Source organism: Aquarana catesbeiana, linkage group LG05 (assembly GCF_042186555.1).
Source record: "Aquarana catesbeiana isolate 2022-GZ linkage group LG05, ASM4218655v1, whole genome shotgun sequence".
Classification (NCBI taxonomy): Eukaryota; Metazoa; Chordata; class Amphibia; order Anura; family Ranidae; genus Aquarana; species Aquarana catesbeiana.
In genome coordinates this window covers 628,183,260-628,255,348 of record NC_133328.1, presented here as the reverse complement: position 1 = coordinate 628,255,348, position 72,089 = coordinate 628,183,260, and the positions used below count along the sequence as shown (strand labels likewise).

Here is a 72,089-nt window from a genome sequence, read left to right as displayed (position 1 = left end):
TCATAGACCTTGGCAGGCTACCGGTATAGGTTTACACCCTGTCCAGCGACTGCCTGTCATAGACCTTGGCAGGTTGCCGGTATAGGTTTACACCCTGTCCAGCGACTGCCTGTCATAGACCTTGGCAGGTTGCCGGTATAGGTTTACACCCTGTCCAGCGACTGCCTGTCATAGACCTTGGAAGGCTGCCGGTATAGGTTTACACCCTGTCCAGCCACTGCCTGTCATAGACCTTGGCAGGCTGCCGGTATAGGTTTACACCCTGTCCAGCCACTGCCTGTCATAGACTTTGGCAGGCTGCCGGTATAGGTTTACACCCTGTCCAGCCACTGCCTGTCATAGACCTTAGCAGGTTGCCGGTATAGGTTTACACCTTGTCCAGCCACTGCCTGTCATAGACTTTGGCAGGCTGCCGGTATAGGTTTACACCTTGTCCAGCCACTGCCTGTCATAGACTTTGGCAGGCTGCCTGCAGCTGCCCCTCCCGGGGACAATAAAAGCTGGCAGGGACGCATTGCTCCTAGACCTCCCCGTGTGCAAGAAGCCTTATAACATGTCCACATATACTTCTTCTCTTATAGCTGGTAGTGCAGTCGTATTAAAGCCTAAATCTAAACCCAAGAACAAAATATTGTAGCTTAAAGTCCTTGAATGTGGTGGCTGCATTTGTTTTCCTTTTTTTTTTTTTTCCTTTATTTTCACCTGGTGATCCTGCCTGTAACACACTTCCTGTCCTAAGGTGATAACACTCACTGTATTTTGTTATGGAGGACCAGCATTGTCTCCTAGGAAAGGAAGCATCTTAGGACTGGAAAACCTCTCCCCTTCTCTTCTTCCCCATAACATGAGAAATGTGTTCTTTAGTTCAGCAGTGGTTGAAAATATCACTGCTTGAGATTACACTGCACAGGTCACTTGATAGTACTGGATTTCTGGCAGGATCAGCTAGTATATTTTTTCCACTTATAGAACAAATACAACAAAATGCTTTCAATTGTACATTCAGTGGAGAAAGGGGAGCAAATGAGGGTTCTTTGTTGGGGTTTGCATACACTTTAAGTGGACTCTGTCAAAAACTTGCAGGTCAAAACACAGAAGTGCTTTTTCCTTTCCAAAAATATTTCTACATTTCTTGCAATTTGACTCTGAACTAGCCTCCTCCCTCCTTGAACATCATAGCTCTTTCCTCTTCTGGGAATGTCTAATTGCTGCCAGGGGAGGAGCGAAGCGGGAGGGGGGGATGCTGTAGAGCTGTGGTGACCAACCTGCAGCCCTTTTGATGTTTAAAGGTGCAGCCCTTGGGCCCCAGCAGTCAGTAGTGGGAGTATTGACTTGTAAAGGAACCGATAGCAACAGTAACCTCTATCAGTTTCATGCAACATGCCCCTGTTCTCTGTCTCCTACAACAGGGGTCCCCAACCCCCGGGCCGCGGACCGGTATCTGTATCGGTCGGAGGACACACAGGCGGATCACTGCCTCCGCCCTGGCTGTAAAGGGACAGTATTGTTGGAGAGGAAATGGGTGGGGGAGGGCTGCGATTGCAAGGGGCACAATGATATAAAGGGGATTGTACTGTAAAGGGGCACAGTGATGTAAAGGGGACTGCATTGTAAAGGGGCACTGTAACCATTACAGTGTAGTCCCCTTTACATTAGAGTGCCCCCTTACAGTGCATTCCTCTTTACATTAATGGAAAGGAGTCTGCACTGTAATGGGGGGCACCAACGTAAAGGGGGGCTTTGATTTGAAGGGGAACTGAGGACACTGTGGGTGCTGTAAAGGGGGGTTGTGATTGGAAGGGAGGCTGAAGACAGACTCCGTGAATGTTCCTTCTTTGCAGCGCAAGCTCCTGGGTTTCTTTACCACTAAGGACATATCCACCTGGAGTCTGTATATTCATTCTGTGATAGTAATGAAGCATTGTGAATGGATCGTCTATACAATATGCTTTTTTCTAATCCCTGTAAATAACATTGGTGCTAATTCTGAAGTTCTCGAAGCCTTAACAGCCAATCAGAATTCACTCACCTGAAGTCTGGCCCAGGTGGGAGGAATTCAGTTTTTTTTTTGCTGGGGTATTATTACTGCAGTTAAAAGTAAACATCAAAATCCAATACGGCCACGTATGTTTATTAAGAGGACCACCACTGTTTAAATAGTAACATGGACCTGTGCTGTTTATCCACAGGGGGTGGGACTGGCATTGCGCACGTTGCTGGCTACAGTCGATGAGACCATTCCTGTTCTTCCTGCGAGTACACACAGAGAGGTGAGTGGAGATCTCCGTTATCTTACTGTATTATACATTCAGTGGCCTCTTCATTGTATACCCCTGACCAGTACTGGTTAGCCTTCAGCCTTCAACCCTTTCGCTGCCAGAGCCGTTTTTGCGTTTTTTTGCACACATGTTTAAAATATCATTTTAGGCCTGAAGATTACACAAAACCCACAAATATTATATATTTTCTGAAAGCAGACACCCTAGACAATAAAATAGTGGTAGTTGCAATATATTAAGTCACGCAATATTACCCCAAAGGTCTAGGAAACGCAAAATTTCAGTAAAAAACACATTAACATGAATTTTAGGGAAAACGCATTAAATTGGCCAAATTTTGGGTAAAATATAAAAGAGTAAATGGATACCCAAACCTTAAATGTATGTGCGCCCGTGAAATGACGACAAACATCAGTACCCTATATTTTCTATCGGCGACGCTTCAGAAGATCTCTATAGGTATCAGTTTAGTGTTACGGAGAGGAACTTGTGTTCGAATTATTGCTCTCACTCCGGCATGAGCGGTGATGTGCACCGTAATCAACGTCTTCACACGTAGACCCCCGACGCATGTGTTTACATTCATGCGTGTGTGTATATGTGGGGGTGGGGGCCTCAAAAAAATTTGGGGGGGGGGGGGATTTTATGTGCTTTGGTGTAACTTTCATTTTTTGCAAAAAAAAATAAAAAACATTTTTTACTTAACCTTTTTTTTTTTCATCACATAGGCGACAAACAGTCCCCATATGATGATTTTTAGGTGACAGGTTCTCTTTATTGAGTTATGCAGGGTCTAAAAGATTGTGCGTGATACCCCCCCCCGCGCCGTTCGGTCCGTACAACCCCAGAAAAGCTAAAATTCTTACTGGCGTTCGTTTCCAGCATTAGTTACATAGTTAGGGTGAAAAAAGACACAAGTCAACCATAAAAAAAAATTGTTCAGTTTGGTCTGTGCAGACTAGTTGGCATCTCTTCAGCTGGCCATAACTGCATAGAATATTGTCCGATTCCTGCTGAATTGGCTGAAATTCATGGGTGTCCTTGTCAGCAACACCCGGGTCACCAAATTTCAATTTCATCAATCGCCACCCAATCAGATGCAGGCACTGTTCAGGTATTCTGAAAGTCGATGGCACCGACAGGCGGGAGATTTCGTTTCCCCGTGCTATTTAGCATGGAAGGAGGAATCCATTCAATTTCCTTGCTTCAGCCAGTAGGTTGCACCATGCGAAAAGAAGGGAGAAAGGCTGGAGCCATGGAAGTTGGCTAAAACATAGTTTTATTATTGTAGGTGAACAACAGTCAAAAAAGCCAGGTTGAACCAGCTTTAGTTTCTGTAGATTTGTAGACCCATATACACACACGTCCCAATTCCCGTTATCCCAAAGGATCCATTCTTTGTCCACCAAAATCTGACCCTTCCATTAAAGCAGAAATTGAGAGCCTTAAAGTGTAAGTAAACACCCCTATCGTTTTCAGCCAAGGAAGCTGCCATCTTTGCCTCTGTTTAATCTACAACTGCCATGATGCTGCACATGTGATCAGTTATGACACCAGCCATTGGATGGTTAGACAGTTTGGTTGAGAGCACAACCAATGGGAATGTTACATTTCCGGCACGTGCCGGAAATGAAACAGTTTTATGGATGGGTTTACTTCCACTTTAAGACCAGGTACAATGTTTCCCCATGTTCAGTAACCCGAATCTGGTTTTCGGCGGCCCTTGTAGCCTAACTTTCCTCATCATAGGTGACAAGACGGAACCCCACTTGGTGTTCTGCTGCTGAAACCTGTACTCTAGAACAGTGATTCTCAACCAGGGTTCCTCCAGAGGTTGCTAGGGGTTCCTTCAGCATTTGGGCAATTTCTGCCTCTCAGATAAGTTCCCACTGTTCCCAAGATCCCATTGATCTTTTTTAGCTATCTGTAAGGAGGTAATTCTTCCCAGTGACCACAAGTGTAAGGACCATTCTTCCCCCTGACCGTCACACTAATGTATCATGAATTGTAGATTTCTAATTTTTAGCTGGGGTTCCCCAAGGCCGGAGAACTATTTTAAGGGTTCCTCTGTGTTGAAAAGGTTGAGAAATTGAAGCTTCTAGAGCAGCCTATGAGGGGTAACCATCTGTACAGCACTGCTGTAAAGGGCCATTATCAGGATGGCTGTAGACCACCTCCTAGCAGCTTGAAGATGTCTGTCCATTTTACTCTGATCTCTCTCACTAACCAGTTGTTTTTATCCACAATTTCTAAAACATTGTTTATTGAACTGTCATAAACTTGCCTACCTTTTCGACAACCGATGTTTGCAGGTGTAAGCGATTTTTAATTTATGCATGTTTGTATAATGCCCCCCCCCCCCCGTGTGGGTGACTCTTGTATTGCGTCTCCTAGATTTTCAATAAAAATTATACCATAAAAAAAAAAGCTAAACAATTTAGCCACAAACAAAAGTGTGGAGAGCGAACAATGCATGGGACTGTGATCTATGTAGACCTGTGAGCCTGGGGGCCTCTAAATTTTAAGTTTAAGGCAAAAAAAAATATGAAAAATTTCATTTGCAAATTTCTTGCCAAGGCTGGGGACAATATTGTAGAATAAAATGTATTTATTTTATTAACAGTAAAACAAGAAAAAAAAAAAAGAAAAAAAAAACATTTTATTTTTTTGGCTTTCAGATTGAAATGGCACAGAAGCTGCTCAACTCCGACCTGGCAGAGCTCATCAACAAAATGAAGTTGGCCCAGCAGTACGTCATGACCAGCCTCCAGCAGGAGTACAAAAAGCAGATGCTAACCGCCGCACACGCGCTGGCCGTGGACGCCAAGAACTTGCTAGACGTCATTGACCAGGCCCGGCTAAAAATGATCGCGCAGTCGCGGCCACACTAAGCGTCCGAGCACAGACTCCTGTTAACGCCTCTGTCTAACACGTTTTCCTTTTGGGATCATGTCTAGCCTTCCACCAGCAGCCTCGCTTGTCAGCAGGCGGCCACGCCTCCGGCGCAGGAAAAAGCGCCGGTTGGCGCTGCGCGCAGTTTCAACCTCTTTCCGTCACAGTTGTCAAAGGGCTGAGGGTGTCGCTGCCGCGGGTCTCTGTATGTGTCAGTCACCGGGAGGAACGTTGGCACGGGACTTTGCTGGATCGAGAATGACCAGAGTCCAGGTGCAGATCAGCGGAGGATAAGGCTCGGCGATATCCATAAAAATCCGCAGCGTCCGTCAATCCCGGCGGCTGCTGCAACTGGAATATCTTCCTGTTCTGAGTTTTCTTCTTTTTTTATTTTTTTTTTTATTTTTATTTTTTTTCATTTCTGCTGTCTAGTATGCTATGAAGAAGTTCTATTTTCAAGACTTCTATTGAGAGACTCCAGACGGATTGTTGCAGTTCAGTCCCTTTTTATTTTTCACCCCTGTGGACGTGTGAAACCTTTGATCGAACACTCAGTGTGAATCCTGTATGTCTTACATTTCCTTTTTTTTTTTTTTTTTCTTTTATCTTCCCCTCCACCAGAATAAAGTGCCAGTTTTTTTTTTTTTTTTTTGGATTTTTTTTCCTTTTTAAGAGGTGGATTTTTGGTTGCTTTTTTTTTTTTTTTTATGTGAACGCGCGCTGCTAACTCACGAAAAACGTGCGTATGACAGGCATGGATGGTCGGTATCTTTCCGCCATGAGGATCTGCAACTTCCAGCATACCTAGAGGCTGACAGGTCATGCTGGAACTTGTGGTTCCTCAAAAGGATGGGGTTCTCCGTGCCTGGTATAGATAGATCCAGAGCCATTAACTATTCCCATTTTTTTTTATAAATATATATATATATATCTGTAATTTATAAATAAATCTTAAGGCTGTGCTAACATTTTAAATGCAGCTTTCTTGTGCACTGTCTTGCCTGTTCCATCCCATGTTTTTTGTTTTTCATTTTCTTTTTGTCACAGCTTTACTTCCCTAATAAATTATCAGACCACGTTCACGCTAAAAGACCTATTTCCCCTCCTACGGGTTTGCCAGGGGAATAGAATTAATTCTCAGGAAGAATTTAAAGAACTTGTACAGAGCATTTCAGCTATTAAAGAATTAGGCGGTTTGTCAAAATCCAGAATCGCTGGGATAGACGACTTGTTTCCTCAATGGTTTCAGCAAACAAGAGATAAAGACTCGGCCCTCCGGATCAGTGTGAACAGCGGAGCATCTGGGAAATCGATAAGCTCTTACAGATCATTCAGTTATTAAAGGATTTGAATATATTGCTGGTTTCCTTGGCGTTGTGTTTGCAGATGCCGTGATTAACGACTCTTAATTCAAAGAGCAGAATACCGTAACCCGTGAGCACCCAAAATTTACTGTTCACGCCTTTGCATTGGTTTATTGAGTAAATCTGGATGAACCAGCAAGAGATTACTAAAAATATTCTCACTTTCCGCAGAGCTGATACTCATTAAAACGCAGCAGTTGACCTTGGGGCATAGCCCTGTAGACTTCTTTGGGAGCATCTCTGGCTTTAGGATACTGCCCCATAGACTTATTTGTGACCATCTCTGACGTTAGGAAACGGCCCCATAGAGCTCTTGAGGAGCATCTTTGACCTCAGGACACAGCTTCATAGACTTCTTTGCAGTGGGGGGGGGGGGACAAACCCCCCCACCCGCCCGCACTTACCCCATCCAGGTGGCGGACGGCTTCCCCGGCTTCTCCTCCCGGCCAATCTGGTCGCTTCTCCTCCCGGCCAATCTGGTCGCTTCTCCATCCGGTCTAAGGACCCGCTTCCTGTCCTGATTGGCCTGGAGGAGAAGCAGGAAGACCATAGCGAATGTTGGTTCGCTAATGTCACAAGTATGTGGGCTCGGGGCACAGTGCTCTGGGCCCTGAGCCCAACCTTTTTAAAGCCAGTCAGAGCCTCAGGCTCTAATCATGTGCTTCAAAAGAAAAAAAAAATTAGAAATCCATGTGTCCGGCACCCCGCATGGAGATTAGGGGGCAGTGCCCCTTATGGACCAGCCGCCGCAGCTGCTTCTTTGGAAGCATCTCTGACCTCAGGGCCACAGCCCCATAGTCTTTTTTCAGGTCTGTCCCTGGCCTCAGGACACAGCCCTATATAATTCTTTGGGAAGGTCTCTGGCCTCAGGGAACAGTTGTGTAAACATCTTTGGGAGCATGCAAAATAAAGACGTAACCCTAATTTTGTTATGCACTACGTGCAATAGGAAAATGCTAAGTGCAGCATTTTCTTATTTCACCTAGCGCATACAAATATTAGGGCTACGTTTTTGTCTTTGGGATCATCCCTGGCCTCAGGACACACCACCACATAGACTTTTTTGAGAGCATCTCTGGCCTCAGGACACACTCCCATAGACTTCTTTGGGAGCATCTCTGGCCTCAGGACAGAGCCCCATAGACTTCTTTGGGACCATCTGGGCTCAGGACACAGCCCCATAGACTTTATTGGGACCGTTTCCTGGCTCAGAACACAGCCCCATAGACTTCTTTGGGAGCGTCTCTGGGCTCAGGATACAGCACCATAGACTTCTTTGAGACAGTCTCTGACCTTGGGATACAGCCCAATAGACTTCTTTGAGAGCATCTCTGGCCTAAGGACACAGCCCCATAGAATTCTTTGGGACCATCCCTGGGCTCAGTACACAGCCTCATAGACATCATTGGAACCATCTTTGGGCACAGTAAATAGCCCCATAGACTTTATTTGGACCGTCTCCAGCCTCAGGACACAGCTCCATAGACTTCTTTAGGAGCATCTTTGGCCTTGGGACCAGCCGCGGCTGGAGGGGGTCTGTACTTAATTTGGGGGGGGGGGGGTATACTGAGGAAAGGGAGTCTGTACTTAATGGAGGGGGGTCTGTGCTGAGGGGGGGTGGTCTGTACTGAAGGGGGGCTATAGTTGTCAGGAGGGGGGGGGGGTGTGAATCCAATTTTTTTTTTGCACTGGGTGACACCAATCCTAGTAACGCCACTGACAATAGGTGAAATATGAATTAAAAATAAAATATGAATAACACACTATATATAACCAGCTTGTGCCACACTTCACATTTAAATGCCTTTATAAAGTGCACTATACTCTTCAATGCAGTCCTATTGTCACGTAATTGTGCAATCAAATCACACTATACCAAAAACAAAGTCCACAGTGCTGTGAATCTTATTATGTTTTTCTTTAAATACTTCTATTGTTGATCCACCAATTAGTGCAAGTCATGCATAAAAGTGACTTGAATGCCCTCTACCAGATGAGCTCTCACCTGGGATATATGACCGTACAATTGGCGCCAGCACTTCACGGCCCTTTGGATGGATATAAATCAATGTTTTTTTTTAAAAAAATCAAAAAAAATCTTATTTTTGTTATTTAATTTGATTTATTTTTTTCAAATTTATTTTAATAACATGTTTTTAGAGTAAAAATCAATCTAAAATAATTTTCTATTTAAGATACATTAATAATTTAGTTTATTCAGCATGAAATGGAGCTTAGTTATGTAGCACGAGGCTGTATATTCTGCATTATTTACATTTTTAGTAAACTTTCAATGAATCCTTTGCAAGCTGAGATAACATGCACTGCATTGATGCATTCACAGAATTTCACAGTAACCATGAGATAAAACCAAGTTCAGGAATATTCCTCTATCCCATTGTTTTTCAAATCTATGTACAGTACAAACTGTATGAATCTGTTCGCTATTTTTTACTAAACTGGCAGCTTATTATTCTAAATAGGGAACCTTCATTTTGTTTGCAAATATTAAAGATTCTAACTACCAGCAAGAATAAGTCCTTACATGTAAAGAGCACCTGTCATTTCGGATCCATCATGGCAGTGCCTGTTAGCGGGCATCCACTCACCTGCTGCCGCCACGTCCCTCACCTTGTTGTGTCACCGCCGCATCACCAGCCGTCCCATTAAAGTGAATGGGACTGTCGGTGAGTCAACAGCGGGTCAGAGGAGGAGAGGAGGCGGGACAGAGATGACAGTTGCTCTTTAAAATTTATGATTTAAATCAAGTTTTTTTTTTACTAGTGATTGAAATCAAACCCACCCTGGGTTCACACTGATGCGAATTGGATGTGAGTTTCACCGCATCCAATTTGCGTGACAGAGTGTGACCGGCTCTCAATGGAGCCGGTTCACAAAGCTCCAGGGTGGCCGCGGTGCACTTTGCAGAAGGTTCCTGTGCGTCTTCTGGTCCGTTCTGGGTGCGCATTCAGCCTAAAATTTGGACAGGATTCGCACCTGAAGAGGAGAACAGGGACGCACCGGACTCCCTGCGGCGAGCCACAGCTAGTGTGAACCCAGTCTAAGATGCCGAGGGATGGGATGGGGTTCATAATTATGTGGACTGTCGTGATTGGCTGTCACATGATCAGATAGCTGCTTGCGATCGGGAGCTTTTGGTTAGCCGCTAGTAACTGTTGTGGGAGTGTGCAGGGCGAACGCTCTGTTTTTGTTTTTTGTTTTGCAATATTGCATGCAAATCTGTGGTCGTTGGGCACCAAAGCCCACCCACCGAGATGCCGTATGTTTGTTTGCTGTTGGTGCCAAGACACACTCAGCTTCCTCCATAGTATAGTATAGTTACCACATTCTCATGTATCAAGTGTAGTGATGTCATTCAGCCCCTCCCCTGCTTGCATCGGGGCTGAGGTCTCTTGAGGGAAGTACTGAGGCGTGGTGCAGTGATGTTGTCGGAAAGCTATGTACAGCCCCCTGCCAGCCCCTCCCACCAGTCATGGTTTGTCTGCTTTGCATAGCCGCTTGCCAACCAGTGCACGACAATATACATCAGCACAATGGCACGGCTGTGCAAATGCGTGTACTTGTACGTCCCCTTTAAGACGCGGCACTGTGGGCGCGTGTGCGCCTGCCGTGTACTCTGTTACCGCGGGTCCCGCGGACTCAGTGTCCGCCGGTGTCCCGCAATCGTGTCACGGGGAGATGATGCCTATGTAAACAAGGCATTCACCCGTTCTGCCTAGTGACACGACAGAGATCACCGCTCCCTGTCATCGGGGGCAGTGATCGCTGTCATGTCAGTGGTAGCCCATCCCCCCCACAGTTATAATCACTCCCTAGTAGACACTTAACCCCTTTATCGTCCCCTAGTGTTTAACCCCTTCCCTGCCAATGTAATTTATACAGTAATCAGTGCATTTTTATAGCACTGATCGCTGTATAAATGACAATGGTCCCAAAATAGTGTCAAAAGTGTCCGATCTGTCCGTCGCAATGGCGCAGTGAGGATGAAAATCGCAGATCGCCGCCTTTACTAATAAAAAAAAAGTATAAAAATGCCATAAATCTATCCCCTATTTTGTAGACGCAATAACTTTTGCGCAAACCAATCAATATACGCTTATTGCGATTTTTTTTTTTTTTTTTGCCAAAAATATCTAGAAGAATACATATCGGCCTAAACTGAGAAAGAAATTTAGTTTTTTATATATTTTTTGGGGATATTATAGCAAAAAGTAAAAAATATTGCTTTTTTTTTCAAAATTGTAGGTTTTTTTTTTGTTTATAGCGCAAAAAAAAAAAAAAAACGCAGAGGTGATCAAATGCCACCAAAAGAAAGCTCTATTTGTGGGGGGAAAAAAAAGACATCAATTTTGTTTGGGTGCAACATCGCACGACCTCGCAATTGTCAGTTAAAGCGACGCCGTGCCGAATCGCAAAAAGCGCTCTGGTCAGGAAGGGGGTAAATTCTTCTGGGACAGAAGTGGTTAATGGGCATATTAAATAATATAATCGTGGCATAAAAAAAAAAAAAAATTTGGGGGGGGGGGGGGGGTTAGGGTTGACAAAAAAATTCAGTTCCGGGTGCCAAATAGTTTAGGTATGCCACTGGGGGATTGTAACCTGCTTAGACTCCTCCATGTTTCTATAACAAGTGATATTTGCCATGAATTTAATTGCTTTTATTCTAAATAAGGAGTCGCAGCACAGGAGCTTAATGCTCTAATGCACAGCACAATTTTGTTTGCACAATATCTTTGTGGTGCCAATGTAGAATAATTTATTAAATAGAAGAATAACACCAACTGTGCCGCTCCTACTGTACTAACTGTTATAGCATCTTAAATTTTGCACAGAGACCCGGTGATGTCATTCAGCCTAAAGTAAGGTGTTTAATTGCCATATTGATAAGGTTGGTGAGGGGACATGGAATGCAAAGTAAAAGCAGATTTAATTTCTATTTTAGATAGACCTGTCTTCATAGAAATATGGAGGTTTCTAGGCAAATGGCTTTGGCCAGATTCAGTATTTCCAATCGCTGACCAGCAACAGAAATGAAAATTAGAGAGAACATATATTCTTAGTCGTTCATTAAGGGACACAGAGTAGAAGTAATCGTAGGATACTGGGGGCAGACTCTTAAGCCTCGTGCACACGGTACGATTGTTGGCAGGGGATCTGTTGTCCTAAAATCTTACCATTAGTACGCTCCTTTTGTCAATTGCTGTCCAACTTTCGGCCAACAAATGTTGGACGGCAGGCTAGTACATTTTCGGCGGACAACAGTTTGACATCAGATTTTTGTATGGTCAGTACACAAATCCGTCACACAAAAGTCGCAAGTACAAACATGCATGCTCGGAATCAATGCACACCAAACACGAAATCAGAAGAAATGGGCCCCAAGGGGTGGCGCTGAAGAGCTGGAACTCCTCGTATATCACTACGTTCGTGTTTGTGGCATGACAATTGTGTACCGTTACTATGCAAGACAAGATCCTGGCACACGCCCTTAAGACAAAAATCAGACGCTCGGTTGGCCTACAATCGTACCGTGTGTACGAGGCTTAACAGTATGCATTAAAAACAGGGGTTTAGTAAGCACACATTTGCAAATGCATGCATAAGCTGCAAGGCCCCTTTACAGCACCCTGTATGTAGCCAAGTCCCGGGCCTCTTTCGGCCTAATGATGACCTCCAGAGTTTAGGGAGAGCTGACATCCTTGTGTGTAGAGTGTGTTACAAGGTATGGTTGGTGTACTGGAAGATGAACAGGTGGGCGCCAGACACTTTTTGAGTGCAAAGAGATTTATTGTCTCAAACAGAACTGGGGGGGGGGAGGGTTAGGGCCAGGACACCCTTGGGTAGATGCAAAGGTTATTAGCAGACTCCTATAGGTGGACAGTTATACAGGTGAAGGCCTCGAGCTGGACACCACCTTTGTATAGGTAGTCTCCCATGGCAACAATCTTGTAGCTGTTACTAACGGTAGTTGTAGTCAACTATTTGCAACACGAACAGTTCTCAGCTTACCCCACACTCACTCACTGTGGGTCTTCACTCAACGAGCTCCCAGTCTCTCACTAGACTTCAGATCCACTAGCCACTGGATCCCCTGAGATCTTTCACTTTAGCACTCAGCGTCACCCCCGCTGTCGGGCTGGGTCCCTGGCTTGGCACTCAGATACTCCTCAAGCTTGACTCCCGCTGACACGTTAGGTCCCTGGCTTGGCACTCCACAAGCGTCACCTCTGCTGTCCCGCCGGTTCCCTGACTTGGCACTTGCTGAAGTTTTCCCCCTTCTTCACCATCCCCGGCTGGCAAGAATGCTGCTCTGGTACTGGCCTCAGCTTACTCACAGTGGTCTCCGGTAGCAAGGCAGATGGCCTCTTAGTGGTGACAGCTTCTCCTCTACCTCCAACCACAACTAGTTCCCCGGGCCGGTGGAGCCGTTACTCTTTTTGGCAGTTTATCAATATTCCTTTTTGTTCAAGATTCCGCAGTTGCTGCAGAGCTCGCTTTGCAGTTTTCCAAATCAACTGATATTCGGCATAACCACTGAGGCTGTACCCAGATCCCGCTGTGAAGAAGACGCAGGATAGACCTGCACGTAACCTGCAGGCACTGGGTTCTGCTGTGGTGCTGTCCAGACATTTCATTGTGATTGAGGCAACTGCAAAGCCCTTTTATAGGTCCCGGGCCGTACTGCACCAGTCTGGTGACAACCTGACCCCTCAGGAGTAGGTCCACTGGAGGGGCAAAGACTGTATCTTATGTGCATACTGCTCTGCTTGGGAGCCTGCTGGTCATCAAGACCACTTGGTAGATAACAGGGCTTGTAAGAGAAGCCCTACACCTGTACAAGAGTAATGTCTGTGTCTTGCAGACACTCCATGTTGGAGCCACAGCATTTTTCTTTTTAAATTGACACATTCATGCCCCACTTTGGCTGCAACTAGGGTTGCCACCTGGACAGTCTGGATTTTAAATCGTGTATCCGGGTTTCAGTCTGCCTAAAACCCGGACACATTATTCAAACAAGAATGTGGCTGGGAACAAGGATTGACAGGAGGGTGAGGGGGCACTATGCACACAGCATTACTATTCTCTTAGGAGCTCACAAAGGTGTCCCAAGTCTGTTATCCTATAGTGTATACTAAAAAAAAAAAAAAAAAAATGGCTTTGCGCCGCCGAAATGTTCGGGTTTGGCTAGAAGAAAAAGTGGCATCCCCTAGCTGCAACACAACCCACCCATGCTACATGCCATGACAAATGCTGTTGTATGCTCATGCTCTTCCTCTATATTTCTCATGCTGTGCCTGTGTGATCCAGCTGGCTCCTTGCAAGATCCACAGTTTGTCCTCCTTGCCACTGCTAACCCTTCCTGCCTCCGCAATTATTTTGTGAGTACCTGTTGTTAACAATTCCCACACTATACCAACTTCCAGTGTAACAAATAATAAGCGCAAGGGTAGCCTATACAGTTTACAATCCAATAACCACTCCAGGGTAGCTTGCAATGTAAATCCTAAAGGATCTGACAGATAACTAGACTCATTCTACCCTGCTTGAAACCACAGAGTCCTCTTTAACTCCCCCAGGTGTGGCATGGTTAATGGAGGAATTTTCTGCAACATCGAGTTTATGGGAAAACTTTCAGCCGTGTTGGCAGACTACAAATGCAGGGCTTACAATTGTGCTTCCACGCCCTCTGCTCCAGAGTCCATCTCTGACTTTCCCATGGCTGCACATTCAGCTGAGGTTGTTCAGTGTACCCTGCCCCTTTTGGATGGGTTGGTAAATGAGGAGAGTCAATCTGCTGACATAACTTCTAAATTTAAGAATACCATTTAGGTCTTTATCGCAGTACACACGTTTAGATCTGGAGCAACATGCATCTTGCATGTTGCTAGCCTGGAAAAGAGGTGGAATGGTTTAGCAGCACTCAGCTGTGTGACATAGCGAAAGGGGGCATTTGTCCCATACTGGATCTAAAGATTCTCAACACTTTCCTTCAGATTCAAACATTCTGCATGGAATCTACAAGGCTTTCTGGCCTCCATGGACATCAGAGATGATCACTTGCATGTCCCCATCTTTTTGCTGTAACAATGCTTCCTGTGTTTTGCAGTGGGCATGCAACAATGCCAGTTCATTCTTTCTTTTGGTCTGTCCACTGAACCTTGTGTCTTCTTTAAAAGGGCTAGCCTGTACTTACTCTTCATCGCTCTTGGGACCTTACCATAGTGGGACAACCGTCCACCAAGGAACAGTTGGCACAGATTCTGTCAGTCAATGTCCAACAAACTTTTAAAACTCTGCAGAGGTTTGTGTAGATCTTGAACCTCACGCGGTAAACACTGGAACCAATCCATCACTAGACCTCTTCCTGACCACTGTTCTATCCAGATGATTTTCTTCTGCAGGAAAAACTCCTCAATCTGATCTCCAATGTTTGTACTCCACAGCCCATGGGCTACCCAACTCTCTGCGTTTTCCCAGGGTTCTGGGCTTTGATAGCTATCTCCTTTGAGACAATTCTCTATGCTCAGTTGCACTCCAGACCATTGCAACTCATCATTCTTGCTGCATGGGACAAGAAGACACATTCTCTGAACAATGACATACACCTGACACCCAAGACCAGAACCTGCCCTGACCTGGTGGCTTATAAATCTAGTCTTGAAGTCAGAGAAATCCTTCCTCCCACTGGTCTGGAAGGTTCTCACAAGGGCCTGATGGACTGGGAAGGAGTGCACATCGAAAAGAAGCTCATCTCCCAATCAACATTTTGGAGTTAGAGGTGATTTGGCTATCCTTTCAATGTTGGACCTCTCAAAATGCAGGGTCATTAGACTGGGAACCAGTGATACAACACCACATTTGTGGCTTACATCGGCTATAATGGAGGGGTCAAAAGTCTTGCAGCTCACAGAGAGGTAGATATGTTTGTGGCTTGAGGGATACTTCACATTCCAGCCTGGCTGGTGTGCACATTCCAGGTGTGGAAAATTGTCAGGCAGACATCCCCAGCCAACAACATCTGGACTCAGGACACCCAGAGGGGTTTCAAGACCTCACTGTGGAAAACACCAGACATGGACCTCCTGGCTTCCAGGTTCAACAAGAAACTTTGTCTCCAGGTCCAGGGATCCTCTAGGTATGTCAGTGGATGCTCTGGTGACTTTATGGGATCAGTTCATATTTCTTCCTCTGAAACTGCTTCCACAGGATCAAAGTGAAGGGCATTTCTGGTGATATTTATCACACTAAATTGGCCCAGGCCGATATGGTACTCGAACCTTGTCGACCTCCTGGCAGATCACCTGGATTTTTTTTGTCCCAGTGACTAGTTTACTGGCCCAACTGTTGAAGCCCGGGTCACAAGACAGGGGCTTAGATTCAGTTATGTAAAATCAACTTCTCCCAAAATCTACCATCGCACCTGGAAACATATTTCTCATGGTGCAAGGCAAGGAGCTTCCATCCCAGGAATCAAGTCCTTTCTCCAGTCCGACCTGGATCAACATTTGAGTACCATCACAGGTCAAATTACAACCCTGGTCTCTTTCAGAGACTGCTTGCCTCTCACTACCTGGTGAAAGCTTTTGTACAGGGTGTTGCTCATGTTGCCCCCCACATCTGTACATCTCCCAACCGTGCGATCTCAACCTGGTTCTGTTGGTCATGCAGAAACCACCCTTTGAACTAAAAAGAATAATTCTGTCTCCTCTAACTCACAAGCTTGCCTTCCTTGTTGCCATGACCGCTGCATGTTTATGAATTGGCAGCCTTAACCTGTAAAGAACCCTTTCTTGTGCTACACAGAGACAATGTCCTAAGTCCTCGGGCCTCTTTTACTCCCAAGGTGGTTTCTTCCTTTCACTTTAACAAGGACATTGTTCTCCAATCTCCCTGGCTTCAATGGGAGCTGGTCAGTCACCTTAATAGGGCTCTGAAGGTGTATATGGAGAATTTAGGGTACCATAGTGTGTACTTTTGCACTTTTTATGTTTAATTTTTTTTTTTATATTATTGTTTTTAAGGCAGCAGATAGAGAAGCCATAGGTGCATGCAATAGTAAGGCTTGACGCAGCCCCATATTTTATTTTTAAAAATGGTATAATATTGTGCTTACAAAATTCATTTTAGTGCAATTTGTAAAAAAAAAAAATATATATATATATATATATATATATATGCATTTGATAAATAGCTATGCAAATATCGTGCAACATAAAAATTGCAACGTCTGTCATTTTATTCTCCAGGCTCTCTACTATCAGAAAAAATATAATTGGGGTTTTGGAGCAATTTCTAGCCCAAAAAAGTGGTGTTTTTTTTATATTGTGTGTGAAAAATGAAAAAAAAAAATGCCCTGCTACATGATTAATTGGCTGCAGGACATAGAAGATCTTATGTTGTGCCTATAAACAGCCAGACCTGCATTGAGTATTCTCCTTACAGGCCTGTGTTCGCTATAACTTGTAGTTCAGTTGCTGTGTTGCATGTGCCACCTATTGTCAGTTTTATTTTTACAAAAATATTACTTACCTAGGAAATATATGATTTGTATGGCGTAAATTAGCCATTCTTGAATAAGAGTCCACTACTCCTAATGGTAGAGCTCAAATCTGCAATAATAGCCCCACCTAGAGGATGTCACACCACACTACCTCTCATACTCAACATTACATTGGCCTTTTTAGGAGTAGCTCACAAATGTAAACTTCCAGAGTAATAAAACACAGAGCCAGCCCGAGGATCCACATAAAGAAGCACCACATGCTGGACAATGGCATAAAAAATTGTGATATTCTGCAAAACTGTGCCCCTCCTAATTACAGCTTTAGGCTCAGGAGTGTAAAGGAAATGCTGTGCCCCTTAATAAGCCATAGAGGAGAAGTATGTACATACCGTAATTAATTTACTTGTTTTATAATATACTAATGTGTGCTCTGTAATCTTTTTCATTAAATTTTAGTTTTTTGTTTTACTGCCTCCATGAGCTCCCAAATCTCTCCCTCTCCTTCTCACGTCTATGTGTTTGGGACAAGCAGTGCCTGTTAGGCCATTGCGGTCATTTGTATGCACACTGCAAATCTCATAGTGAGGGAAAAAAACTATTTGATCCCCTGCTGATTTTGTACAGTTGCCCACTGACAAAGAAATGATCAGTCTATAATTTTAATGGTAGGTTTATTTTAACAGTGAGAGGCAGAATAACAACAAAAAAAACTCCAGAAAAATGCATTTCAAAAAAGTTATAGTTATAAAAAAGTTATAAATCGATTAGCATTTTAATGAGATTTGACGGTCCATGGCCCCATCCATTGTCCCTTTGATGCCATGAAATTGTCCTGTCCCCTTAGCAGAAAAACACACCCAAAGCAAAATGTTTCCACCTCCATATTTGACGGTGGGGATGTTGTTCTTGGGGTCATAGGCAGCATTCCTCCTCCTCCAAACACGACGCGTTGAGTTGATGCCAAAGAGCTTGATTTTGGTCTCATCTGACCACAACACTTTCACCCAGTTCTCCTCTGAATCATTCAGATGTTCATTAGCAAACTTCAGATGGACCTGTACATGTGATTTCTTCAGCAGGAGGACCTTGTGGGCGCTGCAGAATTTCAGTCCTTCACGGCGTATAGTGTGTTATCAACTATGGTCCCAGATGTCTTGAGATTATTGACAAGATTCTCCTGTGTAGTTCTGGCCTAATTCCGCACCGTTCTCCTGATCATTGAAACTCCACGAGGTGAAATCCTGAATGGAGACCCAGACCGAGGGAGATTGACCGTTATTTTGTGCTTCTTCCATTTGCGAATAATCGCACCAACTATTCTTAACCTCTCAACAAACTGCTTGGCGATGGTCTTGTAGCCCATTCCAGCCTTGTGTAGGTCTACAATCTTGTCCCTGACATCCTTGGAGAGCTCTTTGGTCTTGGCCACGGTGGAGAGATTGGAACCTGATTGGTTGCTTCTGTGGACAGGTGTCTTTTTTATACAGGTAACAAGCTGAGATTAGGAGCACTCCCTTTAAGAGAGCGCTCATAATCTCAGCTCGTTACCTGTATAGAAGACACCTGGGAGCCAGAAATCTTGCTGATTGATAGGGGATCAAATACTTATTTCACTTATTAATATGCAAATCAATTTATATCTTGTTGGAAATGCGTTTTTCTGGATAATTTTGTTATTCTGTCTCTCACTGTTGAAATAAACCGACCATTAAAATTATAGGCTGATCATTTCTTTGTCAGTGGGCAAACGTACAAAATCAGCAGGGGATCAAATACTTTTTTACGTCACTCTAGTCCATCTTGGGATTGAGAAAGAGAGGGTGGCTATGTTCCTACATACAGTGGCACCATATAGCCACCCTCTAACAGGTAGTCAGATCACAACAGCAAAAAAAAAAAAAAAAGGAATTTGGAGGAGGCTGACAACAATAGAAATAATATATACTTGATTAGTTTATTTTATTTTTTTTTTAAACCAGAGAGTAGTGTCACTTTAACTCCCATGCATGAGTTATGTCATCCCAGCCTGGCCAATCAAGATGGGAAAAAAAATCTTTTTAGCACTTTTGCTTGTTTTCTGGTTCTTTTTTTTTTTTTTAAAGACCAGTGTACCATAAAAGATTAACTACTTCAGCCCCGGAAGACTTTACCCCCTTCCTGACCAGAGCACTTTTTGCGATTCGGCACTGCGTCGCTTTAACTGACATGTGTCAGTGACGTTGTACCCAAACAAAATTGACGTCCTTTTTTCCTACAAATAGAGCTTTCTTTTGGTGGTATTTGATCATCTCTGCGGTTTTTTTTTTTTGCGCTATAAACAAAAAAACGACAATTTTGAAAAAAAAAAAAGCAATTTTTTACTTTTTGCTATAATGAATATCCCCCAAAAATATATAAAAAAAAAAAAATGTCCTCAGTTTAGGCCGATATGTATTCTTCTACATATTTGTGGTAAAAAAAATTGCAATAAGCGTATATTGATTGGTTTGCACAAAATTTATAGCGTCTACAAAATAGGGGATAGTTTTATGGCATTTTAATTATTATTATTAATGGCGGCGATCTGCAATTTTTATCGTGACTGCGACATTATGGCGGACACATTGGACACTTTTGACGCTATTTTGGGACCATTGTCCTTTATCCAGCGATCAGCGCTATAAAAATGCACTGATTACTGTGTAAATGACACTGGCAGCGAATGGGTTAACCACTGGGGGGTGATCAAGGGGTTAAGTGTGTCCTAGGGAGTGATTCTAACTGGGGGGGGGGGGGAATGGGCTAACTACAACATGACAGGGAGCAGTAGATCTCTGCCATGACACTAGGCAGAACAGGGAAATGCCTTGGTTACAAAGGCATCTCCCCGTTCTACCTTTCAACACTGCAATCGCGGGCCGCCGGAGAACGTCGAGATCCCGGGACCCGCGGGTACGCTGGCGCCGCTGGTGGCACGCGCTCGCCCGTAAGGCGGAAAATTTAAAGGGACATACCTGTTCGCCCATTTGCCTGCCTGTGCCATTCTGCCGACGTACATCTGCGTGCGGCGGTTGGCAAGCGGGTAAGCTTCTTCTATACTGTACGGGTATAGAAGTGGTCAGACTTTCTGGATGTGTGCTGTGCCATGTAATTATATATATATATATATATATATATATATATATATATATATATATATATATATATATATTTTGGGAACTTTTATTTCAGAACAATCAGGGTCCTCCTTCCTCTGATTCAAAATCATTAAGGAAATTGTCTTCCTATTCTGAGTCCAAATCAGAACCTCATGTGCTGCTGCTGGCTCTTTGACCACCTGTTTGACATTTGCTAAAAATGCATATTCTGATCACCAGATGCAGTTCCGTGCGCTTTTTTCTGCACTAATAATGCATGCACAGTGTTTCCCATGTATTCCAATGGCTCTAGTTCACAGCAGTGCAGTCAGTTTCATGTGCAGAAACTGACTGGAACTGTCTGCATTGGTGTGAACTAGAACCATTGGAATACATGGAAAACACTGCATGCATTTTTAGTAGGGCTGTTACTGATTAAAATTTTCGTGTTCGATTAATCGATTTTTTTTTTGATCGACTAATTTCGATTAATTATAACGCACATACAGATCCAACTACTTTTAATTGACGTCATGCGTAGCTCCTCCCCCGTACGCGTTATGTTCAATCAGAACTTCCTCAGGGGGCGGTGCTACAGCGTCACCCTACAGTCTATTTAAATAGCACCGTTGTGCATCAGGGGGACCGATGGAGAGCCATAGAGAGACATACATCACCTGCTGAGACAGCAAAGTGTCAGCTCTTTGGAAAAAAAAGTTCCCTAATCATAAATGTTTCTTGATTGCTGGACAACCAATCAATGTCAGTTCATCGTCAAACTGACTTACAGCCAGGAAAGCCCTCAGATATGTTGATTTTCATAGCCAAGTCCAGGATTTACATAGATGTTTATCTGAATACTTTGACCAGTGAGATCAATCAAATCATTAGGATCTGTCTTCTTCAATTTATGATTTCACGGACATCGACGTCACCGGACTCCTCCCCCCTTCCCTTCGGTAGCCGACGGAGGCACTTGGGGAAGGGGGGAGGAAGTCCGGTGATGTCGATGTCCGTGACGTCACCGGATCTCCGACGGAACTCCCTGAAGACCCGGAAGCCGGCGGAGAGGTGAGCACCGATCAAAAGAATTGAACGATTAATCGTTAATTTCCGCAGCCCTAATTTTTAGTGCAGAAAAAAAGCGCACGGAACTGCATCTGGTGTGAACTGGCCTTTAGGCTGAAAGATTACATTATTTTGGTTGAAGGCAATAATACAGGTGCATCTCAAAAAATGTGAATATCATCAAAAATTCAATTGTAATTAAATTTTAAAAAGTGAAACTCATATATTTTATATTGATGCATTACACACAGAGTGATATATTTCAAGCATTTCTTTCTTTTAATTTTGATTATGGCTTACAGCTAGTGAAAACACAAAATTCAGTATCTCAGAAAATTAGAAGACCAATAAAAAAAAGGATTTTTAATACAAAAATGTTGACTTACTGAAAAGTATGTCTATGTACAGTATAGTATGCACTCAATACTTGGTCGGGGCTCCTTTTGCATGAATTACTGTATCAATGCGACGTGGCATGGAGGCGATCAGCCTGTGGCACTGCTGAGGTGTTACGGAAGTCCAGGTTGCTTTGATAGCGGCCTTCAGCTTGTCTGCATTATTGGGTTTGGTGTCGCATCTTCCTCTTGATAATACCCCACAGATTAGGTCAGGCGAGTTTGCTGGCCAATCTATTCTTGGAAAAGTTTGCTGGCCAATTATGCACAGTGATACCATGATCATTAAACCAGGTATTGGTACTTTTGGCAGTGTGGGAAGGTGCCAAGTCCTGCTGGAAAATGAAATCAGCATCTCCAAAAAGCTGGGGGGAACTTATCCGCCGAGGGAACTTATTCGGCAAGACACCGGCGTTCGATGGGAGGCGTCAGTCAGCCTGTGGCTGGGGAGCGGGGAAGAGTTAGGTGCCATGACAGGGGTCGCAGCAATCTGGGGGTGGAGGCAGCAAGTTGGGGTGTTGGAATCACGGCAACTCAAGGAAGAGGTACTGGGCTGAGACTTGTAGTTCAGCAGCATGGCTGCGCAACTCCTCATCCATTATTTGCAAGTCAGTGTTATGCATCAGCCTCATGTTGCGGCATGCAGGCGTTATTTGGGGGGGGGGGGGCACAGGTGGGTTCTTGTCAGACTGGGTAAGGAGGAGATGGCTGCAGGTCTTGTAGCTATTCAGCATGTAGGCTGCAATTGGGGAGCCATGTCATCTGCTGGTGTTGGTCCACTGTGTTTTATCAAGTCCAAAGTCAGTGCAGCCCTCTACCAGGAAATTCTAGAGCACTTCATGCTTCCCTCTGCTGACCAGCTTTATGGAGATGCTGATTTAATTTTCCATCAGGACTTTGCACCTACCCACAAAAGTACCAATATCTGGTTTAATAATCATGGTATCACTGTGCATAATTGGCCAGCAAACTTTTCCAAGAATAGATACAGAAAAGATACAAGTTAGAAGGCTGGCCGGAGGCTAGCCTGCATTTGTAGGAGGAGTCGGGGGGTTAAAAATATCCCTCCTCCTCCGTCTATTTCCGCGGTGGCTCATCTTCATGGTTGCCAGGTTACAGCTGACGTACGTCATTTCCAGGTTACAGGGTGTCCGCGTCACTTCTGTTTTTTTTCCATTTCCGGAACGGCAGCATGGTCAGCTGCAGGAGACTCATGGGCGGTTCATCGCTCCTGGTGCTCACGGTTCCGGTTGGTGTGGACGGAGGGCATCAGCGGGAGGGCCCATGCCGGTGTTCTGCCGAGAAAGTTCCGCTCGGCGGATAAGGACCCCCCTCTACTGCGCAGGCGCTGCGCCTGCGCAGTAGGATCCGGCGGAAATAGCCGAAGGGGAATAGGTCCAAATCAGCTGTACACGGCGCCTGTAAGAGGGCCCCTTGCGGGCTCGCTTCGCTCGGCTCTTTTAGATTCCCCCTCTAGGTCCACTTGGATGGTAGGGAAGGAACCTGGACCCAGAGCGCAGTCGCCGTGTACAGCTGATTGTCGATCTTGAGCTTCGGCTATCTCCGGCGGGTGTTAGTAGTTCGTACCGCGCAGGCGCTGTGCCTGCGCAGTACGGGGGGGGAACTTATCCGCCGAGGGAACTTATTCGGCAAGACACCGGCGTTCGATGGGAGGCGTCAGTCAGCCTGTGGCTGGGGAGCAGTGAAGAGTTAGGTGCCATGACAGGGGTCGCAGCAATCTGGGGGTGGAGGCAGCAAGTTGGGGTGTTGGAATCATGGCAACTCAAGGAAGAGGTACTGGGCTGAGACTTGTAGTTCAGCAGCATGGCTGCGCAACTCCTCATCCATTATTTGCAAGTCAGTGTTATGCATCAGCCTCATGTTGCGGCATGCAGGCGTTATTTGGGGGGGGGGGGGGGGCACAGGTGGGTTCTTGTCAGACTGGGTAAGGAGGAGATGGCTGCAGGTCTTGTAGCTATTCAGCATGTAGGCTGCAATTGTAGTGGTCACAGGGGTGGTGGTGTTCTCAGATCAATTATCTGCAGCAGAGGGTATTTATCTACAAATCTTCTTGCTAGTTACTGTGTTTGGGGGGGGGGGGGGGGTACTGTTGCTGTCACCATGTCATGCACTTCTCAGGTAGGGTAGGATAGGTCCATCTTTTCATCATTTCTGTCGCATCTCTTTCATCTCATTGTGGTCATGGCATTTTTTTTTTTATGTCATGCGGTCATGGCATTGGTGTCATCGGTAGTCGCGAGGGTTGTCAGGACTTCTGCTCGGTTAAGGGCCTCAACAGTTTTTTTTTGGGGGGGGGAGGGCCGCAGTGCCTTTTGCCCAGGAGAGGTTGTGCTGGGTCTCATAGTTCCACGGGGCACGGCTGCTTATAGCCTCTCAGCTGCAAAGTGTTGCACTAGGACTTGTAGTTCCACAGCAGCTCCACACCACTGTGATACTGCTCATTGAACCAGTCATAGTCACAAGGGTTAGGGGTGCATTGCTTGGGTCCACTTACCCCCCAGCTCAATGGGCGGGGGGGGTTTATTCTTCACCTCATGCATAGGCATATGATCATTTCTAAGTTCTGTCACTTGAGCATCGGGCATACTGCACATTCACAGTATTTGTTCCATCGTTACGTTCATATCTACCCACCACAATCTGTTGGTATCGCAGCCCTTAGCGGGGGTGGGGGCTCAGCTTCCAAGTCCCACGGATATAGGGCCAGCGTATGGGTAGGCCCATTTTTCATTGGTTCTCATTAAGGTGCATTTTATCTGTTTTGTCTTTGAGTATCATGCAGGTACGACACATACACCAGCAGTCGTTTCCATCCTCATATGCATTTCCATGTCTCATCGCACTTTTGTTCAGTTATTCCATTGTGTACCCGGGTATAGTTAGCTAGTGCTCACATTTCGGGATCTGTCACGTCTACAGATCCATACAGGCTGAGGTTTCGTTTTGAATTGATTGTGGTCCAACAATCTTCCCACCTGTATACCATACATCATACGATGCACGTTCATTTCATTACACCTGTACGACTACCCACCAACGGTTTGTGGGTACATCAGCCCCGAGTGTTCGTTTTTAATTACCTGTCTGCGCTGCAGGTTACTCGGGCTCACTTACTGCATACACTAGGGTGGTGATTGTCATTAGGTTATATATTCACGTGCTGATGGTCTTGTCATTACTGCACCTACGTCCATATACTTAGGTAGGCATTGAAGGCTGCTGTTGTTTTTCATGTTCTGATTGTTGTCACTTTCTCTAGTTTTGTTACATAGTTAGGTTGAAAAAAAAAAAACACAAGTCCATTTAGTTCAACCATAAAAAATAAAATAAAAAATATCATACAATCCCATATACCCAATCCTATACCTACAGTTGATCCAGAGGAAGGTGAAAAAAAAAAAAGCAGGATCCAATTTGCTGCAGCAGGGGAAAAAAAAAAAAATCCCTTCCTGATTTGTGTTTCCTTAGATTTGGGCTTGTCGCACGTTTCGAAAGGTGACTAGTTTGCATTCATCCCTCCAACCAACGTGGGGGTTCAGAGCATGATAGCACCCCTTTATTAAGGAGTTGGACTATACCTAAGCTCACAGCGGAGCTTCGTCACAGGGGTTTATTTTCCTGGGCACAGCCGGAAGGCAGTACTCTTCAGTTTGTTCTCAAATCCGTCTCAACCACTCCCTTCCACCAGCATAGTACATGTTTCTGGGCATGCTTCTTTAATTTAGATTCACGCAGTGCTAAATGTGTTCTGTGCGTCCATGTTACAGTTGCTAGACAGAATGGAGGTGATTGATTCTTTGGTTCCTTCAGGCTATTAAGTAGGGGGAGGGGTGATTGCTCACAGGTGCCTGCAGTCTATATAACTGTGTGTAGGACTCATCCTGAGCCTGCTCATTGGGAGATTGCTGGAACTTATACCAAGTGGAACTTTTCTAAGTGGTGAGTTAAAACCAGACGGAGAGTGAACAAGTTTTACTTTTTGTTTGCTGGGTAGCATTTTTGGGGCTTTTCCTTTTAGCTTTTCAATTAGCCTTTTCTGTCACTTTTTAAATAGCTTTTTTTTTTTTTTTTTTTTCTTCTTTGGTTCCTTCAGGCTATTAAGTAGGGGGAGGGGTGATTGCTCACAGGTGCCTGCAGTCTATATAACTGTGTGTAGGACTCATCCTGAGCCTGCTCATTGGGAGATTGCTGGAACTTATACCAAGTGGAACTTTTCTAAGTGGTGAGTTAAAACCAGACGGAGAGTGAACAAGTTTTACTTTTTGTTTGCTGGGTAGCATTTTTGGGGCTTTTCCTTTTAGCTTTTCAATTAGCCTTTTCTGTCACTTTTTAAATAGCTTTTTTTTTTTTTTTTTTTTTCTTCTTTGGTTCCTTCAGGCTATTAAGTAGGGGGAGGGGTGATTGCTCACAGGTGCCTGCAGTCTATATAACTGTGTGTAGGACTCATCCTGAGCCTGCTCATTGGGAGATTGCTGGAACTTATACCAAGTGGAACTTTTCTAAGTGGTGAGTTAAAACCAGACGGAGAGTGAACAAGTTTTACTTTTTGTTTGCTGGGTAGCATTTTTGGGGCTTTTCCTTTTAGCTTTTCAATTAGCCTTTTCTGTCACTTTTTAAATAGCTTTTTTTTTTTTTTTTTTTCTTCTTTGGTTCCTTCAGGCTATTAAGTAGGGGGAGGGGTGATTGCTCACAGGTGCCTGCAGTCTATATAACTGTGTGTAGGACTCATCCTGAGCCTGCTCATTGGGAGATTGCTGGAACTTATACCAAGTGGAACTTTTCTAAGTGGTGAGTTAAAACCAGACGGAGAGTGAACAAGTTTTACTTTTTGTTTGCTGGGTAGCATTTTTGGGGCTTTTCCTTTTAGCTTTTCAATTAGCCTTTTCTGTCACTTTTTAAATAGCTTTTTTTTTTTTTTTTTTTCTTCTTTGGTTCCTTCAGGCTATTAAGTAGGGGGAGGGGTGATTGCTCACAGGTGCCTGCAGTCTATATAACTGTGTGTAGGACTCATCCTGAGCCTGCTCATTGGGAGATTGCTGGAACTTATACCAAGTGGAACTTTTCTAAGTGGTGAGTTAAAACCAGACGGAGAGTGAACAAGTTTTACTTTTTGTTTGCTGGGTAGCATTTTTGGGGCTTTTCCTTTTAGCTTTTCAATTAGCCTTTTCTGTCACTTTTTAAATAGCTTTTTTTTTTTTTTTTTTTCTTCTTTGGTTCCTTCAGGCTATTAAGTAGGGGGAGGGGTGATTGCTCACAGGTGCCTGCAGTCTATATAACTGTGTGTAGGACTCATCCTGAGCCTGCTCATTGGGAGATTGCTGGAACTTATACCAAGTGGAACTTTTCTAAGTGGTGAGTTAAAACCAGACGGAGAGTGAACAAGTTTTACTTTTTGTTTGCTGGGTAGCATTTTTGGGGCTTTTCCTTTTAGCTTTTCAATTAGCCTTTTCTGTCACTTTTTAAATAGCTTTTTTTTTTTTTTTTTTTCTTCTTTGGTTCCTTCAGGCTATTAAGTAGGGGGAGGGGTGATTGCTCACAGGTGCCTGCAGTCTATATAACTGTGTGTAGGACTCATCCTGAGCCTGCTCATTGGGAGATTGCTGGAACTTATACCAAGTGGAACTTTTCTAAGTGGTGAGTTAAAACCAGACGGAGAGTGAACAAGTTTTACTTTTTGTTTGCTGGGTAGCATTTTTGGGGCTTTTCCTTTTAGCTTTTCAATTAGCCTTTTCTGTCACTTTTTAAATAGCTTTTTTTTTTTTTTTTTTTCTTCTTTGGTTCCTTCAGGCTATTAAGTAGGGGGAGGGGTGATTGCTCACAGGTGCCTGCAGTCTATATAACTGTGTGTAGGACTCATCCTGAGCCTGCTCATTGGGAGATTGCTGGAACTTATACCAAGTGGAACTTTTCTAAGTGGTGAGTTAAAACCAGACGGAGAGTGAACAAGTTTTACTTTTTGTTTGCTGGGTAGCATTTTTGGGGCTTTTCCTTTTAGCTTTTCAATTAGCCTTTTCTGTCACTTTTTAAATAGCTTTTTTTTTTTTTTTTTTTCTTCTTTGGTTCCTTCAGGCTATTAAGTAGGGGGAGGGGTGATTGCTCACAGGTGCCTGCAGTCTATATAACTGTGTGTAGGACTCATCCTGAGCCTGCTCATTGGGAGATTGCTGGAACTTATACCAAGTGGAACTTTTCTAAGTGGTGAGTTAAAACCAGACGGAGAGTGAACAAGTTTTACTTTTTGTTTGCTGGGTAGCATTTTTGGGGCTTTTCCTTTTAGCTTTTCAATTAGCCTTTTCTGTCACTTTTTAAATAGCTTTTTTTTTTTTTTTTTTTTCTTCTTTGGTTCCTTCAGGCTATTAAGTAGGGGGAGGGGTGATTGCTCACAGGTGCCTGCAGTCTATATAACTGTGTGTAGGACTCATCCTGAGCCTGCTCATTGGGAGATTGCTGGAACTTATACCAAGTGGAACTTTTCTAAGTGGTGAGTTAAAACCAGAGTTTAAAACAGGAGATTATAACAGGGGTCATAGTACCTGTGTAGTGTGAGTACATGAGTGTTGTCTGAGTAGTGTGTGTGGATCGTTAGTACTTGTGTATTGTGTATTGTATACTTGAGTATTGCGAGTGTACATAGGTCTGCGACTGTTCTGCGATTGCACGTAGGTCTGTGAGTACCTGTGTATTGTCTTGTTGTGTACCTGTGTATTGTCTTGTTGTGTACCTGTGTATTGTCTTGTTGTGTACCTGTGTATTGTCTTGAGTATTAGTGCCAGGAAGCTAGCTGTTAGGTAATTTGGACAGGGTAAAATCCCCAAATCCTCACTAAATTTAATAGGTACGATGCCCGGCGGGTGTGGAGAGGCGACTCTTTGTACATCTTGCCGCATGTATGCGTTCCTTGATCATCAGATCGAGGGCGAATACTGCTGTGCAAAATGTAAGCACATTGTTTCCCTGGAAGCCCAGGTTCTGAATCTGGGGAAGCAACTGTCAGTACTGAGAAGTCCCTCCATACTAAATGAGAGCCAGGAACGTACACGGCAGGTGCCGGCAGGGGCCAGCACAGAGGCGGGTGGAGACAAAGAGGTGCTGGCACTAGCAAAGAGTAGATGGGTGACAGTCAGGAGGGGTAGAGGGGGAAAAGCCAGGGAGGCCGATCCAGGACTGGAGCATCCCAATAAGTACGCTACTTTGAGTGTCATTGGTGAAACCAGTCAGGGACCAGCACTGCTGGAGATGAGGGACTCTCCTAGCTGCCGGGGGAAGAACTCCTCCAGTGAGAGTGGGGGGGCAGCAAAGGGAAAGGAAAGACAGATTCTGGTGGTAGGGGACTCAATTCTTAGAAGGACAGAGAGGGCAATCTGTAACCAAGACCTGAAGCGCCGAACAGTATGTTGTCTACCGGGCGCTCGGGTTCGGCACATCACGGATCTTGTGGACAGATTACTGGGAGGGGCTGGGGAAGACCCGGCTGTCATGGTGCACGTTGGCACCAATGACAAAGTCAGAGGCAGATGGAGTGTCCTAAAGAACGATTTTAGGGACTTAGGAGCTAAATTGAGGAAAAGGACCTCCAAGGTAGTATTCTCAGGAATACTACCGGTACATCGAGCCACACCAGAAAGGATGAGGGAGATTAGGGAAGTAAACAAGTGGCTGAAGAGCTGGTGTAGTAAGGAGGGGTTTGGGTTCCTGGAGGACTGGGCCGACTTCTCAGTTGGTAACCGGTACTATAGAAGGGACGGACTGCACCTAAATGAGGAGGGTGCAGATCTGCTGGGAAGGAAGATGGCCAAAAAGTTAGAGGGGTTTTTAAACTAGGCGATGGGGGGGAGGGTCCAGAGGCAGAGATAGCCAGCGCGGAAGATATTCCAGAGGCTAGTATTGGGGGCATTAGTGGTAGGTTAACCAAAGCACAAAAACACAAGGTGAGTATAGTAGCAAGTCCTAGTTGCAATCTCGAAACACCCAATACGAGGACAATATGCGACCGGTCTAAACTATGTGGCATGTTCACCAATGCCAGGAGCATGGCGGACAAGATGGGTGAACTAGAGATACTGTTGTACGAGGAGGATTTGGATTTTGTGGGAATTTCAGAGACCTGGTTCAACAGCTCTCATGATTGGCTGGCAAACATTCAAGGGTATACCCTATACCGCAAGGATAGAGAGGGTAAAAAAGGGGGAGGGGTATGCCTATATATCAAGAATAATGTACAAGTGAATGTGAGAGATGACATCACTGAGGGAGCTAGAGAGGAGGTGGAATCCTTATGGGTAGAGCTCCAAAGGGATAAAGCTAAGGGGAAAATAATACTGGGAGTATGCTATAGGCCCCCAAACCTGAGGGAGGAAGTGGAGACGGATCTCCTATCACAAATTGGATTAGCAGCAAGAATGGGAAGTGTTATCATAATGGGGGATTTTAATTATCCAGACATAGACTGGGCGGAGGGAACCGCACATTCATTTAAGGCTCGCCAGTTCCTTAATGTCTTGCAGGACAATTTTATGGGTCAGATGGTAGACGCACCAACTAGAAATAAAACATTACTGGATCTACTGATTACCAACAATACAGACCTGATCACGGATGTGGAAATGCGGGGCAATTTAGGTAACAGTGATCACAGGTCAATTAGTTTCAGTATAAATCACACAAATAGGAAACATAAAGGGAATACAAAGACACTGAATTTCAAAAGAGCCAACTTCCCTAAACTACAAACCTTGCTAAAAGGCATAAACTGGGATAAAATATTAGAAACAAAGAATACGGAGGAGAGATGGGTTTGCTTTAAGAGCATATTAAATAAGGGCATTAGCCAATGTATCCCATTGGGTAATAAATTTAAAAGAGCGAACAAAAGTCCTGGATGGCTTAACTCCAATGTAAAAATGCATATAAAAGCAAAGGAGAAGGCCTTCAAAAAATACAAGGTTGAGGGATCATCCTCAGCATTCAGACTTTATAAAGAATGCAATAAGAAATGTAAGCGTGCAATTAGGACAGCTAAGATAGAACATGAAAGACACATAGCGGAGGAGAGCAAAAAAAATCCCAAGAAATTCTTTAATTATGTAAACAGTAAAAAAGGGAGGACAGACCATATTGGCCCCATAAAGAATGAGGAAGGACATCTGGTTACAAAGGATGGGGAGATGGCGAAGGTATTGAATTTATTCTTCTCCTCAGTCTTCACGAGTGAATCGGGGGGCTTCAGTAACCAAAACTGCAGTGTTTATCCTCATGACACAACACAGGAAGCACCTACATGGTTAACAGAGGACGGAATTAAAATTAGACTTGAGAAACTTAACATTAATAAATCACCGGGACCAGATGGCTTGCATCCGAGGGTACTTAGGGAACTCAGTCAAGTGATTGCCAGACCGTTGTTCCTAATTTTTACAGATAGTCTACTGACTGGAATGGTACCAGCTGATTGGAGAAAAGCCAATGTAGCACCTATATTTAAAAAGGGCCCAAAATACATCCCTGGGAATTACAGACCAGTTAGCCTAACATCGATAGTATGTAAACTCTTGGAGGGGATGATAAGGGACTATATACAGGATTTTAGTAATACGTGCGATATCATTAGCAGTAATCAGCATGGATTCATGAAGAATCGTTCTTGCCAAACCAATCTATTAACCTTCTATGAGGAGGTGAGTTGCCATCTAGATAAAGGAAGGCCTGTAGACTTGGTGTATCTGGATTTTGCAAAAGCATTTGACACAGTTCCCCATAAACGTTTACTGTACAAAATAAGGTCTGTTGGCATGGACCATAGGGTGAGTACATGGATTGAAAACTGGCTACAAGGGCGAGTTCAGAGGGTGGTGATAAATGGGGAGTACTCAGAATGGTCAGGGGTGGGTAGTGGGGTGCCCCAGGGTTCTGTGCTGGGACCAATCCTATTTAATTTGTTCATAAACGATCTGGAGGATGGGATAAACAGTTCAATCTCTGTATTTGCAGACGATACTAAGCTAAGCAGGGCAATAACTTCTCCGCAGGACGTGGAAACCTTGCAAAAAGACCTGAACAAATTAATGGGGTGGGCGACTACATGGCAAATGAGGTTCAATGTAGAAAAATGTAAAATAATGCATTTGGGTGGCAAAAATATGAATGCATTCTATACGCTGGGGGGAGAACCTCTGGGGGAATCTAGGATGGAAAAGGACCTGGGGGTCCTAGTGGATGATAGGCTCAGCAATGGCAGGCAATGCCAAGCTGCTGCTAACAAAGCAAACAGAATATTGGCATGCATTAAAAGGGGGATCAACTCCAGAGATAAAACGATAATTCTCCCGCTCTACAAGACTCTGGTCCGGCCGCACCTAGAGTATGCGGTCCAGTTCTGGGCACCAGTCCTCAGGAAGGATGTACTGGAAATGGAGCGAGTTCAAAGAAGGGCAACAAAGCTAATAAAGGGTCTGGAGGATCTTAGTTATGAGGAAAGGTTGCGAGCACTGAACTTATTCTCTCTGGAGAGGAGACGCTTGAGAGGGGATATGATTTCAATTTACAAATACCGGACTGGTGACCCCTCAATAGGGATAAAACTTTTTCGCAGAAGAGAGTTTACCAAGACTCGTGGCCACTCATTAAAATTAGAAGAAAAGAGGTTTAATCTTAAACTACGTAGAGGGTTCTTTACTGTAAGAGCGGCAAGGATGTGGAATTCCCTTCCACAGGCGGTGGTCTCAGCGGGGAGCATTGATAGCTTCAAGAAACTATTAGATAAGCACCTGAATGACCACAACATACAGGGATATACAATGCAATACTGACACATAATCACACACATAGGTTGGACTTGATGGACTTGTGTCTTTTTTCAACCTCACCTACTATGTAACTATGAAGCCCGCTCAGCTAGAGCCGAGGTATCAGCTGCACCCCCAGCTCCTGCTCTTCCTAGCACTCCGGCAGGTATGTCGGTATCCCTTAAGTCCACCTGTCTTGTCAAGCCTTCTGGTACGTCATGACTAAGCCAAGTATGTTTCCTTGTTAGGGGCTTGTTTAGAGGACCACTCATCCCTGGTCTTCAGACAGTTCCTGCTGGAGGTATTGTCAGTAGGCCTTCACACAGGCCTCATCACTATACCGTTGGAATCTTTCAAATGTAGAAACTTGACTTCAGCAGACAGTCATCCTTCCATTGTCGATGAGTTACTGGAGGCAGGATTTTCCAAGGGGTTTGCGTTTGGTCCGTTTCTTTCACCTTCGTTCTGAATGTGGAGGGGCGGCCCACCGGGGTGGTCAGTGGCAAGTTTTTCCTATATCGTTTGATTACGATTTGTCTGCCCTCGTTCCCACGGAAGTTTTTTCATTGTGAAGTACTTATTCGTGGATCTGGCGATTCAGCACTTTCTACAGTTAGGCGGGGGTATTTGGCTATCCAAAGCTGATATTACCAATGCTTTGAAACTATGTCCTATCAGTCCTGCCCTCGGGTATGGCATGGTAAATAGCGTAAACGTTATTTCACCACCCAGTTAACCTTCGGGTCAAAAGCAGTCCTTGCTTTTGGCATCTTTCCCAAGCACTCCATTGGATCTTGGGTAGCTGCAAGTGGGTCAGGGGATAATATTATCCAGTTTATTTACTGCAGTTAGAAGTCCCTGGTGACTGCCCAGTAGGGGTGCAACGGATCAAAAAACTCACGGTTCGGATCGTTCCTCGGATCAGGAGTCACGGTTCGGATCATTTTCGGATCAAAAAAAAAAAAAAAATCTCCCCCACTGCACTATCCACGTCATCTCCCCCACTGCACTATCCACGTCATCTCCCCCACTGCACTATCCACGACATCTCCCCCACTGCACTATCCACGTCATCTCCCCCACTGTAATAATATATTAGCAGGGTATTGGCAGAGTATTGCAGAGTATTGGCGGGTATTGCAGAGTATTGGCACTGCTGCCATCTGATCTCTCCCCTCCACTGTACAGATCAGTACACAGGGGGGAGAACGGCGGTTTGTTTACAAGTGATCGCTCCGTCATTTGACGGAGCGCTCACGTGGTAAACGGCCGCCGGCTGCACCAAGATGGCTGCCGCTCTGGTGCTAGGCCAAAGCCGCGGCCTTTCCTAAGGCTGAGGGGGCGGCGCGCTCCGCGGAGCTCATGTGTGCCAATCCGAACAGGCTGAACCGTTCGGATCACGGATCGGTGACGATCCGTTGCACCCCTACTGCCCAGGGATCTTCAGTCTCACAGGGTCTTCACATTATGGACATCACTCTCGGTTCTAATCTCACATTGCGAGGTTGTTTGGGATACTGGTCAGATAAGTCAGACCATTCATCTGTTGTCCGATCCCCAGTCTGTTCAAAAGGGGGTTTACAGTCTCCCTTGGGAATACAGAATCATGCCATGAGAATTATTCCTCAGGATAGATCTTTGTTCCAGGTTACTGGCCCTCCTTCCCCTTGCATCAGGACTTTAACTCAGTTGTCAGGTTACAAGCAGGGGTGCGACCCAATTTTATCATCTGGGACCAGTTCCTGTTTGTCTGGAATGGCATTTCCACGTTCATTCCACAAACCAACGAGCGGGTCTCTTGAAGTGACGCCGCTGACTCAGTTGGTTTTCAGCCATCTTTGGACATGAGTGGTTGACCCCCAGAAGTTGGTCTGCCCAAGTTTCTGCCTACTTCGGCGTTGTTCATTATTTGCCCAATACTGGCAGTAATAGTCACATGGGGAATGGTTGGTCAGGGAGCTCAGTGTTTCTTACGGACAGTTTGGCCACAGCCAAATTATTAATTAGGTAGATCAGGGTCCCTTCTCATCATGTCCTTCATGTGTAGGTTGACATGGTCAGGCCTGATGTCAAGTTCACTTCCTAGGAGAGTTTATCACTGCAAATCACAATGGCGCAGCCAATGCATTATCTCGAATTAATCTTCCAAATAAATTTCTCACAGCACCCGGGAGCAGAGTTGGTGGGCAAACCAGGTGCATGGCTCTTGCTTTCTCTGCATTTTTCCACAGCAAATTGACCTTATCCACCAACACTATCAAAGTATATCTAAATCAAAAATAAAAAATGATGGAGCTTGTTTAACCACGTATATAGTGTGTACCCTAGATCAGAAATTGCCCTTCAGCCCCTAAACGTCTGCAATCCAAAATTGTCCCAAACAGGGGGGGACCAAAAAGAAAAGTGGGGCTCAAAGGAAAGGCAATCTGAATGAGTATGTATAATTCAAATAAGTATTTAATGTGGTACAAAAATATAAAACGTGGAGATATAAAAGCATGCATCGATAATTACATTGCCCTGATAAAATTGATCGGTGACATAAATCGATCAACACTACTACACAGACAGGGGGGACAAAACAACATGTAAAGACTAACAAACAGAACGTCCGGACGTCTAGGCTATTGATGTCTGCGCAACCTGCTACAATGAGAAGTGTCCAGCTGTGCTGAATAAGGTTGCATGACAGACATCAATCCCCCGGGGGGGGCTCAGATCAGGAAAAAAAAAGTGGGGAAAGGGGAAGAAAAGGAAGGGAGTGTGGTGAGGAGGGGAGGGGAAAGGCAGGGAAGGGAACAAGGGAGAGAGTAAGGAGCCGTGGAGTGGGGCATTGATGTAGGTCCTGTTACCTGACACCAATCATCCTATAGATGGGAATAAGTGAACCATGCACATATTGAAGTTAAATAGATTGGTGGGAGTCCCGGATAGTATGTTGCGGGATTCTTCAATCTGTAGGGTGATATATTGGATATGACCAGATGCGCGCTGTTATATTAAATCACACAGTGGCTGGCATGAGCAGTAACACACAAAGCAGGTGACCAGGTATGTTACCGCTACTGGGTCCTGTATAGGGATCCACAGGTACTTCCGAGGTGCGGTGTCACCCGTGCCGTGAACTGCACCGCTCGTCGCCGCACAAGGACGCTGGACGCTTTCTTGGAGATCTCCGCAATCCAAGGGGCACTCCTCAAGTGGGTGGATGGCCGGCCATCTAGGTGCGCCTGTTACCTCCCGTTCGGCAGTTCCGAGCAACAGGACGGAACACTCCCTCAGTAGGTGAGCCGGCTAGCCCCAACGGGGGATGACAGCAGGCGTGACGTCCGGGCGGATTGACAAAGTATATCTATCAGGTTTCCAGCATGTCAGGCCCCCTGCAACCTCCTGACAGTCCGTCCCTTTTTTGCGGTTCACTCTTAAAACTTCCCAATAACAAGAATAGTCAGATAGGCCAGGGGTTCGTGGTAAAGTTCACATAACTACAGTAACTGGTGTCCGTTAGAAGTGTTTGGTCTTCTCTGCAATCATTTTGCAGTGGCTCCTCTGAACAGCCCTTGCGCCCTTTTCCCACGCATCCTCTCACTACAAGCAGTTCGTTCTCATGTATGGTTTACTCGTAAAAATACAAACCATTTTATTGGACATTTGTGTACGCTTGGGGCAGCTTTTGCAGGTTCCAAACAGGGGGTCCCTTCTTATATCAAGTACATGGGGTGCTGGAGTTCCTCCTGTAATAGCAGATTTATACTAGAACCCTATACGTGGCGGCTGGTGCTCAAATTTTATTTTGGGGGGGGGGCGCAAACAAACTGAAAAATTCTGAAAAAAAAAAAAACCATCAATTGCAACGCCACTGTGCCCATCAAATGCAGACACTGTGCCATATCAAATGCTCCCACTGTGTCCCATCAAATACAGCTACTGTGCCCATCTTATGCAGACACTGAGCCCATCAAATGCAGCCTCACTTACCTTACAGGCAGCTCCGCTCGGGCCGTGCGTTCCACGGAGCTGCCAACGTCACTTCCGATTTCCCTCTAGAACAGGGAAACTAGAAGTAACCTCTTAACTTGAACAACAAAGCTCCCGCCTGTAATAATAGCATTTCCCAGTGAAGACTGACTACAAGTCAGATTTCAGGCATCCTCTGCAACAAAATGTCATATTTGGTGAGAAACTACCAAAGGTAAATCACATCTAAAAAAGGTACACAATTAGAGCCCTGCAAGTTCAGCAGCTGGTTATAAAGTCACTCTCATTCACTTTACTAGGAATGTGCCAATACCAGGCATTTAAGCGAGTATCGGTACTCGTCCAAATGCTCCCGATACCAAAACCGATACTTTGTGGTGTGATTTGCGTCAAAACAAAACAAATGGGTGCAAATTGCACACAATTTGAATAGGAACGTGGTGCGATTTGCCCGACTGCTCTTTGTGTGGAGAGAGAGAGAGAGAGACGCCATCTAGCTGGCAGTTTAGAACTCACAAAATTCAGAAGAGGGAGCGCTGTTCCAGTAAATAGGTAGAGACAGATTAGAAGTTTAAAGCAGCAATCATTTATTGGAAAACTGGAGCCCCTGGGGGCGGGCCCAATGGATGCCAGATTGATGTACGTCCTCATTGGTTGCCTGCACAGTACTGTCTCCATAGTGGTGCACTATGCCCACTCGCAGTAAGGGGTCACTTGAGGATAAAGGTTGGAACCATGGCATTAAAATGTATGTTAACCTTAATATTTATGATATCTGTAAATTAACAGATCCTTGTAAAGCTCATATTTCAGTTCATTAATTTGCTATAATATACCTGGTGATTCTCCCTTTCAGTCTGACCACTCCCAAGATCCATGCTGGTGTGGTCAGTTTTCATCACTGGGCTTGCTACTTGGCAGTACAGAACACTGTACCTAATCACAGCAGGCCTGTACTCCTGACGTTTTCTCCCAGCCCTTTGATGGCAGTGGCTCCAAGCAGACGCCTTGCTGTGTCAAAACTACAGCTGCTGGTATTGACACCCAACCCCCACAATAAAGAAGATTGAAGGAAGGCTGTGTTCCCATGACCACAGAATAAAAAGGTTATACCATCAATGGATGTCACAAGTAAAGAGCATTAGTAGTATTAGGGCTCATTTACACTTGCTTCGGCTTCAACACACATTAACAGCTATTTTACACTTGCTTCAAAACAAGGCTTCGGTCAGGCTTTCTTAAAGCTCTCTGAACACCAGTAAAAAGCTCCGGTCACTAAATAAAATGGTTCGCTTACAGTCCTGTTTACACCTTCTCATGGCAGGCGTACACAAGTGTGTCTATGAGGCATCAATACGATATTGGAACATTAACATTGTAAATATAATTTTACACATTAACCCCGCTGATTATGGCTTCCTGGACTAACCAAAAATGGCCACCATCATGCGATCAGGTTCACCGAGTCACCACTTACTATAAAAGGGTAGGAAGCATAGCAAGATGGTGCCGCTCCAGATGACGTCTTGATGACGAAACACATAGGGAAGAGCTTCTAGCTAATCTTTGCATCACTTGCACTCTGAAGCCGTGGATTGTCCCAGCTTTCTGTGTTTCTTATACAAGCTTTAACATACAGAGCAAATGTGAGCATGTTTTTATTGTTTGGAGCAAACAAACTCTTAAAATGGTATCACGCTATGGCAGTATCTTTCTTCTACATGGTGGAGGCACGGATGAGTGGACAGTAAGCAAACTAAGCCATGGATCCGGATACTGCTGCACAGTGGCAAATTCTGTGAACGCACAATACCTCCTTGAGGGAGCGAGCATTTCTAGTGATTGCATTACCTATAGGGGCACCAGCACTAACAATACACGAGTGAAGAGCACTTGTCACTTTGGAAATATATTTCCAAGGACTGCATATTTTTAAGGATTGCATGCATTTTTTACAGACTGTACAGCTGGTTTGAGAGTGGGTTGGGAGTACCCACACCCCAGATAAAAACAGCACCACACCTACTATTTTGCAAACCTGTTTACATCTTGCTTTCGCTTTGCTTCAAAAACTATACCCTGTGTAGCTTTAGTGGTGCTTTCAAAGCCCCCCCACCCAAAGGTTCACCAAAGCCCCCCCACCCAAAGGTTCACCAAAGCCCCCCCACCCAAAGGTTCACCAAAGCCCCCCCCACCCAAAGGTTCACCAAAGCCCCCCCCACCCAAAGGTTCACCAAAGCACCAAGCAAGAGCAAGGTGTAAACAGGACTGTAAGCTAACCATTTTATTTAGTGACAGGAGCTTTGACTGGCATTCAGAGAGCTTTAACAAAGCGTGTCTGAAGCCATGTTATGAAGCAAGTGTAATCTAGCTGTTATAGCAGAGGTAGGCAACTTGGGGCCCTCCAGCTGTTGCAGAACTACAAATCCCATCATTCCTCTGGGAGTAATTGTAACTGCCAGCCTTCCAATGCTGTATGAAGTGCCACAACAGCTGGAGGGCCCCAGGTTGCCTACCACTGCCTTATAGTATACATGTTTTAGTGTCTTTACAAATACTTTAATGGGCCATTAAACTACACACAACATACACCAGTAGACACATGCACTGGGATTTGGGGGGGCTGCCTATCATTTTTGGGTGCATTGTGGTTTCTTCTGGATTCGCAAAATGGATATTAAGTAGCATGCACAGTGTGGCTCAATGCTACATCTACTCACAAGTGGGGCAGTCAGCACGGATGGGTAGGAATGACTACATAGATACTCCATGTTTTCCAGTCTTCCCTGCCTTGGAGATGTATGAAAAGAGATGGGGCATCAAAGCTTATTCACTCCAGAACATGGAAAGACCAGAATCATTGGATGGCCTAAACTGCTGTAAAGGCTCCTTAGAGGGTACCCAGAAAGACTTAAAAAGCATGTAAACACATGCCACATCCCAGACCAATGGTGGAAGAGTACAGAAGTGCTTTATTGGTTCATTAACTTATCCAATGCATTTTGGGGATGAGTGCCGACCACATTTCCAAATTAGGGCTCAGATATTCTACAAATGTGAATTAACAATGACTCAGAGGCAACCAAGTCTTCACTCACACTGACCGCACAGGAACATGCTACTACACGTTCCTGTTCTATTCACATGCTATTGAGTGCGATTTGAACCCATTCTGAATAGGCTCACACTGCACCAGAATAAAGTGAGTATTACTTGTGGAAATGCACTGCAACCAAATTGCATGATACATTTATACTATGCAATCTGGTACAAGCAAATGTAGTGTGCAACCTGCATTTAGCATGTTAATCCTGACACCCGCTGCAGATTGCAACTGCGGTGCGGGATATGTGCACAATCACAGGTTTCCAACACATCGTTCTGAGCCCTTCCCCCCCATTGGTTTGAAGCTTGTGTATATTCCAAGGTTAATACTAAAAGGTGTGTACAAAATGCACAATGAAGAGGCAGAACAGGCTGTACTGAAGACAGTTCTCTTTATTACAAGTCCTTTTACAAAAATTTTAGTCAAAGAGACCGAAGCCCATGTCATCATCCGACTCCTCAGACTCGTCCTTTACTTCCTCCTTTTTCTTCTCTTCAGCTGGAAAAGAAAAAATTAATGTCAGCGAGTTACTCACCCAGCCCCCACTCCACATACACCGCATGCAGCTCATCTACTTATAATCAGCACGAGTCTGGGAGGCAGCAAGAAAGATCAGCGATCTCCCAGCACACAATTCCAGACATTTGAATAGAACCCAGAGGGTCCTGTCCCAGCTGAATACATTCAGATATGAGTAAGCCAGGATTTCCTGAAAACAGACAAAATGTGCAACTCTGTTCCTTTTAACAGTAATCCAATCTGCTTCTGTATTTGGCTCTTTCTAAAAGGTCTGCACAGAGCCTGAAATCAAATCACACCCCCGAATGTGCCTCAATGAGTGGGCAACAGAGTCCTTCTAATATTTGCCATGAGGGGGCGCTGTGCAGTATTCAAATCTAAAGTGTAACTAAAGGCAAATCTTTAGGCTGCTTCTACACTGGGGTGGTGAGTCTGTTAGCGGTGCTTTACCACTCTTTAATGTGCATTTTTGGGTGTTTTTAACCCCCCAAGAAGGGGTTAACAGGTTAAAAGCCCCCATTGTTGCTGCGTTTCCAAAGCGCTGCCCATTCATTTCAATTGGCAACGGTGGTGTTGGAGTGCTGTATACAGCGCTCCTACATCACCACAAAGATACTGCTTGCAGGACTTTTCCCGTCCTGCAAGGGCACTGCCCCCATGTGAAAGCACTCGGCTCACACTGGGCTGCCATGAGGCAGTCTTCACGCACTATTTTTGGCACTAAAACACCTGAAAACTACCTGTGTGAAAGTAGCCTAAAGCCTCCTACACACGATCGGATTTTCACAGACAGAGCGTCAGACTTGTCCGAAGGGCGTGTGCCGGGAACTTGTCTTGCATATAAACGGCACACAATTGTCATCCTACAAACACGGATGTAGTGACGTACTACATGGAATTTCAGCTCTTGAGCGCCACCCTTTGGGCACCTTCTGCTAACATCGTGTTTGGTGAGCACCGATTCCGAACAAGCGTATTTGTGCTTTGGACTTGTGTGACGGACTTGTGTACACACGATATGAAAATCTAACAGACTGTGGTCCGCCAAAAATTCACTAGTCTGCCATCCAACATTTGTTGGCAGAAAGTTGGACAACAATTATCTGATGGAGCGTACTAACGACCAGATTTTAGGCAGTCTGTCATCACACAATTCCCTGCCGAAAATCCAATCGTGTGAAAAAATAGTGTTACCGGATTTTAACCAGTATCAGCACTTGTCTCGCTTTGCTCTGCACATGCTCAGTTTCTCCCCCATTTTAGGCACTGCTGAGTTTGTAGAAGCCGATCTGGTGACAGACCTAAAGTGGAATCAAACCATCCTCTATACTTTACAGCCAAGGAAGCTGCTTCTGTTAGATTTTCAACTGCCATGATGCTGCACATTGATTAGTGATTAGTTATGACACCAGCCATTTGATGGATGTTGATAGTTGAGGACACAATCAAATGTGACAGTTAGCAATCCTGGCATTCCAGGAATGTAACTTTTTTGAAACCGTTAAATCGATGGGTTTAATTCTGCTTCATGATTTACTGCTGCTTAGAGGCTCTGGGCTTCAGAAAAATGGCAGCCTCCATCAAGACAGGAGCAATGCTGGAGACAATTTACAGCACATTCATTCTGGTAGCAGTATTAACACGGAATGTATGTTCCCTGCTAAAGCACATTTGTTATGGGTAAAGTTCTACTTTAAGGATCTGAAGAAATTTTGCAGAATAAAGAGTTCTGTCTTGGACAGGGATTAATAAAGCTGGAGTTTTGATTTGAATGGCCCCAAAAGCTGGCCCCATTCAAAACTGGGGACCTCACGCTAAGCACTCAGCCATTCACTGCAATCCCTTACCTGGAGCAGCTCCACCACCAGCTGCAGGAGCAGCAGGGGCAGCGCCAGCGGCAGGGGCTCCACCACCGGCTCCAACGTTGCTGATCAGACTGCCGATGTTCACATTGGAGAGCGCCTGCAGAAAGAAGAGAAGAGGTCAATGAAATACACAACTTACCCTATTCTCGGTCTCCTCTTTCAATTTATTCTTTATATAGTTCTGGTAGCAGAACTTTTATTTCCTTGGTTATCATTATAACAATTGTACATTGTTCCAATATGTAGTATAAGATTTTAGATTCCATTATACATTTTTTTATTTAAAAACTATACTCTGAAAAATTAAGACTTTACCTGAGGTCATCTTATATTAACCTGGTCTAAGTTGGTTACAATGTATGACATAATCTTGATTAGTTAGAGCAATGCTAAAATGGTTTTAGTTAAACTACTTTGTTTATGTTGGAACTACAACTCAATATTACCATATATGTGATCTTCTCTTTTGCTGCCACAATATGTACTAATGTATGCTAATTGTGCTAATGCTAATTGTTAAAATTCAATTAACAAATTTGACAATGAAAAAACATAACTTAGTCCACTGTATGTCAAACTACAGCATTCACCTGTGCAAAAATTGAACAAAAAAATGAATGAACGAAAACTATTTCTTTATAGTTATAATAAATCCATGCAGCAAGGATAAAACCACTAACGCGTTTCACACCGTTATAGCAGGTGATCACAGTCTGAGGTCCTTGAACACCGTGGCTTCCTATCCCAAGTCTGCCTTCTTCGGGTCTTGTACCACCATGCATGAATCTATTCAGCATATGACAGGTACTGCTTTAATCTGTTGCACTGACTTCTATACATTTGCAAGTCTGTCGATAGATTAGCACTCTAGGCGGTGATCTGGGTCCAGGCCTACTGGAACCCCTTTCTTCCCACAGTATTCAAATGCCAACAGGATGTTTTTTTTTTCTCTCTCAACACCCAACAGGCTTTATTGCAAGTAGTGCAAAAACTCACATTGCTTCACCACTATACCTCTCCGGTTCTAAAGTGAAGCAATGTGCTGTCTGACCGAGTTTGTACTACTTGAAATAAAGCTTATTGGATATATATTTAAGAAAAAAAAAAAAAAAAAAAAAAAAGCAGCACATGTGCAACCCAAGTATAGTGCGCTGCCTTTATCAGATGCCGATTCACATTCAGTGAGCTGCCTATTCATTTGTGTGGTATCTCTTCCATCACCTGCTATAAGCAATAAAACTGTATAGTTGGATTTTTGCTCCGTAGGATCTTTCTCCGTTTTGTTTTAACCCGGGTCAGTTCATCAATTAGCACTAAGCAACGGAAAGGATTTAAAGTCAATTTAGCACTCCAGAGCCACCAAGTGAAAACCCAGCCAAGACTTTTCTGGAGTGAAGGGTTATTGTTCTGCATCCTCTGACAAGAGCACCGCTGAGGCCGGCCATAGACTGTTGAAATCTCAGCGGGTTCAGCAGGAACTGGCCAACATTCAAACCATTAATGGGCAGGCTGAATGTATCAAGTTGATCGATCAACTTGGTACAACCAGCCTGCCGGATTAATTTGTGATTACCGCAAGTGGCTGCCATAGCTGCAAGCGATAATCACCGTCTTCTCCTGGCAGGGACCGATTCCCCGCCCACCCCCACCAGGAGAAGAATTGTTCAGGAGGAGGGGTCTGTTTTGAGGAAATAGTGCAAATTTCTTTCCTGCAAAAATTTGCTCTGAACGGGCGGCCTTACTCCTTAGGTGTTTTTTAAACAAAAAAGTGAGTATAGATCTCCCAGAGAAAAACCTGGCAGAGGCTCTAAACCTCAATTTACTAATGTTTGCTGCCACATTCCTGTTTATGTGACACAACTAAACAAAAGACTCTCCCACAGGAACACAAGTCACACCCTCCCCCACCGTCATATTCTTCAGTATTTTTGGAGTCAATATAAAAGGGTGAAGTGTGATCCGATGACTGGTCAGTGACCCATGTACGGAACCCTAAGATGGCCAGAAAACAAGCATTTTCAGAAAGGTAAAATGTCTTTACAAAGTATATAGAAGAAATAAAAGTACCTTGGAGAAAAGGCTGGGCCAGAAAGGCTCCACATTGACTCCTGCTGCTTTGATCAGAGCGATGATCTTGTCTTCCTGGAGAGAGAAGAACATTGTTACACAAAGACAACCATGAAGGGCGACGCGTCATGACCCATCAGTACAATCCTGTGTAAGAGTCAAAGAGTACTATAAATATATGACCAGAGACTGCTCATTATACCTTTAGATTGAAAGCTCCATGAGCAAGACCCTTGAATTGTGTGCCAATGCTAACGACCCCCTTTATATTGTAAAGTGCTGCACAAACTGTTGGCACTATATAAATCCCGTATAGTACAACTTGTGCCAAGCAGGACCAACACAAGTCATGACTTCTTAGAATGCTGCATGTCACAAGGAGGAAAAAGGATCCCAATATTCCCAGCCGAGTTAAATCTGAGTTTCAGGCTTTTTTTCAGTTTCTTAAAAGTCAGCAGCTATAAAAAGTGTAGCTGCTGACTTAGACACTTACCGATCCAACGGTCCAGTGATTCAGGCACCCGAAGCCTCGCTCCTCTTCCCCCTCCTCTCCATTGGAACTGTGGGCACTGGGCATAAACAAGTTGTGCTGCGCTCTCCGAGTGGACAGGCAATCTTCTGGAACCTGTCATGTGTCCCAGAAGATTGCCTAGCGGGAGAGGAGCCATCGCCTAGGCGGCCAGAAGGCAGAACAAAAAAGTAGGACAGGAAGTCCCTCTCTAAAGTAGGACATCTTCCAATGGAGACACCTTTTCTGGTGACAATTGTCACTTTGCTTTTAGGAGATCTCCCCTTACTTCCTGCCATGTCTGGAACAGGGAGAGTGAAGGGAATCTCCTCAAAAGGTCAGAGCAAAGAAACAAATTTGACAGGTTTATTGTCTATAACATGTCTAAGACTATAAAACAAGCTTTGTCGTTACATTAAAGTTGTAAACCTTTACAGACCACTTATAGGCTTACCTGTAGCAAAAAGGTTTACCTGTAGCTACCCCAGATATCTCCTAAACCTGTTTAGGAGATAACCCCTGTATTTGCATGTGTCAACGTCATCGGCACATGTGCACTGAAGCAATGGTTCGTACACGCCGTTGCTTCAGTCAGTTAGACTGTGCCGTTACCAGTGGCTCCCACTTGCATGCGTGGGAGTGGCATCTCGGCTCCGGCCAATCACAGCGCTGGAGCCCGCGGTACCCGGAAGTAACTCCGTGAGCAATGTCAGCTGTCGGAGCGGTGTACGAGGACCGCTGTGGGGGCTTAGATCTCAGGCAAGTAATTCATAATGAGCTAGTATGCTATGCATACTAGCTCATTATTCCTTTGCAGGTTTTTTTGTCCTAGGGTTTACAACCACTTTAAGCAAGGGGAATATGATCTGGTCTTATACAGCTAAACAGACAATCAGGCACAGAGGCAGCTATGAGGAAAGTGACCAGCCAATAGACACGCTGGTTGAAGAACTGATCCTTTATTACCAAACCGCCAAGACTGACACGAATGAGATGCCAGACAGTGAGTGGTTTGTGTGCACCACACACATACAATCTGTCCCAGACAATGATCTGACAGATAAGAATCTGATGTCTTTGTTCAATCATCTACACCAGGCATATGCAATTAGCGGACCTCCAGCTGTTGCAGAACTACAAGTCCCATGAGGCATTGCAAGACTGACAGCCACAAGCATGACAGCCAGGGGCAGAGGCATGATGGGACTTGTAGTTTTGCAACAGCTGGAGGTCCACTAATTGCATACCCCTGATCTACACCAATTTCTCCTAAACCCATTACCAAAAAGGAGGAACCTTTAATTGTCAAGGCTTTGAGAACCCCATTACAGAATTATAAACATCGAACTGTAACTATAGAGACAAAACTAAAAAATGACAGGTTATTTCTAGAACCCGGTCCCGGTTTGAAATTTGCCAATAAAAGAAAATAAAACAGACGGCCGCTGGTACAATGTTACTGCCAGCATTGACGGCATCACTATGTAGGAGTCGCACGTCTCACTGCTCAAAGACCCTCCCAGCCGACAGGCTACAGAGATGTCAGTCTTAACTGGGGTGGCGCTCCATAGTGCTGGCACCAAGGTCACTCGCCTACCAGTTACCCACCAATAGAGCCTCTGGCAGCACAGTGCCTAAAACTCCTGACTTAGACCCTGTTGGGAGTTCTCAGGTGTAATTCCTAAACAGGACACTAAATGCATGGAGTTTGCATGTTCTACTGCTGCTTGTGTGTTTCCCACTCAAGACACGCTGGTAGGTTAATTAGCTATTGGCCCTAGTATGTGTATGAATGTGAGTTAGAGACCTTAGATTGTAAGCTTCTTGATAGCAGGGATTGAAGTGAATGAAGTGTAAATCAGATATAAATATAAGCCACATGCACATGTTGCACCTTCAATGATCTCCTGCCAAAACCATTGGGCCCCCAGGTATATAGAAGTACTATGACATTACTAAGGGTCCTTTCACACTGGGGCGGGGGCGTTGGCGGTAAAGCGCCGCTATTGTAAGCGGTGCTTTACCGTCGGTATGCGGCCGCTAGCGGGGCGGTTTTACCCTCCTGCTAGCAGCCGAGAAAGGGTTAAAACCACCGCAAAGTGCCTCTTCAGAGGCGCTTTGCCAGCGGTATAGCCGCGCCGTCCCATTGATTTCAATGGGCAGGAGCGGTAAAAGAGCGGTATATACTCCGCTCCTTCACCGCTCCAAAGATGCTGCTGGCAGGACTTTTTTTACCGTTCTGCCAATGCATCGCTCCAGTGTGAAAGCCCTCGGGGCTTTCACACTGGAATGAAAGCAGCGGCACTTTCGGGTCGGTTTGCAGGCACTATTAGCGCAATAGCGCCTGCAAACCGCCCCAGTGTGAAAGGACCCTAAGGCCACACATAGAAATCACAGCAGTGTGCTCTACAAGAACTGGTCAGTGCCTGTATTGAGACTGAAGGGGATCACTCCCCTTCCTGCTGATGAGGTATTGTCAGAGCATCAGTGTAACAGAACTAGCACTGACCCTCCTGTGTGCCGGAGTCAATTCACAGCGGCACTGAGATGTGTACAGACAGATGTGGAGGTGGAAGCAGCCGCTGCAGAGGACAGATACTCGGCAAACTGACAGCTGTGTAAAAGCGGGTGCAGGGACCTGAATGCCCAATGTCTGAGAGCCCTGCTCCAACCTTGGCAGGCCTGTCAGATGTGACATGTGGTGTTCCTGTACCCACATCCCCTGACTGCACATCACAGGGAGGAGGCAGACAAAGCGGCTCATGCATTTAAGTCAGGTGACAGGATCAGGTATATAAATGTCGGGGCACTTTATTTTTCTAAAGGGGGTGGACCACTTTAATGCTGTCTGTATACATATTTGGCAGCACAGCAGTGGGGGTTCAACTCCATGCAGCCCCCCCATACATGTACAGCACCCCGCACTTGGAGCTGTGCCCCCCCCCCAACTTGACGTTACCCCCTGAAGCTGTGCGCCCCCCAACTTGACGTTACCCCCTGGAGCTGTGCCCCCCCCCCACTTGATGTTACCCCCTGGAGCTGTGCCCCCCCCCCACTTGACGTTACCCCCTGGAGCTGTGCCCCCCCCCTTGACGTTACCCCCTGGAGCTGTGCCCCCCCCCTTGACGTTACCCCCTGGAGCTGTGCCCCCCCCCCTTGACGTTACCCCCTGGAGCTGTGCCCCCCCCCTTGACGTTACCCCCTGGAGCTGTGCCCCCCCCCCTTGACGTTACCCCCTGGAGCTGTGCCCCCCCCCTTGACGTTACCCCCTGGAGCTGTGCCCCCCCCCTTGACGTTACCCCCTGAAGCTGTGCCCCCCCCTTGACGTTACCCCCTGAAGCTGTGCCCCCCCCCCCTTGACGTTACCCCCTGGAGCTGTGCCCCCCCCCTTGACGTTACCCCCTGAAGCTGTGCCCCCCCCATTTGACGTTACCCCCTGAAGCTGTGCCCCCCCCCCACTTGACGTTACCCCCTGAAGCTGTGCCCCCCCCACTTGACGTTACCCCCTGAAGCTGTGCGCCCCCCCCCCCACTTGACGTTACCCCCTGAAGCTGTGCACCCCCCTCACCAAGCTCCATTGGCAATGCCGGCACCCCCCTTTCCAGGCTCACTGACTAAAATGCTCTGGCACATTGTTTATAACCAGGATTGGGGGGGGGGGGGGGGGGGGGGGTAGAGGTGGAGGGACAGCCAATCACAGTATGACCAGAAGCCCATGTGAATTTATAACAAGCCAGCTGGGGAGGGTGAATCCCATCTCATCACGGGGGGGGGCTCTGAAAATGCCCCCCGCCTGGCTGTTGTGCTGACCCCCCCCATGAAGATGTATTCTGGGGGTGATGGGGGGGGACAGGAGAGCCGGGAATCCTCATAGGAAGTCCCCCACACCCGGCCTTCCTCTGTACTCATCACACAGGAGGGAAGTGAAGCCTGACTCGGAGAGGTGCACACAGATCTCCCACTAATAGTCCCGGGAGTCTCCCTCCTCCTGCTGTACAACATACAAATCCCAGGAAGGCCCCCACCACGTGCCAGAGCGCTCCACACGGGAGTGACGTCATCGAGGCGCGCCGCCGCCATCTCCCCCACCACTAGGCCTCACTCACCGTGATGGTGATATCGTCATCGTAGAGGATGAGGGCGGAATAAATACAGGCGAGTTCGGAGACGGAGGCCATGGCTGTGTGTGATGGGCGCTCGTAGAGTCGCGGATGGCAGAGGAGTGGGGTACTAGTCGCCGGGTAATCACCAGGCCTTAGCTTCACACGAAGGACCGAGCACCTTAATCCGCCGCCGTACCTCAGCGAAAGAGGGAGGAGGGGGCGGAGCCGGACTTCTTATAGTGCAAGCGAGGGAGGCGGGGCCGAGCGCCTTATAGGACAAAAGGAAGGAGGGGCGGAGCCGAGCACCTTATAGGACAAAAGGAAAGTAGGCGGAGCCGAGCTTCCGATAGGAAAGCCGCTTGACAAGCAAGGGCGGAGACACCTGTCTCAGGCGCCCGCCTTTTTTTTTTTCCACACTCAACTTTATTTAAAAACAACAATGTGAACACAGTATAATGGTTGTCATGTAAACAGACATCCTTGTCCTAGTAGTGTATATTGTGTCTGTGTATAATCAGAAGGGGGTTCTCATTTGTCAAGGGACACCTTCAGGGAGGGGGCTGACATTTCTTCCTAAATGTGGCACTGGAAATGTCCTATTCCCACCGTGAGGGCCCATTATTCTCATTTCTGAGGCGAACGAATCATGCGTCACATATTAGCGTGTTGTGCGTTAAAGCAGGGCCATCGATTTAACCCCTTTGCTGCATTTTGCACACAAGTTTTAATAAAAATAATTTTAGGCCTGACATAAAACCCCCAAGCGTTAAATATATATTTTCTGAAAAAAAAAATAATAAAAATGCCATAAATCTATCCCCTATTTTGTAGACGCTATAAATTTTGCGCAAACCAATGAATATACGCTTATTGGAGGTTTTTTTCTACCAAAAAATATGTAGCAGAATACAAATTGGCCGAAATTGATGAAGAAATTTGATTTTAAAATTTTTTTTATTGTTTTATAGCAGAAAATAAATACTATTGTTGTTTTTTTCAAACCTGTCGGTCTTTTTTTGTTTATAGCGCAAAAAATAAAAACCGCAGAAGTGATCAAATACCACCAAAAGAAAGCTCTATTTTTGGGGAAAAAAGGACATAAATTTTATTTGAGTACAGGGTCGCACGGCCACGCAATTGTCAGCTAAAGTAACACAGTGCCATATCGCAAAAAATGGCCTGGTCATGAAGGGGGTAAATCCTTCCAGGGCTGAAGTGGTTAAAGCAGAGTTCCACTCAAAAGTGGAACTTCCGCTTATCTGTCTCCCTCCCCCCCCCCCGTGCCACATTTGGCACCTTTTCAGTGGGAGGAACGGGTACCAACTTCCCGGAGACGGTGCCAAGGCGCCGTCACTAGGAAGAACTCCGCCGCCAGGCCAATAAGAAAGCGCAACGCGCTTCGCGCATGCTCAGTAGGGGAACGGCTGTGAAGCCAAAAGGCTTCACTGCCAAGTTCCCTTAGCAGGAATGGCGGCAGCTACACCCAACAGCCAATCCCAAGATCGCCTGAGGTGCCGACATCGCGGGATCCCTGGACAGGTAAGTGTCTATATATTAAAAGTCAGCAGCTGCAGTATTTGTAGCTGCTGACTTTTATTTATTTTTTTATTTTTTTTGGGGGGGGGGGGGGCTGGACCTCCTCTTTAAAGGTGCTTGTGCTCTCAACCAAACTGCCAAGCAATCAAATGGATGGTGTCATAACTGATCACATGCAGCACCATAGCAACTACAGTTAAAGGGTTAGTTCACCTTTACCAAAAAAACTGCCTGTGCAGGTAATGGATGTCTGTAGATCAAAACAAACTGTGCAGCTCTGACTAAAACTGAATAAAGCCCTTGCTATAGGTGTAGGCCTTTTATGAACCTCATGAAGCCAGACAGGCATACTCCCAGGACGTTGCTAGGATGTTGCTAAGTGAGGCCCAGATATTAGTGTGCAACTCCACCATCACAGCAGTGATTCAAACCCCCTCACATACTCTTTCTCTCCCCTGACGCAGTAGCTCAGAGCTCAGCTTTTGAGTGGAGGTGAACAGTATGACTAGGCCTCACTTAGCAACATCCTAGCAATGTGCTGGGAATATTCCAGTCAGGCTTTATGAGGGATGGAAATGGCCTATGCCTATAGCAAGGGCATTACTTAAGAGAAAAGGCTAAGACAGCAGCTTCCTTGGCTGTAATGGATAGGAGGGTTTAGTTACACTTTAAGGTGGCCAATAGAAATGATTGGTCCTTATCTGCATAGGCAGTTTTTTGGTAAAGGTGAACTATGCCTTTGAAGCAGGACTTAACTGCTCCTAAATGAGCCAGCCCCTTAGTCTACACCCCCCCCCCCCCCATCATGTGATTGTAGTACTACCCCCACAAGGGCTGCTGGTAACTGGCTCCTCTATTCTTGCACAGCCAGGCAACACACATTTTCCACTTGCATCCGAACACAAGAAATCAGTCCAGGGCTTGTTTTTGTTGTTTTTATTAGGGATGGGGTAGAGGGGTTATGGGATGCCCAACATGACTAAAACAACAGATGGGGGAAACGTCCTTCCTATGTACAGAGAAAAGATCCTGGACTGTTCTCCTCCCTGGACACAATCAGTCTTTAATAAGGATGAGCACAGGCGTGTTCACAAACGGCACGTGCAGAGCCCGCCAGGAAGTCGGCACTGCGCTGTGCTAATCACAGGCAGTGAGACATTTCCGATCTCTGCAGCCGCGCATCGGGACAATGTCTCATTGCTTGTGATTAGCGCTCAGCAGTGCCGACTTACTGGCGGGCTCTGCACGTGCCGTTTGCGAACACGCCTAAGCTCATCCTTAGCTCTTAAGGATCAGTGGCAAAAGTCCCATGCGGACTAGAAGCTCTTAGTCCCCTTTGGAAAATAGTACAAAATGTTGCAAAACTGCATGCAGGAGTATCTCCTGTCCTCTGTAGAACTGCTCCCAGCTCCACTGCCTACTCCTGGCTGCTCTGAAGGTCTCCAAGGATAAAAGATTTAGCACAGCACTGTCCTTTGAAAGCTTGCTACATGTGACAGTCTCCACCCTTGTGAATCCCCTGGGTGTGCTGATGTACTCACTCTGTCCTCCTTGATCCCTGCTGCTCTTAGGCAAGATTCCATCTCAAACTGGACACTGAAAGGATTCTTCTCTGCCAGCCTAAGCCCAGCCTGGAGACTTAGGGGACCCCTCCTAGGTCACTGACAGCCTCCTCAGCACTCCGTCGTCCACCTGACTCCCTGCTGGCATGGCTCCACCATATTTAAAGGCTGACACAGCCACCCTGCCAGGACATTCTGCGTGGGGATTGGCCAAGTTCCCTCACTATGCAGATCAAGACCTCCTGGCTTCCATCCACTAACTTCCAGAAGTTTCTACATGCTTCTAGATCCAGGGGGACCTGGACCAGAGACCTACATCTGTGAAGTCATCCAGCCTGACCTGCAGTAACCCAACCCAATTTCAGACTCAAATAACTTACCATGAGTCATAAGCTTAAATTTGCCTACACTAACTCTATTAGCACACTGGAGGGTGCTACATGGTGTATTAAAAAAAAAAAATGGTTTAGGTGTGTGTGTGCAGATGTGCTGCTGGTCTCTTCTAGGCATGAGCAAAAGTGGCATGTTACAAAGAATACCGTGCCTGCATTTATAAATATCCAAAATACCAAGACCCCCCCCAGGGGACTTTAAAAGCAAGATCAAGTATAAAGGTGTAAAAAGCAAATGGCAATCTTTATTACAAACATGGTAAAAAACTAAAGGTCAATAAAAGTATGACATAGTTTCACAATGTGTGACATAAAGGTTTAAAATAATACAAAGTGCAATCAGGGATACCTCTCCTGTCTGAGAAACCCCAAGAAAGAACTGCCAACTACACCTTGCTTTTGAACACAGTTGCTGCAGGTACTCGGTATGTGCCAGATAGCCACTGTGTGTGCACGGTGGACCGTGGGTTGTCCCTCTTTGTGAACCCCCCCCGGACCAGTAGACATCAGCCAATTTCACCAACTTGTGCTTTTTATGTGTATATTTTGCTCTTAATGTACAACATCTGGTATACCCCTCTCTTCCCTGAAGAAGGAATTTTTTCCGAAATGCATCGGTACTTACCTAATGATCATACCCAGACTGAACAAGCTAAATGGTTGTTGGCAGTTCTTTCTTGGTGTATCTCAGACATGAAGGGTATCCCTAATTATGCTTTGTATTATGTTGTAACTTTATGTCATATATTGTGAAACTATGTAAAAATGTTATTGACCTTTTGGTCTTTTACCATGTTTGTGATAAAGATTGGCATTTGCCTTTTTATACCTTTATGTATGATCTTGCCTTTAAAGTCTTCTAGGCATGAGCTGGCAGAGAACGGCAACACATCTACACATGCACATCCTTGCGTGCATACAAATGCCACCAGCTTCTGGTGGACAGGATTTGTAGTGCCCCGCGGTATTTATGCATACTGTATGCTGGTCAAACATGTGCTGCAAACTTTCAGCTTAGTAACACGTGTGGCTATACACACATTTTAAAGAGGAAGTAAACTCTCCCACTCTGATGCTGCTTTTCATTTAATCCATTATAATAAGTAATTATCAAAGTATAGCCACTGTAATCCAGCCCAAATCGCATATTACTTACTGTTTAAAGAAACTTTAAAAAACTTGTTTCCAGGGGTTAGGCAGCGCCATCTTAAGTTTTGAGTCCACAGTAGAGTGTATTTCCGCCCTTACATTGAGCACTTCCTGTACTGTTAACCAAGTCTCCTTCTCAATCCAAGGTTTCTATGGCAACCCTGTTTCACTGCTCATAACTGACTTGTTTTATTTCTTAATATTTACTTGTGCCTATTATCTAGTGTTTGCCTGTATCAGTCTTATCAGCTTCAGCTGATAAGGCTGCAGTAATCCTGTCCGATGCCCAAGTTAACACTGCATGTGATGTCACATGGTCACATGGGGTGTAGTAGGAAGCTCTGAGTGATTATGCAGTCTCCTGGGATTTCAGAGTTGTGCCGTAGGAAGATCTGATAATAAACAGACAAGTACACAGAGTGTGCCGTAAATGAGGGGAGATCTGGGCATGCTCAGTGAAGTCATTCTAAAGAACAAAAAGGATTACAACAATACTAAGCAAGTAAGGAGATATCTACAAGCAGTGTTCATTAGGGTTTTTTATGCTGATTTACATGGGACAAAGTTGTCGGGGAGAGTTTACAACCACTTTAAAAGCCAACATTTTTACTTTTTAGGTAAATTCTTCAAATCTCATTCAATACAGACTTAAAGCAGATCTTCAATCCTCTTTGTTGCTTTATCCAATATTGTTCCTTCCAAGCTCCTTTACCACATTCGCAAATGTAAATGTATTTTTTTACTTTTTTGTTTTACAAATACCTTCGTTCAATACAACCTCCTGGAGGTACTCGCGTAATACATCTCAGGAGGCTTTGAGCTAATCAGTCTAACATTGTGCATATGCCAGGCAATCCACACCACACTACACATGGGACTGGCTGAAAGAACCAGGAAAAGACAGCTGGCCCCCCGATGACATAGGAAGAGGATGACAGTGTGGGGCCTGGTGGCAGATCAGCAGATTACAACAGACAGCATTGGATTTTGAGGGAGTGTATCTTCCAACTCCAGCCAAAAATTTGATTTTTATAACAGCTTACCTGTAAAATCCTTTTCTTGGAGTACATCATGAGACACAGAGCCTAAGTAACAACTTAATGGGTTATGGGCCACCTTCAGGTGATTGGACACTGGTATACCCAATACAGGAAGTTTACTCCCCTAAATAAGCTCTCCTCCATCCAGGAGTACCTCAGTTTTTGTAGCAAAACAATATACTTAAACCCCATAAAAGAGGGGAGGGACCTCTGTGTCCCATGATGTACTCCAAGAAAAGGATTTTACAGGTAAGCTGTTATAAAAATCCTATTTTCTTTATCGTACATGATGGGACAAAGAGCCTAAGTAATAGCAATGCTATTGAGGGGAGGGAGAGACAACCCGTAGAGCAACCCCAGACCTGAGGGCTTGTACTGCTGCCTGCAGCACACCGCACCCGAAGGCAAGATCCTCATACCTCCTTACATCCACCTGATAAAATTTTGTGAATGTATGCATTGAAGACCAAGTTGCGGCCTTGCAGATCTGAGCCACGGAGGCCTGGTGACGCACTGCCCAAGAAGCACTAACCAACCTGGTAGCGTGCGCCTTAACTTGAAAAGGGGGAATCTTACCCCTTAAGCCTGGGTTCACACCTATGCGAATTAGATGTGCGTTTCCGCACATCTAATTCGCATAGCAGGAGAATGTGACTGGCTCCCTATGGAGCCGGTTCACATATCTCCGGAGCGGCTGCGGAGCGCACTGCACTGTGCGTCTTTGGCTCCGTTTCAGGGCCGAATTCAGGCAAAGAATCGGCCCTGATTCGTCCCTGAAATGGGGAACAGGGACGCACAGCGCTCCTGTGCGATCCGCAGCCCGTTGTAGTGTGAACACTGGCTAAATCATAAGTTTGAATTATAACTTGCCGAATCCACTTAGCGGCAGTGGATTCCGAAGCTGCCTGTCCCTTCTTAGGACCCTCTGGCAGAATAAATAAGAGATCAGTCTTATGAATCTGAGCAGTTGTCTTTAAATAGATTTTCACTGCTCTCACCACATCAAGACAATGTAGTGACTTTTCTTCCCTGGAAAATGGTTTTGGAAAAAATGATGGCAGGACAATATCTTGGTTCAGGTGAAAACCTGAAACCACCTTTGACAAAAAGTCTAGACGAGGGCGTAACACCACTCTGTCCTCATGAATAATAAAATATGGCTCTTTACAAGTAAGAGCAGCCAATTCCGAAACCCTCCTTGCTGAGGATATAGCAACCAAGAATACCAGCTCCTTGTCAGAAGGACTAAGGGAATATGCTGTATTAGTTCAAAAGGCTGTTTTTGTAACACTGACAAAACTAAGTTAAAGTCCCAAGGGCTCAAAGGTGATTTAACTGGCGGATTAATCCACATCACCCCTTGCATGAAACCCCGGACTCAAGAATGCGTAGCAAGTGGTCTTTGAAATAAGATTGATAAGGCTGAGACTTGGCCCTTAATAGTACTCAAGGCCAATTTCATCTCTACATCTCTAATTGTAGAAAGAATTCTGCCTATGATATATCTCCGAGGGTGCCAACCCTTGGATTCACACCAGGAAACATAAGCCTTCCAGACTCTATAATATATAACTCTGGAAGATGGCTTCCTTGCATTAATCAAAGTAGAGACGACTGACCCGGAAAGCCCACGTTTCTTTAGAATGTGTTTCAATAGCCAGGCCGTTAAATTTAGCGTTCGTAAAGTAGGATGGAATATTGGCCACTGTGAGAGCAGGTCTGGCCTTAGTGGAAGGGACCATGGATCCTCCACTGCCATCTTTACGATTTCTGCATACCATGACCTTCTGAGCCATGCTGGTGCTACCAGAATTATTGGCTTTCTTTCCAGCTTGATCCTGCAAAGAAGTTGTGGCAGCAACTGAATAAGGGGGAATGCACAGATCAGTGAAAACTGATCCCACGGGGTCACCAACACATCTGTTCCGCATGTGAGTGGATCCCTTGTCCTGGACACGAGGTTGACTAACTTCGTGTTGAATCTGGACGCTAGAAGATCCACGTCCGGAGTCACCCATCTTTGGCAAACAGCCCGAAAAATGTCGGGGTGAAGAGACCATTCCCCTGGGAATAACTGCTGGCGACTTAAAAAGTCCGCCTGCCAATTCTCTACCCCTGGAATGAAGACTGCCGGTAGGCACGGAACATTCCTTTCTGCCCAAGTTAGAATATGGTTCACCTCTCTCTGTGCTGAGAGACTCTTGGTGCCCCCTTGGTAATTGATATAGGCCACAGCCGTGGCATTGTCGGATTGGATCCTGACAGGACAATCCCTTAACCTGGAAGTCCAGGCTTTCAGAGCCAGACGCACTGCTCGAATCTCTAGGATGTTGATGGGCAAGGCTCTTTTGGTTCTTGACCACTATCCCTGGATAGCCGTCTTCTCTAATACTGCTCCCCAGTCTGAAAGGCTGGCATCTGTCGTTACTACTTTCCAGATAATTGGTCTGAAGGATTTTCCTTTCAGCAGATTCTGGGTTAGTAACCACCAACTGAGGCTTTGGGACACCCTTGGGGACAGACGCATTGGCAAGTCCAAAGCTTGGATCGTTTTGTTCCAAGCAGACAGGATACTGTTTTGCAACATTCTCAAATGGAACTGGGCATAGGGGACTGCTTTGAACGAAGCCACCATCTTTCCTAACAAGCTCATGCAAAGGCAAATTGAGGGATTTCCTTTCGACCTGACCATCCGGACCAGCTCTCTAATGGAGTTGATTTTTGCAGGAGGCAAGAACACCTTTTTCTGGGCTATGTCTATGATCAGGCCCAAATACTCCAGCTTTCTTAGCGGTTTTAAGGAAGACTTCTCTAGGTTGAGAATCCAACCCAGACTTTTCAGGTAACTGGTTATAATGCGTACACTTTGCTCCAAGCGAGCCACTGACTGATCTATTAGCAATAGATCGTCTAGGTAGGCCAATACTGTTATGCCCTGTGCCCTTAACCTGGCTAGAGGTGGGGCCAGTACTTTTGTGAACACCCGGGGTGCTGTAGCTAGCCCGAAGGGCAGGGCTACAGACTGAAAGTGCTGCTGTTCTACTTTGAATCGCAGAAACCTTTGGTGAGCGGGAAATATAGGGACATGCAGATATGAATCCCTCATGTTGATGGACGCCAGAAGTTCTCTTCCTTGTAGGATGTAAACTACTGACCTGATCGACTCCATGCGAAAGGAGCAGATCTTCAGGAACTGATTTAGATTCCTTAGATCTAGAATGGGTCTGACATCTCCATTTGGCTTTGGTACCGTAAAAAGGTTTGAATAAAACCCCAAACCTTACTCTTCTGTGGGGATCTGTATGATCACCCCGTGAGCCAGTAATCTGTCTAATGCTTGAAACAGAGATTGCTTTTTTCCTGGATCTTTGGGAACGTTTGATCTCAGAAAATGAGATGGTGGAAACTCCCGAAATTCTAGTTTGTATCCTAGAGACACCGTGGAGACGACCCACCTGTCCAGAATCTCCTTTTGCCAGACTTCTGAGAATTGCAGAAGTCTCCACCCCACTCTGGCAAGGGGGGGGGCGCCTCTTCATGATGAGGCTTTAGTATTCTGCTTTGCAGATTTCTGGCCCCAGGTCTTCTTTTGAACCTGGGCCTGACCCTGAGGTTTTCCTCTAGAGTCTGACGGCGGAGGCCGTCGCCACTGCGTAGAGGCGGATGCCTCTGGAGCAGGAGAAAAAGTCTGTTTAAATGAAGGACGTTTATACTTTGACCAGCAAAAGAGTACTCTTCGCACTAGAAATCGTTTGGATGTATTTATCCAAATCATCGCCAAATAATCGCTCCCCATGAAAAGGGAAACTAGTCAGAAGCTTTTTGCAGGGTGCTTCGGCTGACCAACTTTTTAACCAAAGGGTCCTATGCATGTGTACTAGCACAAACGCAAGGCGGGACGCCTGGTGAATAGAATCTTTCATAGCGTCTATAGCAAAACATAATGCCTTTGGTAGTTCGGCCAACTCACGGACCTGTTGTGCAGGGACCTCTTTAAGAGCCTCTGTGAACTGGTCCTTTAGGGACTGACAGATGCCTATTGCAACGACTGCAGGCTGAGTAACGGCGCCTGCCAAGGAAAAAGAGGTTTTCAACAGGAATTCCAACTTTTTATCTGTTGGATCTGTAAGCATTTGTGCATTGTCTACTCGACAATTTAAACTTTTATTCACACTGGAAATCACAGCGTCAACTGCTGGTACCTTCCATCTTTTGGTGAATTTCTCCTCCATGGGATAGAGAACTGAGAATCTCTTTGGAGGGAGAAAATGCTTATCCGGATGATCCCATTCAGCATAAATAAGCTTTTCTAGCAATGCATGGACCGGAAACGCATGAAAAGGCTGTAAAGGTTTTAAAGAACCCAAGGAAGAAACCGGACTTTCAGCTGACTCTATTAGGGGTAGCATGAAAGTAGAACGAACCATCTCCATAAGAGTTTGTACCTCAGATTGCAAAGCTGAATCATCAACCGTTTCCTCTGCAGAGGAATAATCGGCTTGTTTTTCCTCTCATTCGCCTGAGGGTAATACCTCATCCTGTCCCCATTGTTCCCTTGGTAAAGGGTTTGAGGTGGGGGAGGGGGATCTAGCACGCTTCCTATCCACTTGGATGGAGGATGCGATTAAAGCCGCTAATCTTCTTTCTAGGCCCTGCAGGGCAGAGGAAAATGCATCTTCAGTCACGTATACAGGGGCTGAAGTTTGAGAAGCAGTTGCACCACCAATTGATTCCAATGACTCACCATGGCTTGCCAAGTCTGGTATCTCCAGAGAAGATGATAGTATGGAGGCATGACTGGAGTTCCCAGCGCCTGGGGGTGGAATTTTGGGTACCATATTGGTAGCTCTGGAAGTCATAGTGCTAAGCACAAAAGCAGAGGCACTTAAGAAAAATATACTACTTGCTGAGCAATAATTTAGCAAAACAATGCCACCATAAAGATCAGCTTTTGGTGCTGAATAACAATTGTATTTCCTGTACTGGAAATGCCTGTATACATCCCTTAGGTGACCCAGCGCTCCTGTGCCCTCTAGTGTGTCAGACTTCCTACGCTACGTCCCGCACACGGTGCCGCCTGTTTCTTAGACCACGCCCCTCTCTAATACCCACCCCCTCCTTCTTTCAAGGAAAGATCTAGTCAGCGCACGCTAACGGCATTCGGGTCTACAAATGCAGACCCGAAGAGGAGAAGGCTGTGAACGGCGTCTGGCTCTTTGCCAGAGTGGCAAACATACTGCTTAAGTACAAGGACTGGGCGCAACAATCCTCTTGCTGAACAGTGTTTATAACAAAAGGCAAGTTTGAAATATAAAAGTAATATATGTGAAGCCGCCACCGCCTCTCTCCGGGAGGGGGGAGTTTTATCAGCAGAGTGTTAGGCTCCTTAATCTGCAAGATATGTACTAACTTGTCTTAGTAGGGGCCTTTAATACATAAAAAATATCATTATAAACTGCTGCTGTACCCCCACTTTCAAATAAGAACCCCCATAGACTGCTGGGATCACACACGCTGTTATAGCCAGGACAAAGAGCTGCTGAGAAGCAACGTATCAAGGTATGTGTAATTTACTCCCCCTAGTCCAGATTTTAAGGCATACAATGTTTATTATATGTTAGAAAAGGCATAGGTGGACCTTTTACAGTTCCTAGGCTTCTTCCTTTACCTTATCCTCGCTGCAGGATACTGCTGAAACAGACAGATCCAAACTTCACCCATCACGACGGGCTGCGTTAGTAAAACTTTAAAGACCGGTCCCTTAATAGGGGTTCCACTCCTTTGGATCTGTATAGCACCCCTCAGGAGCAACTTTAGGTAATGTAACAAGACCAAAAAGAGTCTTGGTTCCTGGCATCCAGCCCTCAAAGAGAGGCAAAACCTTGTTCTTCTATGCGAGGCCCGGGTACCATCCTGTGGCCTCAGTGGCTTGGATGGATCCGGTTGTGGAGGTTATTTAAATCCAGCATGGATCCCTCCTGGAGCTCCTCAGAGCATATCTTCACTCATGACCAACACCTTAGACACTGGTGAAAAAACTGAAGTACTTCGGGAAGGAGGAGGGGTTATATAGGGGAGTGAACTTCCTGTATTGGGTATACCAGTGTCCAATCACCTGAAGGTGGCCCATAACCCATTAAGTTATTACTTAGGCTCTGTGTCCCATGATGTACGATAAAGAAACATATTTTTTAGTTTTGAACAGTGAGAAAGGGTCTAAAGATATGGATGGGAGGGTCTGGATCTTCTGCTATGGATGTGAGGGGATGGATCTTCTGCTATGGATGTTTTCTGCTATTGATGTGAGGGGATGGATCTTCTTCTATGGGTGTGAGGGGATGGATCTTCTTTTATGGCTGTGAGGAGTTGGATCTTCTGCTATGGATGTAAGGGGAAGGATTTTCTGCTATGGATGTGAGGGGTTGGATCTTTTGCTATGGATGTGAGGGGATGGATCTTCTTCTATGGGCGTGAGGGGATGGATCTTCTTCTATGGGCGTGAGGGGATGGATCCTATTTTATGGATGTGAGGGGATGGATCTTCTGCTATGGATGTGAGGGGATGGATCTTCTGCTATGGATGTGAGGGGATGGATCTTCTGCTATGGATGTGAGGGGATGGATCTTCTTTTATGAATATGAGGGGATGGATCTTCTTTTATGAATATGAGGGGATGGATCTTCTTTGATGGGTGTGAGAGGATGGATCTTCTGCTATGGATGTGAGGGTATGGATCTTCTTTTATGGGTGTGAGGAGTTGGATCTTCTGCTATGGATGTGAGGGGTTGGATCTTTTGCTGTGGATGTGAGGGGTTGGATCTTTTGCTGTGGATGTGAGGGGATGGATCTTCTTCCATGGGTGTGAGGGGATGGATCTTCTTCCATGGGTGTGAGGGGATGAATTTTCTTCTATGGGTGTGAGTGGATGGACCTTCTTCTATGGGTGTGAGGGGATGGATCTTCTTTTATGGGTGTGAGGAGTTGGATCTTCTGCTATGGATGTAAGGGGAAGGATTTTTCTGCTATGGATGTGAGGGGTTGGATCTTTTGCTATGGATGTGAGGGGATGGATCTTCCTCTATGGGTGTGAGGATGGATCTTCTTCTATGGGTGTGAGGGGATGGATCTTCTTCTATGGGTGTGAGGGGATGGATCTTCTTCTATGGGTGTGAGGGGATGGATCTTCTTCTATGGGTGTGAGGGGATGGATCTTCTTCTATGGGTGTGAGGGGATGGATCTTCTTCTATGGGTGTGAGGGGATGGATCTTCTTCTATGGGTGTGAGGGGATGGATCTTGTTCTATGGGTGTGAGGGGATGGATCTTCTTCTATGGGTGTGAGGGGATGGATCTTCTTCTATGGATGTGAAGGGATGGATCTTGTGCTATGGACATTAGGTGATGGATCTTGTGCTATGGGTGTGAGGGGATGGATCTTCTTCTATGGGTGTGAGGGGATGGATATTGTGCTATGGATATGAGGCGATGGATCTTGTGCCATGGGTGTGAGGGGATGGATCTTGTGCTATGAGTGTGAGGGGATGGATCTTGTGCTATGAGTGTGAGGGGTTGGATCTTCTGCTATGGGTGCAGGGGGATGGATCTTCTGCTATGGGTGCGAGAGGTTGAATCTTCTGCTATGGATGTGAGGGGATGAATCTTCTGCCATGGATCTGAGGGGTTGGATTCTCTGCATCTATTTTTATACTTTTTTTTTTTTTAAGTAAAATAACAGTGAGCACTATATAGATTCTCATTATCGTTTAACATATGACTACACACTGAATCATCCATCCACCCACCTGAGCTGCTGAGGTTCTCCAAAAGTCAGAGCCCTTGCTGATTAAGAAGGAAAGGAGTCCATCTAGTGTTGGAGCGCATATTGGCCTTTGTTATGGGGCGCCGTACAGAGAGCAGAAAGTTTGCCCATAAGGGATTTACCTTGATGGAGGTGTTTTCTACTTGCACGTTAATGTAGCACTTACCTGGGAGTGCTATATATCACAAGTTGTATAGGTCTACTATATTCACAATTATATGGACTTTTGCTATTCTGTTTATGATTATTTGATGATTGCTGAAAACACATATAACATCAGATTACAGACATTGGTTATTACTCACTGATAAACCATTGATGATAAAACAGCATTTATTCTTTTACACACATGCAATCCTTTTTTCACTTCATGCAGCTTTAATTATTCAAATGCTTGTGCGCAGATAATCACATACACAAACTATGTAAACAAGATGTTTCCACAATTCCTTTAGACTCGCTCATTTGGATTTCCAGTCTTTCTTCTCCAAAGCTGAGGATTCATCCTACTATAGGCCCGACATGGTGGACGTGTACAACACCTTGCACCGCCCCACCTCTCCTCTCTTTCCTATCCTCAACAACCCAGTATCCACACTAAGGCCCCTTTCACACTGGGGCGGTTTGCAGGTGTTATTGCGCTAAAAATAGCGCCTGCAAACCGCCCCTAAACAGCCTCCGCTGTTTGTTCAGTGTGAAAGCCCGAGGGCTTTCACACTGAAGCGGTGCGCTGGCAGGAGAAGAAAAAATCTCCTGTCAGCCGCATCTTTGGAGCGGTGAAGGAGCGGTGTATTCACCGCTCCTTCCCATTGAAATCAATGGGACAGCGCGGCTATAGCCGCGCTATACGAGGGGTTTTAACCCTTTTTCGTCCGCCAGCGGGGGGTTAAAACCGCACCACTAGCGGCCAAATACCGCGCTAAAAATAGCGCTGTTTTACCGCCAACGCCCCCTACCGCCCCAGTGTGAAAGGGGCCTTAGTGTAAGAGATAAATCCTTTCTTACCTCAGAATAAAACAATATGTTGCACATGGGGGTATTGTCAACATGAAGATGACACACCAGACCCCACAATCCAGACGAGTTGAAGGCCGTTATCAAAGAAAACTGAGCTTCCATAACACCTCAGCTGATCACCTCCATGCCACGCCGCATTGATGCAGTAATTCATGCAAAGGGAGGCCCGACCTTTTGCATACTATACTGTACATGGACATACTTTTCAGTAAGCCAACATTTTTGTATTAAAAATCCTTTTTTTATTGGTCTTATGTAATATTCTTATTTTCTGAGATACTGAATTTTGGGCTTTCACTAGCTATAAGCCATAATAATCAAAATGAAAAGAAAGAAATGCTTGAAATATATCACTCTATATAACAGTAGAGGGGTACCAGATAAGTTTTTTAAAGTTGTGGGGTGGCTGGATAGATGACAATTCAACTGCATCAGATTAATTGCCTCCTGGTGAATAGATGAACTATGTGAGTGAGGCTTGTGTAAGCCTAGATGGGAACCTATAACATCTTTTACTACTGCTATTTGGGGATATCATACTGGATATATTGATTGTACATTGTATATGTCATCCCCCTTCCACTTTTTTCCCCTTTACTAGGGTTTAATATGGAAGGATTTCTGACATCTGTTATTATTTGGTATGGGAATTGCTTGTACACAGGTGCTGGGAATTGTAGTGCTGAATGTTTATGTTCAATGTTTGTATGTATCTTTTTCTATGTTTAAAAAACCTTTGCTAAAAAATTTACAAAACAAAAAACGTATCTACATAAAATAGATGAGTTTCACTTTTTGAATTGAATTACTGAAATTAATTATTTTTTTGATGATATTCTAATTTTATGAGATGCACCTGTATATTGTGTTTGTATGCACTAAAACTCATTATTGCCCCGAAAATATACCTTTGATAAACAGTTGCACAAATAATGTGCAACATCAACTGCTATCTTTTTTTATTCTACTCGCCTCTGCTTTCAGAAAATGTATAATGTGCTAGGGGAGTTTAAGAAAATTTAAGGCCAAAAACTGGTTAAACAATTAATGTCTACATGATTGAGGGATGCAGGGATTGGAATGGCAGACTTAATTATTATATCATTGCAGTCCAGCTCACTTCATGAGAGTCTTGGCTTCCCACTGGTTGGACCATGGTTTCTCCTCCCCCTCTAGTTTTCCACCACTTGATTTTTTTTTCTTACCCACATTGCTATGTTATCACAGATTTTATTTAATCGTGTTAATGCATCTCATCTTTCATGTGAAATGTTCCAGGACTGTTTATACTTCTGAAAATAAATATATAAATAACACAAAAAATAAACTATGTGAAAAATATGAAAGTTTTTAGCTGATTATTTTGTGCTGCTAATTATACATGGGTAAGTCCCATCAATTATCTGTATTTACAGTGGATATAAAAAGTTTACACACCCCTGTAAAAATGCCAGAGGTAAAAAATGAGAGGTATTAAAAATTCCCCTCAAACACCTATGCACAAGATACATTAGACAGCGTTAGCATTACGTTGCTTCAAAAAAAAAAAAAAAAAAAAAAAAAAGAATGGTTGCTCTACATAAAGATGGCCTAGGAGGCTATAGGAAGATTGCCAAGACCCTGAAACTGAGCTGCAGCATGGTGGCCAAGACCATACAGCTGTTTAACAGAACAGGTTCCACTTGGAACAGGCCTCACCATCGTCAACCAAAGAAGTTGAGTGCACATGCTCAGCCTCATATCCAGAGGTTGTCTTTGGGAAATAGACGTACGAGTGCTGCCAGCATTGCTGCAGAGGTTGAAGGGGAGGGTCAGCCTGTCATTTCTCGGACCATACGCCGCACACTGCATCAAATTGGTCTGCATGGCTGTCGTCCCAGAAGGAAGCCACATCTAAAGATGATGCACAAGACAGCCCACAAACAGTTTGCTGAAGACAAGCAGACTAAGGACATGGATTACTGGAACCATGTCCTGTGGTCTGATGAGACCAAGATAAACTTATTTGGTTCAGATGGTGTCAAGCGTGTGTGGCGGCAACCAGGTAAGGAGTACAAAGACAAGTGTGTCTTGCCTACAGCCAAGCATGGTGGTGGGAGTGTCATGGTCTGGGGCTGCACGAGTGCTGCCAGCACTGGGGAGCTACAGTTTATTGAGGGAACCATGAATGCCAACATGTACTGTGACATACTGTAGCAGAGCATGATCCCCTCCCTTCGGAGACTGGGCCACGGGGCAGCATTCCAACATAACGACCCCAAACACACCTCCAAGACGTCCACTGCCTTGCTAAAGAAGCTGAGGGTAAAGGTGATGGACTGGCCAAGACATGCTTGGCCAGTCCATCACCTTTACCGGCAAGGATGTGGAATTCCCTTCCGCAGATGGTGGTCTCAGCGGGGGGCACTGATAGTTTCAAGAAACTATTAGATAAGCACCTGAACGACCGCAACATACAGGGATATACAATGCAATACTGACATACAATCACACACATAGGTTGGACTTGATGGACTTCTGTCTTTTTCAACCTCATCTACTATGTAACTATGTTACTATGTAAAAATAGTGAGAGAGAATTTGTGACCTGAACCCTAGTGAGCATCTGTGGGGCATCCTCAAAGTAAGCGCAAGGTCTCTAACATCCATCAGATCTGTGATGTCGTCATGGAGGAGTGGAAGAGGACTCCAGAGGCAACCTGTGAAGCCCGTTGTGAGCTCCATGCCCAAGAGAGTTAAGGAAAAAACAGTGAGGGGGAGGTGCCGACCTGAGTGTAGTATTAAAATGATGATTTTAATAGGATAAGATTAAAAACACTTACAAGATGATAGAAGATGCATGCTCATCAAAGTAAAGTGCAGTCCTGGCATTCCACATGGCTCTGTGGGTCCCACCGCTGTTCCGGATAGCTGGAAAGGATTGAGCAGCTGCCTGGAATGGATCATAGTGTTTCTCCAGGAACAAAGGAACCAAGCAGCTCCACACAGACCAGCATGGACTGTGGAACAGAAAGTGATGTCACCGACGTCTGATTGGACCTAGGCAGGGCTGGAATCTTGTCAATCAGGGCTGCAGTGATGAAAGGCTACGCGCTCGTGGCTGACTGCTTCTTCTATTGGCCTGCTGCCCTGTAGAGGAGGACAGCTATATATACACACACACACACATTAAAAGCATGTGGGTGTGGCCATGGAACTGGAACTTCCAGCAGACCAATCACTAAACAATAAATTATAGCAAGGGGCAAGGTGAAGCAGAGGTTAACAGTCTTGGATTGACAAAAAAAAAAAATTATATATATATATATATATATATATATATATATATATATATATATATATATATATATATATATATATATAAAATTATATAAAATAATATATAATTTAAAAAATTAAAAACTGATACAGATGTAAATATTTGAAGCATAATTCTCTTCTATATGTACAGAAGCCTATTGAAGAGGTTAACGATATATGAAGGGCCAAGCAAGTAAAAGAGAAAAAAAAAAAGGGCCTGTTAGTATGCATGTAAACATGAAGAGGTGATGGAGGGGGAACAGGCTGTAGTGTAAAGAATTAATAATAATAATAATAACTAGAAAATGCATTTCCTGGGGAAAATGCGTGGGAATGCTGAATTGCTAAAACGGCCGCCATCAAAACTGCCCCATCATACTGCCATCAAAACTGCCACATCAGAATTGCCCCATCAAAATTGTCCCCATTAAAACTGCCCCATCATATTGCCACCATCAAAACTGCCCCATCAGAATTGCCCCATCAAAACTGCCCCATCATATTGCCACCATCATAATTGCCCCATCAAAACTGCCCCATCAGAATTGCCCTATCAAAAATGCCCCATCATATTGCTCTATTATAAATCAGTACATGGTGTGTCTGTCCCCTCCCCCGGGCTCTGTAATCAGAGCTGAGATGCTCCAGCCACCTCCCCCCCTGTGTATAACAGAAGCTTTGGTAACCATGGCAACAAAACAAACACAGTACACTCTGATTAATGGCTAAAATTTCCTGAAATGACCTCTAAACAAAAAGCTTTTTCTCAAAAACTGTAAAAGATATCAAACTGAAAAGATATAGCCAGATAGCTGAATATTTTGTGAACATTTTAAAGTTTGTTTGGCGTCTGTAGATGAAAGTATGAAGGAGCTGAAACTTTTGGGAGCGGAAGAAGATTTTAAGTTTCTGAAGCATGCTCCCATTGACTTCAATGTTAAAAAAAAGTGATAAAAAGCTTAATATTTTAAAAAGTATAAATGGTAGGAAAAAAGTTGAAAAGGAGCACACATCAGCTAAAAGAGACGAACATTTTGATAGTTGAATGGTTTTAATAGCTGAAAGTATGCAGAAGTTACGCAGAACCAAAAAACGTACGGAATAAAATTAAAATTAAAATTAAAAATAAATAAAATTGAATAACAATAGTGGGACTGCTAAAGCAGTCCCACTAATGAGCAGTAAAGATAAAGTTGATGCTGTGTGCTCCCTAATTGGTATACAAGGGATGTATATGTGTGTGTCCCCTCATGGTGTGGATACCAAGTGGGGTGCACCTAATGATGGATTATGCATATATGTCTATATATATATATATATATATATATATATATACATACACACACACACACACACATACACACACACACACACACACACACACACACACATACATACATACATACATATGAATATGAAATATTCATTTACTATACCACTCCCGACCGCTAGAGCAGAGACAGACCTGTTTGTGGGGGAAGGACAGGGGGAAGGGGAAAGGAGGACGGAGGGGGGAGAAACAAACCAGAAATGGACGTGTGATCTGTTATAACAAGGTGTATGCGTCTAACTCCTCATCGAGTCCCCTTGGCAAGAGGGAATTGTGGACATATATGCAGAAAATCTCCCGCTGGTAGAGTAGTTTTAAATGCTCCGCAGCAGGCAAACCTCCGGAGATGGCCCCTATGACCCACACCTTCAGGCCTTCAGTGGACTTTTGATGTTCAGTCAAAAAATGTCTTGGCACACTGTGCTCAACACACCCGTTTGATAAACCGACTGTGCTTGCCAAACTGTTGGCGGAGGGGATGGATAGTTCTGTCAACATATAGGAGGCCACAAGGACAGGTCAGACAGTATACTACATGATCACTGGAGCAATTGTGAAACTCTTTTATAGGGTAAGTTTTTCCTTTTGTAGAGAAGCTTTTTTGTCCATGCTTGACAAATTCACACATGCATAATTTTTTCTTGCATTGAAACATGCCCACTAGTGGGATCAGGGGGGAGTAGGTGGTGGGACCTGGCTTGGGTTTGCGGATCTTACTTGACGCAATTCGGCTCTTGATATTTTTGGCCTTGTGGTAGAAAACTTTGGGTTTGGATGTTAGGGTGGAACCCAGAAAAGGATCTTCCAGCAGGATGGGCCAGTTCTTGATGAAGATTTTTTCCATTTGTCTGTAGCGGTCATGGAACTGGGTGGTAAACCCTGTTGGCTGGAGCCCTTCTGGCGTGTTGGGTTTATGTGTCGGTTTAGCCTGATACTGATGGAAAGCATCATCTATGAGAGCTGGGAGGTATCCCTTGTCCAGAAATTTTTGGGTTAAGAGTTGGCCTTGGGTCTGGTAATCCTCATCTCTGGTACAATTGCATCGGATACTGTGGAACTGGCTCTTGGGGATATTGTTCTTCCATCTGGGGTGGTGGCAAATCTGGTAGTGTATGTATGAGTTTCCTGCAGTGGTTTTCACGTAGTTGGTGGCATCTATTTGTGTGTCTCTGTGGTAGAGTTCTAGATCCAAGAAGGCCAGTTTGTCGGGGTCCGCTACAAAGGTGAAAGAGAGTCCCAAGTTGTTGTGATTACAATGCGAAACATGTAATGTCTCCATGGTGCCATCCCAGATGATTATTACATCATCGATGTAATGCCCATAAAAAATTATGTTGGCAGCAAAGGGATTGTTGTGTGTGATGTGGTGAAATTCCCAATAACCCATTGTTAGATTTGCATAGCTTGAGCGAAGTTTGCCCCCATGGCAGTGCCTTGGGTTTGTAGATAGAACTGATCTTCAAATTCAAAGTAATTATGCTTGAGGCAAAAAGTTGTTGCCTCAAGTATGAAGTGGGCTGATAAGTGGATTGGTGGATAGGAAGTGTTCTAATGCCATCAGACCTACATCATGGGGAATGGATGTGTAAAGGGAGGTGACATCCAGGGATGCCCATATGTACGTGGGTTCCCAGGAGTAGAATGATAACATGTCCAGTAGATGTGTACTGTCTCTGATGTATGATGGAAGATTCTGTGCCAGAGGTTGTAAGAAGCGATCCACATACATGGAAAAGCCATTGGTTGACACTTTCAATTGAAGCAACGATGGGCCGTCCTGGTGGGATATTGATATCTTTATGTATTTTCGGCAGGTGGTAAAAGCACGGAGTTTTGTAAAAACTTTTAATGAGAAAAGAGAACTCTGGTTTGGAAATACTTTCTTCCTGGAGGGCTCTATTGGCTAATGTGGTAGCTTCCTAAGTGAAGCGGGGCAGAGGGTCCTGCGTTAATTTAGAGAAGGTGTTGGTATCTGACAACAGTCTCAGAGATTGCTTTATGCAATCCATTTTATTTTGAATTACAATACCTCCACCCTTGTCTGCAGCTTTAATGATGATGTCCTCCTTGTTGGCCAGAGTGTCTAGTGCTGTTCGTTCAACCTTGGATATGTTCTTGGAGTTCGGGTTGATTTGGCACATCTTGATGAGGCCTGCATACACCACCTGATAAAAAGGTGTGTATTGTAGGGACTTTGTGTACTGGGTTGAATATTGATTTTGGTTTGAAGAGGGTATGTTGAACAGGGGGGGCGCAGGTAAATGCTGAGCGGGAGGGTTAAGGCAGTGCTGGAAAATAATGGTGGCCATACAAAATATTGACACCTTCGGCCCAATTTGGACATTTTCTTTTCATCAAATAGCAATTTTATTGATTTTCAACAAAGGTAAAATCTTAGTACGCTAACTTACATGAACCACTTGAGAGGAGAGCAAAATACAACCATAGATAAGGAATGGTACTACAGAATATGTCTAAGCTGAAAAATAAAATGAACCTAAGTTAGATAGTGCAAAACATAGCAAGTCATCACTAAAGTGGTGGTGTATTTTTTTTTTTTTTACAGTTTTTGATGTAAAGGAGAAAAGGAAAGAAGCGGCAAGAGAAGAAAAAGAAAAAAAAAAAAAACCCTAGTTAGACTTACCGGTAACGGTATTTCTACGAGTCTTTCAGGACAGCACCTGGAGAGAGCGCAGCTCCACCCACTTTCCCAGGAAACACTGCAGTCAGTTTCTTTAAAGACCGGACACTTCCACCATGGCCTCAGTTGTTCATAGAGTACCTCCAGCCATGCTGAAATTAGATAAGCAGAACACAGCAATAACACATCTTACAACCTCAAAACTTAGGGCGGGTCATCGGCGCTGTCCTGAAAGACTCGTAGAAATACCGTTACCGGTAAGTCTAACTAGGGTTTTCTCCCTTCGTCTTTCAGGACAGCACCTGGAGATGATAAAAGAGTACTTACTCTAGGGTGGGACCACCGCCTGCAGGACCTTCCTGCCAAATGACTGTTCCGCTGCTGATAGCAAGTCCAACCTGTAGTGGCGGGTGAAGGTGGAGAAACTTGTCCACGTGGCCGCTTTACAGATCCGACCCGGGGAAGCCCCTGCCCTCTCTGCCCAGGACGTTGCTACTGCCCTTGTTGAATGGGCTACTACCCCCTTAGGGGGCTCTGCTCCTGAAGCTTTATAAGCTTCGCTGATGGCCATTCTGAGCCATCTACCTATGGTGCTTTTGGATGCTCTATACCCCTTCCGTGGACCAGAGAAGAGAACAAAGAGCGAATCTGATCTTCTAAAATCTTTCGTTATCTCTATATAATGTAATAAACACCTTCTCACGTCCAGGGAATGGAAAGACCTCTCCTTAGCACTGGACGGGTTAGGACAAAAGGTAGGGAGAATTATCTCTTGTTCCCTATGAAATGCTGATGCCACCTTTGGCAAGAAACCCGGGTCAGTTTTTAGCACTACCCGGTCTGGAAAAATATAACAAAAGGGTTCTCTTATGGAAAGAGCTTGTAACTCGCTTACTCTCCTAGCTGAAGTTACTGCTACTAACAGGACTATTTTTAACGACCATAGCCTGATTGACGCTTCCTCTGGAGGTTCAAAAGGCCCTTTGATTAGACCCCGCAGAACCACAGACAGGTCCCATCTAGGAAAAAACTTAAGGTATTGGCCTAGCTCTGGCCAATGCCTTGAAAAACCTAATAATAAGCGGCTCCCTTGATAATTGCCTCTCAAGAAAAACCGATAATGCAGCTACCTGCACTTTTAGGGTGCTAGCTGCCAACCCCATCTCCATTCCCTCATGGAGAAACTCTAGCACTGGAGCGATTTCCTGTGGCGAAAGTATCCTAATCGCACACCAGCTATTAAATCGCTTCCACGTTTTAAAGTAGATGGCCCTGGTAACCTCCTTACGACTGTTCAGCAGGGTAGAGACCAGTTTATCTGAAAGGCCCTTATTTTTTAACATCTGCTCCTCAGTAACCAACCTGTCAACCTGAGATGCTGGGTATTTGGGTGATGAAGGGGGCCCTGCGTTAGGAGGTCCTTCCGAAGCGGAAGCTCCCAATAAGGTTCCACCGCCATCCCCTGTATTGTTGCGAACCAAGCCCGTTTGGGCCAGAAAGGAGCCACCAGAATCATAGTCGTGTTCTCTTTCTGTAGCTTTCTTAAGACCAAGGGGATCATCTGAAAGGGGGGAAAGGCGTAGCACAACTGGAATTTCCATGGCTGCGCTAATGCATCCAATCCCTCTGCCTGATCCTGCCTGTTCAGTGAGAAGAAGGCCTCTACTTTTGCATTCTTTTGGGATGCGAAAAGATCTATTTGGGGCATTCCCCATC

General features: G+C 45.0%; 2 protein-coding genes across 2 annotated transcripts in view; one reads left to right on the top strand and one right to left on the bottom strand.

The window, feature by feature from the left end:
* The window catches only part of PTK2 (protein tyrosine kinase 2), a gene marked incomplete in the record, with an annotated part of 322,618 nt that extends 316,091 nt beyond the window's left edge, over positions 1-6,527 (top strand). Inside the window, 2 exon segments of the mRNA XM_073632301.1 lie at positions 2,190-2,270; positions 4,958-6,527. Of these exon segments, the coding sequence (XP_073488402.1) occupies positions 2,190-2,270; positions 4,958-5,170 (294 nt within the window).
* A 33,372-nt stretch (positions 6,528-39,899) lies between these two features.
* On the bottom strand, positions 39,900-48,825 carry RPLP1 (ribosomal protein lateral stalk subunit P1). Its single transcript, XM_073632300.1, has 4 exons — positions 48,591-48,825; positions 43,977-44,051; positions 41,892-42,006; positions 39,900-40,023 (listed from the first exon to the last, which is right to left on the bottom strand). Exons 1-4 carry the CDS (start codon positions 48,660-48,662, stop codon positions 39,944-39,946), a joined length of 342 nt encoding a protein of 113 aa, XP_073488401.1. The 5' UTR covers positions 48,663-48,825; the 3' UTR covers positions 39,900-39,943.
* Between the last annotated feature and the right edge of the window lie 23,264 nt (positions 48,826-72,089).

Coding starts and splice junctions, on each gene's coding strand:
- RPLP1 (XM_073632300.1), bottom strand. CDS start 48,662: ATGGCCTCCGTCTCCGAACTCGCCTGTATTTATTCCGCCCTCATCCTC. Junction 44,052..48,590: donor ATGACGATATCACCATCACG/GTGAGTGAGGCC, acceptor TTCTCTCTCCAG/GAAGACAAGATCATCGCTCT. Junction 40,024..41,891: donor TGGTGGTGGAGCTGCTCCAG/GTAAGGGATTGC, acceptor TTTCTTTTCCAG/CTGAAGAGAAGAAAAAGGAG.